The 72,089-nt window shown below is 41.9% G+C and overlaps 1 protein-coding gene across 3 annotated transcripts; it reads right to left on the bottom strand.

Moving 5' to 3' along the window:
- Positions 1 to 15,115: 15,115 nt before the first annotated feature.
- Positions 15,116 to 54,395, bottom strand: CLRN1 (clarin 1; the record flags this gene model as incomplete). Of its 3 annotated transcripts, none has more annotated exons than XM_081086704.1 (3): positions 15,116 to 15,426; positions 28,169 to 28,348; positions 54,143 to 54,395. In XM_081086704.1, 3 exons carry the CDS (start codon positions 54,393 to 54,395, stop codon positions 15,116 to 15,118), a joined length of 744 nt encoding a protein of 247 aa, XP_080942830.1. The 3 variants fall into 3 exon arrangements, with proteins under 3 accessions (XP_080942830.1, XP_080942831.1, XP_080942832.1); XM_081086705.1 differs by having other exon boundaries at positions 15,116 to 15,384; XM_081086706.1 differs by lacking the exon at positions 28,169 to 28,348 and having other exon boundaries at positions 15,116 to 15,384.
- Positions 54,396 to 72,089: the final 17,694 nt, after the last annotated feature.

The following is a 72,089-nucleotide window of genomic DNA, read 5'->3' as shown; positions in this document are numbered from 1 at the left end:
GGGGTGTGCAGGAGGCAGCTTATCGATGTTTCTCTCTCATTGATGTTTCTAACTCTCTATCCCTCTCCCTTCCTCTCTGTAAAAAAAAAAAAATCAATAAAATATATTAAATAAATAAATAAATAAATAAATACATTCTTTTTTCTTTTTGCTGCTCTGATTGGGTGTTTCCTGCTATCTTGTGTTTCAAATGGCTGATTTGATCCTCCTCTTTATCCAACTTACTGTTTAATCCTCCTAGTGTACCAGTTAATCATGTGGATTTTTTTTCAATAGGTGTTTTCTGAAGGTGTTAACATCATAGATATTTTTACCCTTAAAAATGTTGAATTTCATGCCAAAAAAAGATCATTTGCAGGAAGTTTTAACTCATTACTTTATTTTGAAGAAAAGTGCTGCTGAAAGTTATTGTATACTTCGGGAAGCTTATGGTGAGCATGCTCCATCTCAAGATACTTGTGAACACTCTTTTAAATGCTTTAAAAGTGATGATTTCTATGTGAAGGACAAAGAATATCCAGGTCAACTGAAAAAGTTTGAAGACCAACAATTACAAGCATTATTGGATGAAGATGCATGTCAAACTTAAAAACAACTTGCAGAATGATTAAACATTGTTCATCAAGCAGTTTGAGATTGTTTACAAGCAATGGGAAAGATTTTAAAGGAAGGAAAATGGGTGCCATATCAACTGAATGAAAGACAAATGGAAAACCGAAAAGTCATCAGTAAAATGTTGCTTCAATGGCACGAAAGAAAGTCTTTTTTGCATTGAATTGTGACTGGAGATGAAAAGTGGATTTATTTTGAGAATCCCAAATATACAAAATCATGGGTTGATCCAGGTCAACCATCAACATCAACTGCAAGGTCAAATTGCTTCGGAAAGATGACAATGCTCTGTGTTTGGTGGGATCAGGAATGTGTGGTGTATTATGAGCTTCTAAAACCAGGTGAAACCATTAATACTGATCGCTACTGACAACAAATAATCAATTTGAACCACGCTTTGATCATAAAACAACCAGAATGGGCCAGAAGACACAGCAAAGTAATTTTGCTTTGTGATAACGCACGATCACACACTTCAAAACCAGTTAAAGACAGGTTAAAAGATCTCACCTGGGAAGTATTAACCCACCTGCTGTATTCACAGACCTTGCTCCTTCAGATTACCACTTGTTCCCATCGATGGCACATGCACTTTCTGAGCAGCACTTCAAAACATACAAAAAAGTGGAAAATTGGGTCTCTGAATGGTTTGCCTCAAAACAAGAAAAGTTCTATTGGGACGGTATCCACAAATTACCTGAAAGATGGGGCAAATGTGTAGCTAGCGATGGACATTACTTTGAATAAAGCACTTTCGATATTTCTCTTGAAATTATCATGTTTTCTTTGATTCTTCATTTCAGATATTGTATTCATTTCTGACTTGTTCTTTTTTATGGTTTCTATGTTCTTTTTTCATGCTGTTTAATTCCCAGTAACTTCTTTAAGCATCCTTATAGCTATATTTTGAACTCTATATCTGGTAAATTGCTTGCCTCCATTTTATTTAGCTTTTTTTCTGAAGATTTCTCCTGTTCTTTCATTTGGGGCATGTTTCTTTGTTTTCCTATTTTGGCTGCCTCTTTGTGTTTGGTTTTATGTATTAGGTAGATCTGATCTGTCTACCAGTTTTGGTTGGGTGGCCTTATATAGTAGGTGTTTTGTGGGACCCAGTGGCACAGTCTCCTTCATCGTCTGAGCTGGGTGCCCAGGTATGTCCCTTGTGAAGGTTATGTGGGTCCTCCTGTTGTAAATGGGCCTTGATTGCTATTGGCCTTTTTGTGCACAGGGTTGACCCTAAGGCTGGCTGACTGTGATGATCAACCCTGACCACTGTGTACAAGCTGCTGTGCAGATGCTGACCACATGAAGCAGAAATTGACTCAGCAGGGTCTGGTGCCTGCTGAGATCTCCCTTTGGATATACCTTTTGTGAAGCTATTTGGATCCTTCTCTGATGTTGTCTAAAGCTGGCCACTTAGCATGTTAGTTCTGGGGCCTCATGGAAGGGACTCCTGTGAGGGTTAATTTGAGATGCTGTCTGTGACTAGACCTCGACAACATTTTGGAGCTACAAAGTGATCCACAGTTTCTGACTGCCTCTTCTGGACCTAGGTAAGCATGGGAAGGACCAAGGCTGGCTTTTACCAGCACCAGGCCTGGGACCAAGTCAACAAAAGTCCCAAGGCACCCCAAAATCTACCTCTGCCTGCCAGCTGTCTGAAAGACACTGAAAGATTTTCTCTCAGTACTCTAGTTACATGAGGTAGGTTCTCGTTGAGCCATCAGGTAGGGGCAAGTAGTGTTTACCAGATTGATATAGGTTCAAACCCAGTTGCAGTGCTTGTGTCTGAGGCTAATCAGCAAATTCCCTAGTGTATATCAAGTCTAGTTGCTACCTGATGTATGCTTTGCACATTCTTGTGGTGGGGTGGAGTCTCATGTAGTCATTAGGGTCAGGCTTAAAGAGAACAAGATTTATCTATGTGAAAGGAGAGCTCTCACTGGTTGGCATACCAGGGAAAAAGGACCCCCATCCTAGAGCCATACAATTCAGCCTTTCACAGATTCTGTCAGTAGAACAATCTCAGCAGGGTGGGGTCATAGGGAGTTGAGATGATGGGGCTAGTGCAGGGGTGTGCAAACTTTTTGACTCGAGGGCCACAATGAGTTCTTAAACTGGACCGGAGGGCCGGAACAAAAGCATGGATGGAGTGTTTGTGTGAACTAATATAAATTCAAAGTAAACATAAAAGGGTACATAAAAGGGTACAGTCTTTTTTTTTTTTTTTTTTTTTAGTTTTATTCATTTCAAACGGGCTGGATCCAGCCCGCGGGCCGTAGTTTGCCCAAGGCTGGGCTAGTGGATCTCCCTTGAGGAGGAGATACCAGTCAGACTTGGGAGAAGGTGGGAGAAGTGGTCACCTCCCCAGAGCCACACAAATCAGCCTGTCCCAGATTCTGCCTATACCTTGGCAGGGTAAGCCACCAGGAGTTGGGAGGGTGGGGCCGGTGGGAGCCCTGAGAGTGCAGCTAGGGAATCTCCCTCCTGTGAGGAGGAGGTACCAGTCAGGTTCACAGAAATTTGGATGGAGTGGCATCCACACAAAAGCCACACAACTCAGTCGTTGACACCCCGAGTCTGCCCAGATCTTTTCATCCTGGCTCAGGCAGCTAACTCCTCAGTAGGGTGTAAGCTCCACAGGATGGAGCAAGAGGGAGTCCAGTGGGTAGGGCTATTGCATTCCTCCAGGCTGATGCAATAAGAAAGGGAGGGCCCCATGCAAAGAAGATGGCATCTGCAGTATGAAAGAGGAGCTCAGTGCAGGGATCCTGGCAGCTGTCCCTTCAACTCTCTCCCCAGAGACACAAGCCTCAGTCTCTCCTCACACGAATCTAATCCACTGGAGCCCAGGGTGAGTGACTGCAAACAAGATTTTATGCTTTGGCCCTTTAAAGAGGCACTAGTGTCTCTAGCAGACTCCTTGGCAGACAGAGACCTCACTGATTTTTCATAGCCAAATGTTATATGGGTGCCTTTTTGTGGCTCTGGTGCTCAGGGCTGGGGAGCCTGGTCTGGTGTTGAGACCCCACTCTCCTCAGAGGGAACCTTTGCAGCTGCGATAACCCTCCAGAATCTCAGAATCTCTGCCTCTGCCCATGGGAACAGGGCTAACCTTTTTCATGTCTCTGCCCTTCCTAACTGTTTCTATGTGGCTTCTTCTGTAAATCCTTGGTTATAATAGTCTTCAGTAGGTTATTCAGGTTGATTGCTCAATATTTTAGTTTTAATTCCAGTTTGGTCTTAGGAGGAATTGAGTGTAACTTCCACCTACTCCACCACTATCTTCTATCCCTGATAACATATACTTTAGTAATAATTTTACTATTGATATATAATCACTTAAAATTTTAAAGTAAATATTTAAAGAAGACATATAAATTAATACTAACTTCCTAGCCAAATACACCAAATTTTTCTTTTGTATTTTTAGCCTGTACATTAATCATGGAAACATTTAGAATTTACAAGTGCCTACTAGAATACTGTGCACGATGCATCACATTTTATTATTTCTTCAATATAACTGTTATAAAATTATTTCTTGGACTTGAAAATAAGTCTGGGTTGGCAGTGATTGATTGGTAACCTCCCAATTATCAGTAAGCAATGCTTCTTCCATTTTGTGGCTCTGCCATTCTCATACTTGGTTTGCTTCTCATGGTCCAATATGGCTGGTTCACCTCCTGCCATTAGCTTTGCATTCCAGAATGTTGGAAGGGGAAAAGGGTAAAGGACATGCCCTTTAAGAGTGTGACATGGATTTTGCACATGTCACTTCTGCTTACATTCCAGTAGCTATTCTATCTGTGATCTTGGGTTAGTCAACTAAGCTTTGTAAGCCTCGTCTTCCTCATCTGAAAGAAAGCATCATTGCATCATAGGAAGTTCCTACCTCGCTTACTTTATGTGATCACTGAGGATGGGAAGAGTTGTGAGAAAGTGATTGGGCTTTATAAAGGGTAAAGCCACTGGCTGGGCAGTCATGTGTGAAGGGAGCCCAGGTATACTGCACTTCCCTCAAACCCTACACTTTGTCCCTCTCACAGAGGGCACATGTGTCTATAACATGACCACACCCCAGTCACACCTGGTTGATTCAAGCATAGAATCTTGTCCCAAACAGGCTTGATTGTTTATTTTGGGAATGTCTATTTGGACTTGAGGGTCATGTGATGATAATAGAATCCTATTATTAGTTGATGTCAGTAGGGACCATCTTCACACTGAGGTCCTGGAGTCTTTTCTGAGTCCTAGAGGTCAATCAGTCCTAGTATTCTGTGAGATACATTAGTCCTTCAATAAATTCCATTTCTTTTCTCCAGTTTGTTAGCTTCTCATCCTTACAAGAATATCAACTAAGTAATTCTATTATTGGCAAATTTGGCAAAGTTTAACATTTGGTGCTTTTGTGTTATAAATATGTGATGTGCCCTTTCATCCTATCGAAGTGAAAAGTAAATTGTGGTTTCTTCCTGTTTCCATGTTTTGTTTTGGTTTTCCAATCAAATTTAGCCATTAGAGAAAACTCCAATGGCAATCATTGACACTGTAAAAAATGTGAATTTATAGGTATATACCTCTCTCAAGGTAACCATGTAAGCCTTACTTCTTAATTACATAATAAAACATTTTTTTCTAATAAAATGATTTTATGAAGCAGGAAAGGAATGGGGGAGGTTTCTGGACAAAGGGAAGAACTTTCTACCCTCTCCAACTTTACTTAATACTCTACTGTGAAGGTGGATACCTAGCTTTCTTGCGTGGATTTCCACATTTGCACACCACACTGTGCAATCACAGGTGAGCTTAGTGGTTCTGGATTTGGAGACAGAAGACCTGACTTCTCATATTTACCTGGGTCTTTCTCCTTGCCCTTTGAGATACCTCCTAAGCATTTAAACCTTCTGCCCTGGGCCTTGCCTCTGAGGCTCTAGTCCCACATTCTTTCTCCTCACTCCTCACTCACTTCACAGCATGTAGGTGGCTTGCTGTAGTACGAGAGAGAAAATTCACAGCAGACACTTGTTAAAAATGGCAAGCGAGATTTTATTCAAACGATTTCAGTAGGGGAGTGAGACATCAGTATGGAACTGAACACAATGCTGAATACAGTAAAGATAGCCATTCCTCACTTTTACACATTTGATCAATGACCAAATTTTGACTACTTTGCCTCATGAATATTTCTGCATGCCTCCATTGTCTGAGTCAGACTCATCATCTCGTGGATGAGTTTCTGTAAAATGTCCATGTGGGTGGACCAGTCTTTGTTCCTATCCCTCCTCAACAGGTCCAGCCTGGTGCTCTTCTGTTGTGTGAATCTAGCTTTGCCATTTCTCCTCTATGATCTTTTGGAGAAATGCCCAATACACAGGCCCCTCCCCAGGATCTGTGCTTGCTTCCTCCATGCAGCCTCCAGAGTTGGCCTCCCCAGGACACTGTGCACCTCTCCCTGGCCAGCCTGCCAGGTAATCTAAACCAGCCTTACATGTGCCTCTCTCTGGTTCTGTCAGCTTGCTAAGCCAACAGTGTCTTCCCTGCCTTTCACAGGTGCAGGATGATACCTCAGCTGTAGGCAGTGGTTAATTGGACTTGGACTCTGGAGCATTTGTAACTCACAAGGTGCTGGAGATGGAGCTTTACACTTTCTGAGCAAGGAGCATATGTGGAAAGCCCCAAAAGTTTCCTACACAGAAACTTTCAATTCCAAAGTGAGCCATTAAAAAAAAAAAAAAATGATGTAAACCTTTCACTGCTTAAAGAAAAATAGAAAGCAGTACTAATATAAGGGAAGATGCAAAAAATGGGAAAAAGAAACCTCAAATATTAAATGAGTATGGAATACCAAGGACCTAAAATACTGGCTGTCTACCTTCTTGTTTCCTTGGTCTGCATGGTGGGCCCTGCATGGAACAGACTCCCAACCATGCATGGTATGGGGCTGCCAGGTTAGGGCAGGCCCAGGTAGCCTCTGCTCACCCTGTGTGGCCAGAGCCAGTGCCCCCAGTGGTGCTCTGCACTGCCTGGTAGACCTGTGTTCTGGAGGAAGCACTGGATTCCTTTGCTCATAGGCTGTAGAGATCTTTTGGGTGAATCATTTTTCATGCAGTGGATGATCCAGCTGTGGATTAGATCCCAAGTCTACAGAACTTGGGCTGGGACCTTCTAGATGCATTGATAAGATAATGACAAGTAGAGAAGTGTGAGGCTTCTCCTTTTGGGTTGGAGAAGGAAATTTTATAGCTGGGTGCCTGGAGAAGAGAGGGGAGGAGAGAAGAGGGACTTATGACAGAAGAGAGTGCAAGCACATGACATTTGTGTCATGCTCAGCCTGTGGGTCTATTGTGGAGCTTTCTTGGAAGACATGTGACAAGCCAGACACAAACAAGGCTAGCTGAAGGCACAGATGACTCAGTATGCAACAGAGTTGGGGAGGGGCTCTTCTCCATCCTGCCCCACTCTATCATAGACCTCAGTGCATTCCGGAACCAGTCTTAGGGTTGCAAAACATCCCTCAGGGAGAAACTCTTTTGCCTTGGGAAAGCAGTCCCCTCACAGAAGCCTCTGAGTCAGGTAAGCTGTGAGCTGCCTTGGTGTGGACAGACTTGTTCCTGAGGAAACAAGACTTAGAAACTCCTAAAACAGCGGTTCTCAACCTGTGGGTCGCGACCCCTTTGGGGGTCAAATGACCCTTTCACAGGGGTCGCCTAAATACATCCTGCATATCAGATATTTACATTACGATTCATAACAGTAGCAAAATTACAGTTATGAAGTAGCAATGAAAATAATTTTATGGTTGGGGGTCACCACAACATGAGGAACTGTATTAAAGGGTCACGGCATTAGGAAGGTTGAGAACCACTGTAAGGGGGTGGTTCTTGGGGAGAGGGCAGGGATGGAAGCAATGTCTTTTTTCTTTTCTTTTTTTAAAATTTAAATTCTTTATTGTTTAAAGTATTACATAAGTCTCCTTTTTACCCCCATTGGCCACTCCCCAGCCGCCCCCACCCCTAGTACATACCCTCACTCTGTACACACACCCCATCAGTGTCCATTGGTTATGCTCATTTGCATGCATACAAGTCCTTTTGGTTGATCTCATACCCCTTCACCCTCCGCCTTTCCTCATAGGTTAGACAGTCTATTTGATAGTTCTATGACTCTGGTTCTGTTTTGTTCATCAGCTTATGTTGTTCATTATATTCCACAAATGAGTGAGATTGTGTGATATTTATCTTTCTCTGACTGGCTTATTTCACTTAGCATAATGCTCTCCAGTTCCATCCATGCTGTTAAAAATGGTAATAATTCCTTATTTTTTACAGCATCATACTATTCCATTGTGTAGATGTACCACAGTTTTCTAATCCACTCATCTGCTTATGGGCACTTAAGCTGTTTCCAAATCTTAGCTATTGTACATATTGAACAGTATTGTTCAATGAACAGTATTGTTCATGCTGTTATGAACATAGGGGTGCATATATCCTTTCTGAAAGGTGTTCCTGTTTTCTTGGGATATATTCCTAGAAGTGGGATCACTGGGTCAAATGGGAGTTCCATTTTTAATTTTTTGAGGAAATCCCATGTTTTCCACAGTGGCTGCACCAGTCTGTATTCCTATCAGCAGTGCACCAGGGTTCCTTTTTCTTCACATCCTCGCCAGCACTTGTCATTTGTTGATCTGCTGATGGTAGCCATTCTGACAGGTGTGAGATGGTACCTCACTGTTGTTTTGATTTGTATCTCTCAGATGATTAGTGACTTTGAGCATGTTTTTATATTTCCTCTTTCAAAAAGTGTCTATTTAGGTCCTCTGCCCATTTTTTTTTATTGGATGGTTTATCTTCCTTTTGTTAAGTTTATTTTGATGAAGTTCCATTTGTTTATTTTCTCCTTAGTTTCCATTGCCCTAGGAACTGTATCGGTAAAGATATTGCTAGGACATGTGTCTGCTATTTTGTTGCCTATGGCTTCTTCTAAGATTTTTATGGTTTCCCATCTTACATTTAAGTCCTTTATCCATTTTGAGTTTATTTTTGTGTATGGTGTAAGTTGGTCTAGTTTCATTTTTTTGCATGTATCTGTCCAATTTTCCCAAGACCATTTATTGAAGAGACTATCTTGACTCCATTGTATGTTCTTGCCTCCTTTGTCAAATATTAATTGAATATAATGGCTTGGGCCAATTTCTGGGTTCTCTGTTGTGTTCCATTGGTCTATATGTCTGTTCTTGTGCCAGTACCAGGCAGTTTTCAGTACTGTGGCTTTGTAGTATAGCTTGATATCTGGTATTGTGATCTCTCCAATTTTGTTCTTCTTTCTCAAGATTGCTGCAGCTATTTGGGGTCTTTTTTTATTCCAGATGAATTTTTGGAGAGTGTGTTCTAGGTCTTTGAAGTATGCCATTGGTATTTTAATGGGGATTGCATTGAATCTATGGATTGCTTTGGTAGTAAGGACATTTTCATGATGTTGATTCTACCAATCCATGAACACGGATGCTCTTCCATTTGTTTATATCGTCCTCCATCTCTTTTTTCAGCATCCTGTAATTTTCTGAGTACAGGTCCTTTACCTCCTTGGTTTAATTTATTCCTAAGTATCTTAAATTTTTTTGTTGCAATGGTAAATGGGATTTTTTAAAATTTCTCTTCCTGTGAGTTCATTATTGGTGTAGAAAAAAAAAGCCATAGTCATTCAGCAAATATTTATTGAATGCTTAGCACATATCAGGCATTGTTCTAGGGACTGGGGATTCAGCAATAGACAAAGCAGAATTGATTTAAAGTGAAAGCTCTTTGAGGATCAGGTTATATTTTATTTACACCTCATCTTATGCTCTTGTGAATGAAAAAGGGGTTCTATGGAAAGTAACCTTACAGGGTGATCTGATCATAAATTCCTAACTGGACATGTAATGGTGGATAGTCACATCCCAGGCCTATAACTTTTTTAGTGAAAAGAGTATTATTGACAATAGCTAAGATCTGGAAACAGCCCAAGTGCCCATCAGTAGATGAGTGAATAAAAAAGCTGTGGTACATTTACACAATGAAATACAATGCAGCTATAAAAAAGAAGGATCTCTTGCCATTTGAGACAGCACAGATGGACCTGGAGAGTATTATGCTAAGTAAAATAAACCAATCAGAGAAAGACAAGTACTATATGATCTCACTGATATGTGAGTCTAATGAACAAAATAAACTGGTGAAAAAAAATAGAATCCCGAGGCCTAGAAACATGAAACAGACTGGCAGATGTCAGAGGGTAGCTGGTGGGGACTGGATGAAAGAAGGTGAAGAGATTAGCCAGAAAACTTATATGCATAGCCCATGGACTCAGACAACAGTGTAGTGATTGCCAGAGGGGGTGGGGGGAGAGAGGGATGAGTGGAGGTGGGTAAAGGGAGGGAAATGAGGGACATCTGTAATAGTGTCAACAATAAAAAAAAAAGAACTTAATGAGATTCACAGGATAGCTGGAAGCAAGGGAGGAGGGAGATAAGAAGGCTTATGTCAGCGTCTTGCATTGAAATGTGTGTCTGTAAACATGATCAGAACTCTCAGCTCAGGCCATTTGGTTCCACCAGCTACTTGTGTCCCAAGGGTTTGGCCATTGGTATGCTGTGATGTGGGTGAGGAAAGACCAGGGAAAGGAAGGAAACCTTCTGTCATACAGAAAATTCCTTCCCTGGTCTTCATTTCAGCAGGTGATGGACAATGTGGCCAGAGGACACAGTTTCCAGGACAGCGGCACAGACAGCAGCTCAGCGCTGGTGGTGGTGGGTGCACCTGGCCTCAGGCTACACCTTGAGCCACCTAGAGCAGTGTCTCACTGGCACAAAGCAGAAGAGCTTCCCTGGAGAAGAGGACCTGTTGGCTAGGCTATGAGAGGCTAAGCTGCAGTAACAAATAACCACCCAAACTTGGTAGCTTTATAGAAAGTTCATTTATTACTCTGGTCACACTCCAGTCCAGGTCTCAAAGCCTATCAGTTTTGTAGCCTCCCCATTTGGATCCCACAACCTTCCAGGCAGCAGTACCTGGGAAGATAGAACTCAAGTGTTGAGTGGGATGTTCTTCAGCGCCAGGGTGGGAAGTGGCACAGGTCATGTGAGCCTCCATACTTATTCAAACAGACCCTCTTACAAAGGAGGCTGGGAAATGTAGTTTAGCTGTGTGCCTAAGGAGAATATGATAGGGGACACACTACTCTCTGCCACAGAGTCAGTGGGGAAAGGGTGACTGCAAAGGAGTGCGAAGGGAGTACCTAATTGCAGCCAATGAAAGGGAATATACCAGCTTCTCTTGGCCTGGGATGTGGGACAGACACTCTTCTTCCCTAAGTTAAGACACACTCTTAGTTATACTTGGCTAAATGGAAGGATGGAAATGTAAGTGAAAATCTGTGAGCTGTGGCTTCCTGGAATCCATACCTCCGAGTTAGATAAGACACACTTTTTTGCCTAGGTTAAGATCATGGCAAATAAGAAGTTGAGGAAACTGCCAGGACAGGGCGAGCTGCTTGTGTACACTGAGATGGCATGCCTCTGGTAGGGCGTGGGCTTAAATTATGTGAGGGCCCAGGCCACTCTCTCCATGTGCCCCTTACTAACCAGACTGGAGGAGAGAGGGAAGAAAGGCTTTCAGGAGCACCTGAGTCTCCCATCTTCCTCCTGAATTAGTCATGGCCCACAGGGAAGGGGTGGACTTTGGCCTAGTGAGGGACAAAACTGCCTCGAGGCTCCGTTCTGTTCATGTTGGGTGGGTCAAAATCCTTCAGACCAAGATTCTAGCAAAGAAGCAATCTTTTAGACCAGGGATGGGCAAACTTTTTGACTCGAGGGCCACAGTGGGCTCTTAAACTGGACCCGAGGGCCAGAACAAAAACATGGATGGAGTGTTTGTGTGAACTAATATAAATTCAAAGTAAACATCATTACATAAAAGGGTACGGTCTTTTTTTTCAATAGTTTTATTCATTTCAAACAGGCCGGATCCGGCCTGCGGGCCATAGTTTGCCCACGGCTGTTTTAGACACTTGCCTTTAACTATTGGGTGGCTTGTCTAGCACCATCCCCCATTCTCTACCCCTCCACCCCACCCTGCCCCCAGGTCTGATACTATCTCATTCGGTCCTTTAAGCCCCACAGGGACATTCTCTGGGGATTGGAAAATTTGGACTTTAATCATCCAGTCAGCCTTGGGCTCCTTTGGATTTTCCAAATAGCCCAGTGAGTGCTGGGTTGTGACAGCCCAGGTATGTCTGTGGGTGGGAGCAGTGGGAGTCACAAAGTCTCTAAATCAGTGGTTCTCAACCTTCCTAATGCCGTGGGCCTTTAATACAGTTCCTCATGCTGTGGTGACCCCCAACCATAAAATTATTTTCGTTGCTACTTCGTAACTGTAATTTTGCTACTGTTATGAATTGTATTGTAAATATCTGATATGCAGGATGTATTTTCATTGTTACAAATTGAACATAATTAGAGCATAGTGATTAATCACAAAACCAATATGTAATTATATATGTGTTTTCCGATGGTCTTAGGCGACCCCTGTGAAAGGGTCGTTCAACCCCCAAAGGGGTTGCGACCCACAGGTTGAAAACCACTGCTCTAAATCAAAGTACAAGTTTATCAAGTTTACATTAGCATTTTGATAAGCAAGAGGGCTTTCCCCAAGGGGGAATTTCATCCCAGAATCCAGAGCCCCACGCCTGCCTGGCCTTCTCTCTGCCTGCTAGCTTCAAGGAGCAGGTCCCTTTTCTCTAAACCAATAAGCATGGCTCTGTCCCTTCTCATTTGGAGGAGGGGGCTTATCTGCCCCGAGCCATGAACTACTACCACTGTGAAGGTTGTTGAGAATGAAAGACTCACCAGATCAAACCCGATCACCCAAATAGCACAGGATTTGAATAGAATATCTAAACAGAAGTGATTAGGGCCAGCCAGGCAGGTAGAAAACCAGGGCGAGTGGCCTGAGCCTGGGCTTGAAGCAGCATTTCTATAACAACAACACTATTTTTACCTATACTGGATCTTACTGGAAGGGGAGAGGTTGAGGAAGATTGAGAGAGAGGGTAAATCTCTCTGTGGTCCGCAGCTTCCCTCCCAGTCTCCCCCCTGGTTCTTATTCAGGTTTTGATGGGTAAACAGTTGGGACCAATATCCATTCTAATCGCAAGCTGGAAGCTGGGGCACCCTAATGTGGACAGTGGGAACCCCTCCTCCCTCCTCCTGCTGCCCTAGGGTTGTGTAATGAGTGAGCCACCAGCAAAGTCATCCACACTGAAAGTTTATGAAGTGACTGAGGGGCTGCTCTGGAGGGGCAGAGGGGACCACCAGAGCACAAGACCTTCGCAACCTGCAAGCACCCTCCTCCTCCGTGCACTGTGGCCTGCCCTGTCCCACAGGTTAGTTGAGGAGCCCCCTCCCATTCTGGTGAATGTGTCTTGCCAAGTTCATGGCACAGTCTTCACAGGAGGGCTTCAGATGACTTTCATAGCTTCTTGCCATTCTTTCTCACCGCATAATAAGCCCTGATATTCTCGGTGCTGAGGGTGTCTGCTGACTACCTGGAACTGAGCACCCAACCATGGCCTTGTGTTTGTGACCCCAGAGCCAGCAGGGGGCCTTGTGTCCTCGTGAGAATGTGGGAATGCTGGCTGCCACATGGATGGGAGGTCGGATGGGCCTTTGATCCCCACAGAGAGAGCCACAAAAAGACATCCTGGCCAGTTCCCCCTTCTGAGGGCTACTCTTAGAACACTGGTGACCACATATTTCATCCGAGAGAAGAGAGAGAGACAACTTAATAGCACTCTGAGGACCAGGTTGTATTTATTTTTGTGAGCGACACAATTTACAGGGACCACGGCCTATCGGCCCTAGCCTCTACTTCCCACCGAGGGAATAGTGTTAGTTTGCCTGGTAGGTTCTCATTGGATTTTCAGCTGCTGCTCAAAGTTTTTTCTTTTTATAGAACAGAGAACAACCAGGGACTTGTTATTTAAAGAAAAAAACTTAGTGTTAGAAGTTTTTCAAACATCTAAGGAGGGAGGGAGGGAGGGAGGGAGGGGAGGAGGAGGAGGAGGAGGGCAGGAGAGAGAGAGAGAGAGAGAGAGAGAGAGAGAGAGAGAGAGAGAGAGAGAGATTCAATGAGAGCAAGGGGAACCTGGCCTTCAGGGATCTCAGGCCACTTACCCACAGAGTGGCTGGCTGCCTCTGCCCCTCCTGCCCACTCCTAGCTACAATGCCTGTGTATCTAACCATTCGGCTAAAGACTCTCATAAGTGGGCTCTAGCTCTTTACTAAACCAAACATTCCCTCTACCACTAGACTGACTTGTGACCTAGAAATTCTCCAGGTGAGTTTCCTGAATGGAGGGAGAGGGATTACGTCTGGAAACTAAGGGTGTGGTCTCATGTTAGCCTGTGGCTGTAAACCACCAGCAGAACAAGTTAGTTCTCAGGAATACAGTCATTTGTTTCTTGCAGACTTTTCCAAAAGGGAAAAAAGCATTTTTGTAAAAAATAAGCACTTTCAAAACCCTTGAATCGGAGCTAAGTACCAAGCCGCTCTGCTTCTTCCTGTGTGTGCTCTTGAGGACAGCAGGTGGAGGAGAGAGGGGGGGTTAGCTCCAGGCTCAGCTGTGGCCTTTGGTCATCTGCAGATCAGTTTCATGGGTAATTCATGGGGGAGAAGTTGACCTGGGCCATGCTTTGTGACAGCCAGACCAAAAACCACAATGACACAGTGTTACCATCATAATCCCAGAATGTAGCATAATTTCATAATTGGAAATTAGAATTTAAGACACTGAGGTGAGAAACAACAGCTCCAATGAGTCATTTTGTATGAAGTTTACCAGGAAAATCATTTTTCATGATTCTTCAGAGGTCCTGGAAGTTGTCTCCCTTGTAAATACTGTGTTAATGTAGTGGGGTCCTAGGCATGAGAGAAAATACCCTTAGCTTTGGTCTTTCTTCTTGGTTACTTTTTTAAGTTTGCAAGTTTAAATCAACAGGCAGGATAGTAAGACTGTACTTAAAATGAACTTTTTTGAAAAGGTCACTTGATGCACTATCATTGGAAGAAGTTATTCCTGCGCTTTTTCCTGGTGTCTGTGGCAAGAAATGTATGGTTATATCCAAAATAGTATGTTTCTATTAAAATAGATGCCCAGGCCTTCTGATGCCCCCATGATGGAGTAGGCATTTTGCATGTTGCTATGTAGGAGTAGGTTTGTCCATTCCAGTTGACTGCCTTGACAGCCTGGTGAAGCGATTCCCCCCCAGGCAGCACTCCTTCCAAAGCCTTCCTTCTGCTCCCCTTCTTCCAGCCTGTGCCTATAGTGCAGTTTGTAAACATTATCACCGAAGGTTGGGTGGTCTGACTGAGGCATCTTAAAGGATTCACAAAATTAACCACATCCAAGCGGATGCAGCAAGTCTGCTCACTGCCTTGGAAAACCGCAGAAATGTTTGCCGTTCAGTACATTAGATCCACAGCTACATTCGTAGTCGTCTCTGTGTCTTTAGATTTTGCAAAGGGGAACTGAAATCCAGCAAGTCGTATTAGAAGCCCATTCAAAAAATGCACAAAAAAGCAAATGAAAACGACCCAGAATGAGGTGGTGTATTTTTCACTTTGTGTTTTGTAGGCATAAATCCCTTCTTTATAATTTGCAATTTTTTCTGAGAGGTGGTGAATTTTCACTTCAGAGGCAAACAAAATCATGACAAGACAACCGCAGGACCCTGCAACAGAAGCAACAAACACCATGTTGGGACAAATATTTCCTGATGGAAAGGAACAGGGAAGAAGGTGGAGGTGCCAACTAAAGAAAGCCTTTACAGGTATTCTCATTTGCATTTTTCTGCAAAAAAATGTATTATTTCAAATTAGTAATCATGAGCCTGATTGCCCACACAGTGGGTGCTAGTGCCTGGGTGATGGCTTTGAGCGAGAGGACTTGTGGGAGCTGGGTCAAGCTGACCTGACAAAGACAGGGATGTTCCTCTGTGTGGTGAGAAGGCTGGGTTGTTGGGCACCTTAAAAGGACAATGACGAAATCAGGCACAGAGCAGCCACTGCTGTGATGTGACTTCAAGCTCTGAACAAATTTCTCAAAATACTTCACAGGCCATGCAGGAGAAATGCCAATCATGTAGCTCTATGGAAAGCCTGGGCTTCCTTCAGAGGTTATGTGCCTCCTCCTCCTTCAGCTCCCACCTGGCCGCCGCTGCCCAGAGGAGCCCCTGAGCAAAGCGAGCCATGGATGAGGTGTTGAGGCAGAGAGTACCTGTTCTCCTTGTTTGTTAACAACTCGGGATTTTCACCTCGGCGTGTGGCTGCCTTGAATAAAGGCTGCATTGTTTGGCTGAGAGTGGCTGAGATGTAGGGGCAGCAAAGTCCCCTTGAATTATGCATGTATTAGAGTCTTCCACTATGATTATTTTTCTCTGATGTATCACTCATTGGCAGCCTAATCTAATCTTAACTGTTGCAGCTGCCATCCAGGAGAGACCTCTGAGGACAGGGGCATCCTTACTGACCGGTGCCTGGAAACTCTGATAGGACCTCCCCCTTGAGGAGGGTGGACCGCTGGGTGGGTGGGTAGCACAAGGGCAGAAGCAGGTGGCAGGAGGGCAGGGTGAGGAACACAGTGGGTGGCTGGGACTCCCAGGGCTTCCACAGCCTGGGCTGGATTCCAGGCCACCACAAAGGGTGCCAGTTAATAGGAGACTTGTTGAGACGGTTTTCCAACTTAAGTCAAACCAATTTGGATTCTTAACCCGTGAAATTAAGCAGTTTTAGCCCTAACCAGTTTGGCTCAGTGGATAGAGCGTCAGTCTGCAGACTGAGGGTACCGGGTTCGATTCTGGTCAAGGGCATGTACCTTGGTTGCGGGCACATCCCCAGTAGGGGGTGTGCAAGAGGCAGCTGATTGGTGTTTCTCTCTCATTGATGTTTCTAACTCTCTATCCCTCTCCCTTCCTCTCTGTAAAAAATCAATAAAAAATAAAGAAATTAAGCAGTTTTAATCACCAAATCTCAATTTCATTATCTATCAAATGTGGATAATAGAGATGACACAGATTAGCATTTGGCATTAGAATTGATATGCATAAATGCTTATTAGTTGGTAGCTAGTCTTATGGTTTTCATGTATTATTTCTTCTCAAAAGTTTTACCTTAATTCTTTACCCCACCACACATCAGGTAGGTAACCCAAAAGAATGTATTACAGTTCCTTGCTCCTCCAAATACTCTCCCATTAGGATTATGACTCCTTTAGGAGGGGTGATGCTTTTGGTTCTTCAATTACAGTTCATCAAATACTCTGGGAGCAGCAACAAGTGGCTTAAGTTCCCATCCATTAATTCACTCCTTCATTTATTCAACTAGATTCATTCTATGCCACACATGGGGATAGTGGTGGAGATTGAAACATTAAAACAAGCATATATTAATATTAATATTCCTGCTCTAACAGAGTATGTAATCAGGCAGGGAACGTAGATACAACAATGATTAAATCAAGCGCAGTGAGTGTGATAGTAAGGAGGTACAGGTGGCCATCACTGAGAGGGTGGGCAACAGCATGGAAGGTTCCTTAGAAGTAGCTAAAGAGAAGTTAGCCAAGCAAAGGGAAGCTGGCCTGTGGGGGAGAGCATCCCAGATGTGGGGAGCTGCAAGGCAAGCGACGGTCCCCATTACTTCCAGAGGCCAGGATTGGGTTGGGGTGGAGGTACAGACTGGATCATAAGGGGTGGGGAGTGGGGGGGGAGCAGGAAAAGGGAAATCACATTTCTTTATTAGAATTTAGCTTATGACTGGCCCCATTAGCTTGACAATCAACATAATACACCCCCAAATGATCAAATGATATAACTTTCTTGAAACTTCACTTCCCACTAGCCTCAGAGCAGTAGTTGAAAATATTCCTGTGTAAAATTTTGTCAGCCTAGTTTTCCCCTGGCAAAACTGTTTTATTCCTTCATTGTTAGATCCAACAAGAAGGCTGCAATGCTGTTTTCTCTTTATTTTAGAATGGAGAAAATGCCATTGCTTTTACAAGAGTCTTCTTTATCTGAGAAGGTGGTGAATTTCAGACAGAAGAGAAACACTATGTTTCTTTAGTGCTTGCAGGGAAAATTCAAGCACGGTTTCATTTTCAAGTTGTTAAATATTTTAAAGGTATTACTTTGTTAAGGAGACAGCATCCTAGTGAGACTGCATTTCAAATTCCTAAAGTAAAAGTTGCTTGGGGTGTCTTAAATTCACAGCTCTTCTTCCCCTTTATTTTTTAAATTTATTTTTCCATCCCCATTTATTTCCCCACCCATACCCTCTTCCACCTCCACCTACCCCTGCAATCACCAGACTGTTATCCGTGTCCATGAGTTCTTTCTTTTTTAAAATATTTTTTGCTTAATCCCTCCATTCCAGCCACCACCCCAACCCCCACCAGAGCTGTCTGCCTGCTCTCTATCTATGAGTCTGTCTCTATTTTACTTGGTAGTTCAGTTTGTTCATTAAATTCCACATGTGAATGAAATCATATGGTACTTGCCTTTCTCTGACTGGCTTATTTCACTTAGCATTTTGCTCTCCAGGTCCATCCATGATGTTGCAAAGGGTAAAACTTTCTTCCTTTTTACGGCTGTAAACTCAGCCTTTTGCCATAGCTAATACTTTAAGTGCACAAGTTTTCGAATCAGAACATGTGGTCCAGTAGTTGAGAGGATGGACGGCCTTAGGTCTGCTCTGGATTCTGGGCTTGCCCATGTGGTCAACTTTGCCATTTCAGAGTCAGAACATAGAACCCAGCCCGAGCCTTAGCCAGCATTGCTAAGAGATGTGAAAGGAAACAACTCACTGTGGACTGAGAATATTTTTGCTTTTCTCTGTCTATGGCTCTAAACCATACATGAGAACAACTGTAACTTTTTATGACTTACAGACCAAAAGGTACACGGAACGTTTCTGTTGGTGGTCTGACTGCCAGGGACACAGAGGGGAGTGTGAGAGATGTGAGTGATGGTGAGAACAGGGCTCAGTACGTTTCCGCTGTGACTCTCAGGCTCCACAAGGGGGTCCAGCAAGGGGGCCCCACACCCAGAGGTCCTGCTCCTTCTCTCTTCTGGAAAGCCCTCCTCCATGGGGCAAGGGATCTTTGAGGTCCGTGGGCCTGGCCCAGCTGGAGTCCCTGACTCGCCTTATAGATACATTTCTGGGACCTGGGAATTCCTTTCCCAAACACCTGAGCGCTGGCCTGCAGGTGTCCAAGGCACAGCTGCTTTGGGCATGGTCAGAACCCCTGGAGTTCTTTCACAGTGTGGATGGAACCAGGCATGGAAGGAAAGAGGAGAGACAACAGCCAGCTCTCTTCCCATCGCCGCATTCAAGTGTAGAATTGCCAGGGCTCAAGGATTCTAAATGTGAATCTGGCCTCCCAGGTCCTATGGAGAGATGCCGGAAGCCGGTCCATCCTTGCTCCTTGACACAGTCGCTGCAGGATAGAAACATCTGCACAGCATATGTTTCAAGGGACCTGGCATATATAGCATACTGTTCTTAATATGTTTGCTCCCCTTAGCGCTGTGTGTTTTAACCAAGGTCACCTCTCCGAGAAAGGTTGTTTCCCCAGGTAGGAATTTTTCCCTGAAGTCAGGGAGGGGATGAAACTCCTTAACTAAGTGCCAGGCGGGTAGTTAATCACTACAAACAATCATGCTTAAGCTACATAATCTTTACTCCCTGGAATGGAGATAAGAAACGCCCTAACCTTTGTAATAGAAATTGACAGGATTAAAATCAACTGGGATACATACGGATGTAACAAGACAATAAACAGCAGAACCTCTCTGGAGATCGAGACCAGAACTTGGCTGGAGATCCTGGCTAGGCTGCTGATCAACTGAACGCTGTCTCCATGTCCTTCCTTCTTCGCCGACTCCGTCTACGCCTTTGTGAACCCCTGGACCTGCTGGGGCTGGACCCCAGCAGAGAGATGCTTGTTCAGGCAGTAGCCTAGAACACGCCTTGGTGAATAGTTTGTTAATGTTTAACTTTTAAATGTCTAAACACGGGGTATGTGAGCTGTCATACTCTTGCCCAAGGGTTTACAAATGTTAGGATCAGGTCTGCTTGCTTCTCTCCTCCTTTTCCAAGTTTTCCATGTACACCAAGAGCCCAAATTTAGTCAGGTCCATGGCTGTCCATCTGACCAGCACTGCTCCGGCTCATAGGAAAGGTTAGAGCACACTAGACTTTGGAAACCTCTCAAGCCTTGCTCAAGCTAGAATTTGAAGTATAACCAGGCATAGGGCCCAGGTTTTACTGCCCAGCATCTTACTCAAAGACCAGCCATTTTTCCTTCATGTGTTTGATTTCCCCACCATCTGGCTGATTCAGTACTGTGGTTTTTTCCTTTAATGACTTTGATTACTGAGTTAATTTCTGACTGAATGGGATTGCTGAGTTACAAGGCTGTCACACCACGAATTATCAGTCAATTACCAAGCGATTGTAATGTCCTAGACACTGCACACTCAGGACTCTCTCTGGCAGCTGTTGAGAATTGGGCACCTCTCTCCCCCTGGCCTTACAATAAAGGGGACAAAAGTCACAGCAAGGAGAAAACTGCTTCTTCATTGCTGGCTGACCCCTGAGAGGGAACATCCTGCCAGGACCTAGGTGAGTCCAGGGCAGCAGGGGTTTTGGTAGAGAAGTGTCCTCCAAGGTGAAAAATCTATGAAATATTCTCTCATTATCACTGAAATTGTATTTTTGGAAATAATAAATTAGAATTTTAGTTCCATCTAAAGTAATGGCCAAAATTTCCAGAAAGCTAACACATCATCTTTAAACCCTCTTATAGATGATAAATGTCAGAGTCACTCCATTTTCTCTACAGAATAATAAATTGATAATTTCCTTCTTTAAGAAGTCTTGAGAAATTATAAGTGGGAGCGGGAGAGCCACAACTTTGTAGGTGCAGGTGCTAATTTTCTGTGAAGTTATGCAATCTCACTAGAAAGCAGGTATTGGAGATGAAATTCCCAGCAACGATTTCTTCTCCGAAGGAAGTGGTTCTGGCTTCCATGGCTTTTAGAGACCAATGGCTACCATCTAGACAATGGGCGGAGGGTCAAGTAAAGCAAACTAATCTCTAAGGGTAGATTCTGAGGTCATAATGAAGAGCAAGTTGGTCATGTGATTCCAAAGAGCAGCTGTGGATGAAGGATTAATAGCAGCTGGGCTCAGCGCTTCCTCTTCCTCCTCTGTAACAGAGAGTTGAAGAGCCCACATCTAACTAGAGCTTCACAAATGTCATGTTAGTGAGAAGGGTGATTTGTGCCAAATAAAATGGTCTAAAAGCACAGTCTTTTTCCAATTTGAATTGATTTTCAGAAAGGGAGAATGTCATCTGTTACCAGGTAATATGCAGGACTGCTCCTATTTTACTCATTTACTCAACAAGTATTTATTGGGTGCTTACACACTGTCTTGGCAGCAGTGAACAAAGCAGACAGAATTCCCTATCTTTGTGCAGCTCTTGGAGGTAGACACAGTGCAGAGAGAGTGCAATAACGAAATAGATTTAGTTTTTTGGAGTGTGATACACACCAAGGAGAATAAAATAAAGCAGGGAAGGGCCTCCCTTGAGGAGGCCTCAGAGAGATGACATTTTAGTGTCTCTTGAAGGATGCCAGGGTGTGAGAAAGTGGATATTTGAGAAGAAGAGTATTTCATACGGGGGGAGGAGTACAGCAAGTGAAAAGGAACCAGGTGGTGAGAGCTGAAAAAGAGAGCCAGGTAGACACATAGGAGATGAGCCGTGTGTGTGTGTGTGTGTGTGTGTGTGTGTGTGTGTGTGTGTGTGTATAGCTGGGGGGTGGGCAGGGAGGCACATCAAGTGGTGCTTCGGAGGGCTTTGACCCTAAGTGAAGCAGAAGGGAAGACATACAAATACATTCTGAGTAGAAAGGAGTCTCCTTGCAATCGTGATAGAACAAGATTGAGCACCTCCTTGCACAAGGTCATTGCTGGGCTTTTCGCAGAGTGAGTTAGATCGTCCTTGTCCTGCATCCTCGACAGGAGTGACCCAGAGTGCAATCCTCTCAACAGTTTTGCCCCTTCAGCTGCTGCCTGCATATCAAAGCATTTCCTTGCTCATTGCCACCATGAGCTGGCTAACTTATTTTCTCCTTCTGCAGCCTCCTTTCTAAAGGCTATGCTGAGAAACTGATAGAATATTTCTATTGCTGACTTTTCTACCCAGTCCTTAACCTTCCTCAGGCTCCGTGGCTTTGGTGCCGGGATATCCTGTTTCTCTTTCTCGGACTCTGAACAACAGCTCCTCCATAGGGACCGAAGTGAAAAGAGATGCAGATAGTTGCAGAATAATGAGTCCTAGACATATTAAAGAGGCCAGGACGTTATTGACACTAAAACTGATATACAATGAAAGCATTCTTCTATTTTTGTCCTGCTCTTTATTTCCTGGTCTTCATGTTTCATACATGACTTGTGCTTATTTATGTCCCCTGCCACTGTTGTAATTATCATAATTAATTAGACCCATATTAGTAGCATCCCCCTTTTAAAGAAAGGCAGTCATTTTATTTGTTTGCCTTGCTTGGTATAACTTATTACATGATGCTCTATGTAAGAGACGATATAATAAATGTAATTTGCAGTAAGCCCACATTTCTGAGGCTTGCTTGAGCTAATACATGTCTTATCATCCTCAGAGACTATTCCCTGAACTATTTAGGACATTCCCACATTGATTCACAGCACGTCTTCCACCTAGCCTGCTTTCTTTTACATGCAGTTGATTCTGCGATCAACTAGGAAACTCCTAACATGGAACATATAAAGGCATACACTTACATATCGATGCTTCAGTGTGGAACTGTGGGTCCATTTGCTTCTATATTCAGTTCTCTCTCTCTCTCTCTCACTAATTTAATCGGGAGTCTCTGGAGGTTGGGCCTGAGCAGTGGTATTTTTTAAAGCTTTCGTAGGTAATTCTTTTGTGTGATGAGTGTGGATACAGGCACAATGATACAGGTGCACATGTTCCATTTACTCAGCAAACCCTGAGTGAGGGCTCACTAAGTGCCAGCTGTTACCAGGGCCCCGCGATACCACAGTGAATCAGGCGCACAGTTCTGCCTTCGTGGACCTACAATATAGTGAGAGGTCACACAGAAGTGGACACAAATAATTAAAGATCACAGTAATTATAATTGGGGTGCTATGACAGAAAATGGAGGCGGAGAGGAGATAGGGCTTCGATGTGGTGGTCAGCAAAGGCTACGCCCAATAGCTGAGTTCTAAAGGTACAAAGGGGCCGTAACCGGTTTGGCTCAGTGGATAGACCATCAGCCTGCGGACTGAGGGGTCCCGGGTTCGATTCCGGTCAAGGGCATGTACCTTGGTTGCGGGTACATCCCCAGTGAGGGGTGCGCAGGAGGCGGCTGATTGATGTTTCTCTCTCATCGATGTTTCTAACTCTCTATCCCTCTCCCTTCCTCTCTGTAAAAAATCAATAAAATATATATATATAAAAATAAAGGTACAAAGGGGCTGAGGATCCTCAGAGAAGTTCTGGAGGAGAGGAGAAAGCACATGTGAGGATTCTAGGGAAAGAGGTCACCTTGCTGAAGGAACTGAAAGTAGGACCTTGTGGTCAGGGGGCAGGCAGGGAGTGGGAAATGGAAAAGAAACTAGATTGGAGAGATCAGTTAATGCTAGTTAATGTCAGATATCCAAAGCCATGGAAAATCTTTGGGAATTGATTCTAATTGCAATACGAAGTTTGTGAAAGACTTTAAGTTTTGGATAGCTGATTTACTTTCTAAGAAATGTCTGGTGAAAGACCAGGCTGCTGCATTGGAGATGGCGAGAGATGAATTCTAAAGACATTTCAAAAGTAGATCTAAAACATTTTGAAGGTAGCTTAAGCAATTAGTAGACTGTGGTGGCATTAACCAAGATAAATAAAATAGGAGAGGAAAAGGCTTAGAGTTTAGGGCAATAAGGAAGCAGGGACAAGAGCTCAGCACTAAAAATCAGATGTTCTACTTGGGGCATGTCAAGTTTAAGATGCTGCGAGGTGTACAAGGGGAAATGTCAAGTAGATAGTTGGATATGTGAGTCTAGAACTCAGAGAAGAGGTCTAGATGAAAAATATAAATGTAGGAGTTTTCAGGATGTAGATATTATTTAAAGCAATGACAATGGATAAGATCATTTAGGGAGAGAATGTAGTAAGACAAGAATCGGCCTGAGACCCGACCCTGAGAATACCATCAGTTATTTGGGTGGTGGAGGAGGAGGAACCAGCAGAGGACACTGACTAGGTGTGTGCCAAATTGGAGGAAGGAAACCGGGAGACCTCCATGTCCCAGAGGCTGCAGGAGGGAAGTTCCAAGAGTACTGGTCAACACTGAGCTCTGTGAAAGAGTCAAAAGGAGGGTAAATGGGAGGGGAGGGACAGGGACAGGGGAACAGAATGGAGGAAAAGGGTGGAAAACACTTCCCTTAAGGCTTAGCATACAGAAGGGGAAAGTGAGAGATGTACACAAATTAAGGAGGTGAGGAGAGGGATCCAGAGAAAGAGAGAGAAAGGGAGAGAGAGAGAGAGAGACCTGGGGACCTGGTGTTAGTGTTTTTGAAAACTCTCCCGTGATTCTAATGTACAGTCCAGGAAGAGATTCACTGCCCACAATCAACTGTGGGGGACCATTAAGATATGGCCCTAACTAGGGGAATGGCTTCTCAGACCTGGTTTTAATTGACAGGAGGAGAGAGAGCAAGCTGACTTGCTGGGTTACATGGAACAATGAGAGTGGTCAGAAATGTGGCACAAAGAAGGCTGAGGAATATGATGAGCCGAACTGGAAGCCACGAGAAGGGGAAGGAATGTCTGGTCCAGAAGGGCCACAGTGTGAGCAAGCTGTGGGGGCCTAATCCAAAGTGCTGTTCCCTTTCTTTTCTACATCCAGGGCCAGGCCCGCACCACACTAGGAAACATGGAGCGGCTTGTAGCACAGTTACTCTGGGCAGTTGGAAGGTCCCGCCTAGACAGTAGGAGGACTCCCTTCCCCTCCCTTCTCCTGTCTTCATGTCTCAGGACCAGGCAGCTGAAGAAATGGCTCTGCAATGACATCAACACAAGGAAAGGGAGAACCAGGGGGTAAGTACAAGAAGGGAAGATAAAGAAGTTTTCTCTACTGACTGTGAGGGAGGCCACCTGGGCAGAAGGTGGAAGAGACATGCTCCCTGAGGGGGTCTCTGATGAAATGTGACTCATACTAGAACTAAAGGACCTCCCAGTCCAGGCTCTGGCCACGGAGCGTGTAATTTATTGGCTTGCATGGGTTTCATGGAGCAATTCAGTGTTTGAGATAAGGGCTGTGAAACTCCCATCCTCCACCTTCAGGGTTTAAACTGGGGTCTCCATGAATATTACAGCTTCAGATAAATCTTCCCACACTCCCGGGGCCTCCAGGGACTGTCTGTAGATGGATGGGGAGTCTGTGATTTAAGAGTGACGCTTTTATCACCAAAGGTCAGAGTGGGAGTCCATCTGACCCTCACACATGTTTTTAAAAGTTATTGAAAATTTTGGTACTTAAAAATGAGGATTTTGGGCTTAAAAGAAGATGATCTGGAAACACTAGGCCTTTCTCCTCTGCAAGACACAGATCTGGAACTGGCTCCTTCTTTCCTTTCTCCCACTCTCTCCCTTCCCTCACCCACAAACCTTTATTGAGCACCTTGCTTTTGCCACAAGTTCAAAGCTAAGGTATAGTGTAAGCACATGGCCCGTGTGCTCCCACATATATTCTGTGTTCACGTTTTCTTTTCATTAGACTTGGCCAAAGGCCACGATAAGATCTGGGACTTGGATTAAATTCTGCATTCTCTGAGTTATGTTTTTCAAATACTGTTAGTTTGGTTGCCCATTAGTACTGTTCAATAATTTGTCTTCCAAATGGGCTGCCCTGAATTTTATTCAGAAGCTATAGTGAGATGGCTATGCCAGTTAATAAGCTGCTGTGTCTCAGCTTCAAATCAGCTCTTTTTTCTCTGCTTTGTGATGCTGGGTCAAGATTCTAGTTCTGCCTGTCAGCTGCTTCCCACACGAAGAGCATGGCGAGGCGGGGAGGACGGGGAAGCAGAGGGTCTGCTGCTTCCGCAGCTGGGCGTTCCCCAGATGGTTCCACACTCACACAGCTGCCTCTTGGTGTCCCCTGACAGTGCCATCTCCGCAAGGTTCAGTGCCTTCTTCCCAGTGGTCTAAGACCAGCGCCCTGGGCCTTTCCTTAAGTCTCCAGGTTCTGGTAACTCCAGACTCTCCCCTTGGTTCTCAGAGCCCCAGGGATGGTAGCTGCTTTCTGAAACTATGGTTTCTGAGTTACTTCGGGTCTCCTTTGTGTTTTTCCAGTTCTCCCAACACCTGTTTAATTAATTCCCTGTTACTCTGGTTCTCAAGCTTGAGCTTGCTTCAGAATCCCCTGAAAGAAGGGCTTGTTAAAGCTCAGCGTGCCGGGCTCGGCCCCCAGAGCTTCTGAGTCTGTAGGTCTGGGGTGGGGCCTAGAATCTGCTTTTCTGTCAACTTCCCAGTGATGCAGATGCTGCTGAACATTCACTCCCTCTGTTCTGTATTCTGCTTTCTAGCTGACCCGATTGACTCAATGGCCTTCACTGAGATAGCACACCACCCGTTTGGTTTGGCATGTTGGGTGGGGGGAAGTAGTGGCAACACCCACTTCTGACCTAGGCCTTCCCGTGAGATCCAATCACTATCTAGGTCTGTCCATCCACACTCTGTACTGGTGCTCTTGCTCCTCTGCCCTGATTGCAAACCCCTTGGCTTTCCATTACCATCTTCCATTCCATCTCTCCCTGGCTCATGTCCCACGTTCTCTATGGGCCTGCTCTGCTAATTCCAAACCATTTGAATTCTGATTTCTCTACTCTCTACTGCGTTAAGCGACCAAGTTAACATCTTTGGGGCTTGCTTTTTCAAGGCCGCAGTACACACTGAATTGTTTATTGCGTGCAGAGCCTCACACTGGATGCTCTTGCTAGAGTTAAGAGGTGAGACTTAGACTCAGCCCTCACAGGGTAATCAACACCGCACAATTGAAAATGGCGTCATTTGCTTGTGAAAGATCTGGAAAATATATCAGTAGAACTCCCTACGCCTCCCCCCGCCCCTCCCCCGCCCCCCCCCCCCCAACTAGAGAGAGAACTACTTTGGTAGCGTGTATCATTTGATTATCAAGATGAGGGTGGGATAAGACCAGAAGAAGTGAACTCAAGCAATAATGGCTAGAGGCTTGAATGCCTGCTGATGAGCAGGCTTTGCTTCACAGAAAGGGAACTATGGCAAGTGTGTGGCTGGAGTGGAATTATGTGGAGGGAAGGGAGTGATGTCAAGAGAAAGAAGAAGCTTGGGGCCTGATGATAGTCACAGGACAAATCAGAGGAGAATGAAATGGAAGAGAATGGGGATTTTCAATACACTACTTGCTGATGTGTTATAATCTCACGCATCTCTCCATGAAATCATTAGTAAAGCTACTTGCTTCCTGGGACTATGACAAAGTATTGAGTCTTTATGCAACTTTGGAGTGGATGAAATCAGAGACATCCTATAGGAAAACGGTTACATGGAATTATATATTTTATTTTCTTGGTTTTTTCTTCCTTGTAAATATATGCTAAGCACTCTGTGGCCCTGATGGATTTCATATTCTTTCCCATCAGTCCGGGTTATGAGTAGCACATGTTTATTGATAAATTAATTTCAGGTTTAGAATTAATCCTTGCCCAGACACACCTCCCATTAGGCCACTCAAAGTACCAACAGGCCTGAATACAACAACTCATATGTGAGTGAAACACTCGTCCTTTGCTTTTTTTGATGATTTTTATTTATTTTTCTGATTATATGTAAATAAATGCACATTATTGAACATTTGTAAATAATAAAAAGTGTGAAAGAAAATGAAAATCACCTATAATTTCATTGTTCAAAGGTAACTACTACCAACAGAATGGTCTCTCTATATATCTTTATCTATATATATGCATTTATGTAATGGAGGCTATATTTAGAGAGCATATATGCAATATATATTTATATATTCTCTCTTTATATATATAAGACAAATTAGTTCCATATTTATAAAATTTTATATACTGCTTTTTAAACTTAACTTTTTGTTATAAGCATTTATCCTTTTGATTATGTCTTATTCAAAAATATAATTTAATATCAGCATCATAATTATTCACATAGACTATCATAATATATTTATTGAAATCCCAATGTTGGATAATTATATTTTTCTCCACTTTTTGCTATCATATGTAATGCTACTGTGAACATTTATGTGTATATATATATATATATATATATATATATATATAGTAACACTGTATTTGAGTAGACCTATCTTTTGATATTAAAAAACACATTTGTCTTCAGGAGTAGAATTTTGTTCTTACCTGAAATGAAGCTCAGAAGATACAAACCTAGAGGGCCGTGCAGAGTTTCAAAGGGCTTGCCAAAAGCGTTGTACATGAAGAAGGCTGTCCCCACCATGGTTAAGACAATCAGGATCATGGAGAAGAGAATAACATTGACGTGGATGCTCACTGGGATTGCTTTGAGCAAATCTGGGAAAACTGAAGGTAAAACAAAGATTGGAAGGAATTTAATTAGCAGTTTTCTGTAAGTTTAATTGAAAAAATTAAATCCCTATATTCTTTACTTCAAAAATTACTAAAAATCCTTCAGATGAATACATTCTCACTAATTTACAAGGGATTTATAAAAAGATTTAAACATGGGATTATTTTATAGAACTCACCAGTAAAAACTAGCAAAGGAGAGATTTGAGGGAATTTATTTTCTGCTTTGGTCATATGTAATTACTTCAGTAAACAAGTGCTGGCTTTTTTTTTTTTATGGATTAAGGTATTACATATGTGTCCTTATCCCCCCCCATTGCCCGCCCCTGGCTCATACCCTCAACCCCCTGGTGTCTGTGTCCATTGGTTATGCTTATATGCAACAAGTGCTGGCTTTGTAACCAAAAACTGTACATAAGTTTGATGCACAAAATTTTTTAAAATTTATTTTTAGAGAGAAGAAGGAAGAGAGCAAGCGAGAGAGAGAGATCAGTTGCCTCCCACACATGTCCCCACCAAGGATCGAACTCACAACCTTTTGATGTACAGTATGACGCTCCTACCAATTGAGCCACATTGATGACATTTCTCAGTCATCATTGATATTTTTAAAATCTATCTTAATTTATAATGACATTTTCAGTTTGGGAATCTCTGGGAGAGTTCAAATAGCAGGAGGTTTTTATATTTCCTTTACCAACTTTAAAGAATAGGATATTTGCAGTCAACTTCAATATTTTGATGTAGCACAAGCTGTGGGAAAATAATTTCTGGTGGTACAAGAAATATTTTCCATTTGGAAAACAGGCCAAGTTTATTTCTAGATTTTGTGTTCAGGGTAAGTTTTTCTTGTTTTCAAAAGAAATGAAATGCTTTATAAATGTAGGGTTTCTCTTATCTGGTGAGACATCAGCATGCTTAACATCAGCAAACCTGACATAACCAATCTGGGGAAGTCTATTTCAGTCTATGTTAGTTTCCTGAACATTTATCAAGTGTGTAATTTATTTATTGAGCTACTACTATGTGCCAAGCATTCTTCTAGATGCTGGAAATATAACCATCAAACAAGACAGACAAAGTCCCTGTTGTGAAGCTTATGACCTAATTAGAGGCCTGATGCATGAAATTCGTGCAAGAGTAGGCCTTCCTTCTCCCGGCTGCTGGCATCAGCTTCCCTCTGGCACACGGAACCCAAGCTTCATTCGTCTGGAAGGATATCTGGTCTAATTAGCATATTATGCTTTTACTATTATAGATGGGAGTAGTTGGACAATTAACAAGTAAACAAACAAACCTTATTGCCAAAGATGGCCACCATCAATTCCTTTTCTTCTTTTACACACACGTAACTTCCCCTTCAAGAGGTAGAATTTATTCTTCAGTTCCCTTGAACCTGGGCTGGCTTGTGACTGAGCACCTGAATCTGACAGCAGGGGACCTCTGCCAGTTGCACACCTAGCCTATGAGAGGACCAGCAGTTCCCACAGCTTTCCTTTTGGAGGCTTGCGCTGCCCGCCACTCAGGAGGTCCAGGCTACTTTGCTAGAGAGAGAGGCCCCTGGAGGAGCACCAGGCATAGGAGGAAAGAGTGTTGGACATCTACCCCAGCAAAGTCTCCAGATGATGTCAACCCCAGCTGCTATTTAACTGCAACAGTAGGAGAGAATCAGGAACTGTCCAGCTAAACTAATAAACTTGTTTTAAGCCCTGACCTTAAATGATAGAATGATACACATTTTTTCCAAGTAGTGCCAGGGGGTTATTTTGCAGTGGTAACAATAAGACACTTTCCATTGGTGATAATGTTATGGGGAAATATAACAGGGTAATGATATTGGCAGTGATTGAGTGAGTGATGGGGGTGGTCAGGAAAGTAATACCTGGGCTGACACCTGAGTGTTAAAAAGAAGTGGCTGTGCAGAGATCTGGGAAAGAGCATTCCAGGGAAAAGGAACACAGGGGTGACAGTGAGCCTGGTGAATGATGGGGAGATGGAAGTGAGATTGCTTTGCTGAGCTCAGATTGCTGCCCCTGCTAGGTCCTGATCTATTGATCATGGGAAGGAGTCTGCTTTTAATTCTAAATTCATTTGGAAGCCACTGGAGGGTTTTAAGTAGGAGAGTGACACAATCTCCTCAATGGTATAATTGCCTTCTGCCTGTACCCCCAGACTCATCAATCCTATTTGACATCTCCACTTGGGGGTCTTAAACACGACTCAAACTTAAAACATCTAAAACAGGACTCTTGCATCATTTCTCACTCCCATGCACAAATCTGATCCTTCTACTTCCATCTCAGTTAATAGCATCGCCATTTATTCAGTTGCTTGGGCCAAATACCCAGGAGTAATCCACTGTTGACTTGGTTTATGCTAGCAGTTACCAAACACCTGCTTTCTCCTACCTCCCTGCCTGTAAAAGAGGTGGTAGCCTCTTAATCTCCAATAAGATAGCTGGGCGAAGCCTCTCTGAAAACCAAGGGTTGTAACCACCTTGAAACAAAAACAGAAAGAAGTTGCACTGATTTGGCTCCTGGAAAGAAAAGCCAGAAGCTAAAATAAATTATGTGCAGCATTTTAATTCTTATGAAGTCTCTTAAAATTCCAGGCAGAAAACCTGGCAAAGATAACACACAAAAAAAACCCCAAAAAACCTGCAGGCCAATATTCCTGATGAATACACATGCAAAAATCCTAACCAAAATACTAGCTAATCAAATACAACAGTACATCCAAAAAATAATATATCATGATCAAGTGGGATTCATTTCAGGGGCACAAGGGTGATTCAACATTCCCAAATCAATCAACGCAATACACCACATTAACAAAAGAAAGGATAAAAATTATATGATCTTGTCAATAGATGCAGGAAAAGCATTTGCTAAGATACAACATCCATTTATGATTAAAGTCTCAATAACATAGGAATAGGAGGAAAGTACCTCAACTTAATAAAGGTCATCTATAATAATAAAAGTGTAATATGCTAATTAGACCAGACGTCCTTCTAGATGTCCTTCAGAAGGAGCTACAGGGGTGAGGGCCGAGGCCTCTAGTATATGACAAACCCTCAGCCAATATCATACTCAATGGTGAAAAACTGAAAGCTTTTCCCCTAAGATCAGGCACAAGACAAGGATGTACTCTCTCACCACTCTTATTCAACATAGTACTGGAAGTACTAGCCAGAGCAATAATGCAAGAGAAAGAAATAAAAGGCATCCAAATAGGGAAGGAATAAGTCAAAGTGTCACTTTTTGTGGATGACATGATGCTGTATATAGAAAACCCTAAAGACTCTACCAAAAAACTACTGCAAGCAATAAACAAATACAGTCAAGTTGCAGGATACAAAATCAGTGTGCAAGAATCCATTTCCTTCCTGTATACCAACAACAAAACTTCAGAAAAAGGAATGAAGAAAACAATTCCTTTTGCAATTGCAACCAAAATAATAAAATACCTAGGAATAAACTTAACAAAGAATGTGAAAAACCTATATACTGAAAATTACAAAACATTATTAAAAGAGATTGAAAAAGACACAATGAAATGGAAAAATATCCCATGTTCATGGATTGCAAGAATCAACATAGTTAAAATGGCCATTTTACCCAAAGCAATACACAGATTTAATGCAATCCCCATCAAAATCCCAATGTAATTTTTTAAAGAAATAGAACAAGAAATCATCAGATTTGTATGGAATCTCAAAAGACCCAGAATAGCCAAAGCAATCCTGAAAAAAAAAAAAAAAGAACAAGGCTGGAGGTATCACGCTACCTGACTTCAAAATATACTACAGAGCTATGATAATCAAAACAGCATGGTATTGGCAGAGAAACAGACACACAGATCAATGGAACAGAATAGAGAGCCCAGCTATAAAACCACACATATTTGGACAGACAACTTTTGACAAAGGAACCAGAAATGCACATTGGAGTAAAGATATTCTCTTCAGTAAATGGTGCTAGGAAAACTGGAAAACCACATGCAAATGAATAAAACTGGATTGCAGTTTGTCCCCATGTAAAAAAATTAATTCAAAATGGATCAAAGACTTATACATAAGACCCAAAGCTATAGGTCACATAGAAAAAAATATAGGTACCAAACTTATGAACCTGGGTGGTAGAGAACATTTTATGGACTTGACCCCAAAGGCAAGGGAGGTAAAGGCAAAAATAAATGAATGGGACTATAACAAACTAAAAAGCTTCTGCACAGCAAAAGAAATGGACAATAAAACAAACAGGCAGCCAACCAGATGGGAGATGGTATTTGCAAACAGTAGCTCCAACAAAGATTTAATTTCCAAAATATATAAAGAACTCATAAAACTCAACACCAAACAAATAAACAATCCAATCAAAAAAAGGACCTCAAAATACACTTCTCCCAAGAAGACATACAAAAAGCCAATAGATAATGAAAAGATGTTTAACCTCACTGGCCATCAGGGAAATGCAAATTAAAACTACAATGAGATACCACCTTACACCAATTAGAGTGGCCGTTATCAACAAGACAAGCAACAGCATGTGTTGGAGAGGTTGTGGAGAAAAGGGAACCCTCATTCACTGATGGTGGGAATGTAGACTGGTACAACCACTGTGGAAAGCAGTCTGGTGATTCCTCAAAAATTTAAAAATAGAGCTACCATACGACCCAATAATCCCACTCCTGGGTATATACCCAAAAAACCCGAAAGCATTTATACGCAAAGACATACGCACCCCTATGTTCATTGCAGCATTATTCACGGCGGCCAAGAGTTGGAAACAGCCAAAGTGCCCTACGATAGAGGACTGGATAAAGAAGCCGTGGTATATATACTCAATGGAGTACTACAAAATGGAAACTATGAAATAGCGTCATTTACAACAACCTTGAGAACATTATGCGAAGTGAAATAAGTCAAACAGAGAAACCTAAGAACTATATGATTTAACTTATATACTATATAATAAAGAGCTAATATACTAATTAGACTGGACGGCAGAACGACCTTCCAGAATGACCAGTGGGTGGGGGGCGTGGCCAGCGAGCCTGTGCTGCCAGGCCAGCCATGGTGGTCCCGGCGCTGCCCCTTCTGCAGAGGTGTGGGAGAGGGGACAGCATGGTCCCGGCACCTCTGCAGAAGTGGGATGGGGTGTGACCATGGTGCCTCAACCTCCCATGGCCCCTCCCCCAGCCAGCCTGGCCCCTGATCGCCCCTCCCCCACCAGTGGGCTGGGGTGGAGCCAGAACAAAGGAGCAGCAAGTCTGGCTTCTAGTTGAGTGGCACTCTGCCCCCTGCCTCCTACCCCTCAAGCCCCACCTCAGCCAGAAGCCAGGCTCATGGCTGGCGAGCGCAGTGGTAAGGAGCAAGGGGTCCTGGACTGTGAGAGCCCCGGACTGTGAGAGGGATGTCTGGGTGCCGGTTTAGGCCCAACCCCCAGGAGGGATTGGGCCTAAGCCAGCAGGCAGACATCCCCTGAGGGGTCCTGGACTGTGAGAGGGCAGAGGCCAGTCTGAGGGACCCCCCACCCCCATCACGAATTTCATGCACTGGGCCTCTAGTGTGGAATATAAAACTGAAGCTTATGTACACAAATAGCAATGTGGTGGTTGCCAGAGCGACGGGGGTGGGGGAAGAAAGGGGTCCTAATATGAGGTGACAGGAGAAGATTTGACTTTGGGTGGTGGGCACATGGTCCTTTATACAGATTTTGTAAATTAGTAATCCATACATGTAACCTATATGTTCATGTAGACCAGTGATGGCGAACCTTTTGAGCTTGGCGTGTCAGCATTTTGAAAAACCCTAACTTAACTCTGGTGCCATGTCACATATAGAAATTTTTTGATATTTGCAACCATAGTAAAAGAAAGACTTATATTTTTGATATTTATTTTATATATTTAAATGCCATTTAACAAAGAAAAATCAACCAAAAAAATGAGTTCGTGTGTCACCTCTGACACGCGTGTCATAGGTTCGCCATCACTGATGTAGACTAAAGTCAACCCAATAAAATTTAAAATAATGCAAAAATAATTCCCACGGTGGTGAGAAAGTCCCCAAGCAGGTTCAAGCCCTCTCTGCATGTTATACTCACATTTTATCAGGTGTCCTGTTCTGATGAAATCCCTGAGTCTATGGTGACCATCTAGAACTCTGGTAAAAACCTTCCATTTTCCAAATATCATTCTAGCTGCTGAGTAGTGAGTATAAGTGGAGGGGGGAGGTCTGGGGGTGGCCATATACTAGTACAGTGGCCATAGACAGGACCTGGCCTGAGGGAGTAGAAGCAGAAGTGGTAAGAGGTTGTCAGATTTGGAATATATTTCGGAGATAGAAGACAGGACTTGTTGAAAGAGTGGACTTAAGGGTAACTCCTGAATTTTTGGCCCAAGCAACTGAATAAATGGTGATGCTATTAACTGAGATGGAAGAAGGAGGATCAGGTTTGTGCATGGGAGTGAGAAATGATGCAAGAGTTCTGTTTTAGATGTTTTAAGTTTGAGTCGTGTTTAAGACCCCCAAGTAGAGATGTCAAGTAGGACTGATGAGTCTAGGGGTACAGGGAAAAGGCAGGGGTATGTAACAGGTGGAACTGGGGTATAAAACTCAAGGAGACAGTCTCTCTCCAGAGCCAACCTTGCACTTGCAGAGCCTGAGAGTGAAGGTCTCCCTAAATTTTATGTCCTAGCTGCCTCAGTGGCCTCACCTTGGCCCTGGTCCTGGTATTTGAAGCCATGGAAAGGTTATCACCTATGGAGAAGCTATAGTCAGAGGAAAGAAAGGTTGAGAAGGAGAATTAAAATGCACATATTCCCGAGCTGACTAATTTTTATTTCCAGGAGTTTATCTTATGGATATTTTTGCACACTAATCCAATAAAATATTGCAAACATATTCATTGTAGTGCTTTTTTTGATAAAAACAAAGTATTAGAAATAACTTATATGTCTATCAATATGGCATCCATACAATGGAATATAAGTTAATGATTACAAACAATGAAGCAAATCTATAAGAACAGCTATGGAATTATCACCAAATGTGATGTTAGATGAAAAAATGAAACAAACAAATGAAGAGAAATGTATATCATTTAAGGATAAGCCAAACAGGAATGTATATAATAATGAATAATTATTTAAGTACGTTGCTTATCTGTTTAATTCTCTCAACAACCCCATAAAATATGTGCTATTGTTAGTCCCACTTCCCATAGGAAAAAACTGAGGCTCAGAGGTGATTAACATGCCCAAGATGTTTACTTAGTAAAATCAAACTTCTTCAAAGAACAATATTCTTGGTAAGTGTCAGAATAGAGATTTGAATTCATGTCCTCACTCTTAACCACCAGGCTTCATCGGGCTGAGGGATCCTCCCTCCAGTGCATGAATTTTCATACACCAGGCCTCTAGTATTAAGTCATATTACATAACTATTATTGATTGTGTTGCTTATGTTAATGGTATCATTGTTGTGTTTTTAAAAGTCCTTATCAATTAAAAATGATATGGATAGCCTTGACCGGTTTGGCTCAGTGGATAGAGCGTCAGGCTGTGGACTGAAAGGTCCCGGGTTCGATTTCAGTTGAGGGAATGTACTGTCGTTGCAGGCTCGATCCCCAGTAGGGGGTTTGTAGGAGGCAGCTGATCGATGTTTCTCTCTCATCGATGTTTCTAACTCTCTATCCCTCTCCCTTCCTCTCTGTAAAAAGTCAATAAAAATATTTTTTTAAAAAAATGATATGGATAAATGGAGAGAAGAGAGAGAGAAAGGAAGAGAGAGAGCTCTGTTGGGAAGGATGCAGTAGTGTAGTGTGGGTGTTCCAGCTCACAGTGCTGAACTCCTGCTGTCAGTGACCACAGCGTCCACTCTGCCTCATGTCCTGGGGGTGTAGAGGAGCCAGCTCATCTCGTGCTACAACTGCCTGCCCTCTGGAGCTTCCAGCTGTTGAACACCTGCTTTCTTCTACCTCCCCGCCTGTAAAAGAGGTGGTAGCCTCTTCATCTCCGATAAGATAGCTGGGTGAAGCCTCTCTGAAAATCGAGGGTTGTAACCACTTTGAAATAAACACCGAAAGAAGTTGCACTGATTTGACTCCTGGAAAGAAAAGCCAGAAGCTAAAATAAATTATGTGCAGCATTTTAATTCTTATGAAGTCTCTTAAAATCCCCACGGTGGTGAGAAAGTCCCCCAGCAGGTTCAAGTCCTCCCTGCATGTTATACTTATCATTTTATCAGGTGTCCTGTTCTGATGAAAATTCCCCGAGTCTGTGGGGGCATCTAGAACTCTGGTAACAGACCTCCATTTTCCAGCCAACCCTAATGTGTCTTTTCCTTGGTTGAAGCTGAGAGCAAACCATTTGAATAAATATTGGGAGGTGTCACATTGATGGCATTAAAGATTGTGTATCTAGAAGGTAGACTTTTTTGGCCTTCTCATTCTTTTAGGTTTAGGATTACAATACAGAAAAATGATTTGAGCATTTTGATCTGTGGAGGGGCTGTCGTTAATCCAGCAAGTCACTTCTGGCCTCTAGAAATTCTCCAGAAATTACTTGATTAACTGTGACAAGTGCAATGGAGTTATTTCTTAAAATGGGTGGCTGATGTCACATTATTAGTACAGGATTGGGCTGCATGTTCAGAATCAATCTTTCATTCTCTTACCAATGGCTTCCTGCATTTTGTCCATGAGTCAATGTTCCTTAAGCCACCCCAAGCCCCTAATTGCCCTTCTTTTTTCAAAGAGTAATACACAAGTAGCAATAAGAAGAATAAAAATAACAGGCAATAATTATTTAGCACTTTTTATGTTCCAGGTAATATGTATATTACAATGTAATATCCCTCTCCCTTACATAAGTCAACATATTACATTCTTACAACATTATAAGGAAGTTACTATTTTATCTTCAATTTATAGACTTTTAAAAACTAAGACACTGAGAAGTTGAGTAGCTTGCCTGAAGTCACACAGTATCATTGATGTCTTTGCTTTTATTTTTTCCCATTTTTAAGATTAAAGTAACATTAACACATTAAAAATCCTCCCTTTCTGGTGTATAGTTCTGTGAATTTTGACAAACTCATACAGCTGTGTAACCACCACCACAAAGAAGATATAGAACAATCCCACTTTTCCAAATACTTCCCTTTTCCCCTTTGTAGTCAACTCATCTTCTCTCCCCCACCCCCTCGCCCCCCGCCCCCAACTCCTGTGACATTATAAGAAACTGCTGCCCTGGCTGGTTAGTTTGGCTAAGTGGATAGAGTGTTGGCCTGCAGACCAAAGGGTCCGAGGTTCCATCCTGTCAAGGGCACATACCTCGGTTGCAGGCTCCTCCCCTGGCAACCAATTGATGCATTTCTCTCACATTGATGTTACTCTGTCTTTCCCTCTCTCTTCCACTCTCTCTAAAAGTCAATGGAAAAATATTCTTGGGTGAGAATTTTTTAAAAACCACCTATCTAGTAAAGTCATCCTTTGAAAAAATAAAAAAGAAACTGCCTAGTGTTTTTCTAAAGTGGCTGAACCACTTCACCTTCCCACCAACAATGGATGAGTCCCCAGTTCTTCCTCATTCTTGCTGGCACTCGGCAGGTTTTCAAAAATTGTAGTCATTTAATAGATGTGTAGTCTGTCACATTGTAGTTTATTTGCATTTGCCAAATGGCTAATGTTGTTGATCATCATTTTTTGTGAGTTTCTTTGCCTTCTATATACCTTTCTTTGATGAAATGTCTGTTCATGTCTTTTGTGCATTTTTATTGGGCTGTATTACTATTATAATTGAGTTTTGAGCATCCTTTATGCATTTTTGGCCCCTTATCAGATAAGGAACTCACAATATTTTCTCCAAGTCTTGGCTTGTCTGTTCTTTCTCTTATCAGTATCTTTTGAAGAGCAGTTCTTATTTTTATGAATTCTAGTTTATCAATTTTTTCTTTTATGTATCATGTTTTACATGTCAAATATAAGCAGTCTTTGCCTAATGCAATGCCACAGATATTTTCTCCTATGTATTTTTCTAGAAGTTTTTTAATTTTAGGTTTACATTTAAGTCTATGATCCATTTGAGTATTTTTTTTAATTGTTATAGTACTTAGAAAGCTGAACATAGACTTAACAAGACCCACAATACCATTTCTAGGTATTTCCTAAAGGAATTAAGAACACATGCGAACACAAAACGCTGAATGCAGATGTTTAAAGTGGCTTAATTCATACTTACCAAAACCTGGAAACAGCCTGAGCTGGGGCCCATCCATATGGTAAAATACCGCTCAGTAATAAAAAGGACCAGACTATTGGTGACACATCAACATGGAGGGCTCAGCACTGCGTTTTGAGGTGAAAGAAACTCAAAAGGCTGCTTATTGTATGATGCTATATATGTGACATTCTGGAAGAAGCAAATGGTAAGGACAGAAGGTGAGGAAAAGAAATGACCACGAGGCCAAGAGCCAAACGCCCCAGGGTTCTAGTCTACTGTGGGACCTTCAGCAGGTTGATGGGTCTATTTTCCTCTCTGTAAAGTGAGAGGGCCCCAGAGGACAAACTGAGGAAGTACCAAGTATTTGAAATCTGAGGAGGTTCATATTATACTTCTCTTCTAACTTCAAGAATTCCCTAAACCTTGATTTGAAACCTTATCTGAATAAAAGACTAATTCCACCTTTCTCTCAGATTTGTGAGGATTCAATGACATTAGTGTAGGAAGTACCTGGCACATAGTAAGTGCCCAGCCAAGGTTCAATATGGCCCATTCCACTACTGGTCATGATCTCACCTCCTCCTCTCCTCCGCACCATCAGTTTTCCCCTCTACTGGATCCATGCCATCAGCACGTTATTTTCTCATCTTAAAAACACACCTCACTTAAGTCCTCCTCTAGCTCTGGAACCCACCGCACTGATCTGACATTTCCCAGGCAATAGTGAGCTTCCAGCTGCCCAGTCCAAAGGTCCGTTCTTCATCCTCATCTTGCCTTGTCTACGTTTGACACAGCGGCTCACTCCTTCCTCCAGGAAAAGTTTTCTTCCCCTGGTTCCAGACACTACACTCTCCCAGTTTTGTTGCCACCTCACCAGCTGCTGTCTCGATCTATTTGTTGGTTCGTCTTCATCTGAGTCATTTAGGGGCTGACTCAGTTGTCATACGTTTTCTCTTCTGCGTCTTCACTCGCTCACTTGGTGCTTTATCCGGTATGATAGGTTTTCCTAGAAGCACTCTCAAATGAATTATTTCCAGTCCAGACTTTCCCCTGAATCCCACATCTGCATGCCGTCCAATTCTTATGGAACATCTTGACGGGCATGTTGAACGGGCACTTCAGTGTGTCCCAAACTGAACCCATATTCTTCCTTTAGGTTTCTGTACCTCAGTTGCTGACAGTTCCATTCTTCCTGGCATTATCCTTGATTCTTCTCTTACTCTCACATTTCATGTACAGCCCATCCCAGAAACCTTTTGGCGCTGCATTCAGAGTTTGGTCACTTCTCACCATCTCACTGTTCCATCCTGGTCTGAGCCACCATCATGTCTCACTTGGGTGACTGCAAGAGGTCCCCAACTGATCTCCCTGATTTCACCCCTCCTACCTACAACCTGCTGTCAACCCAGCAGCCAGAGGGATTTTTTTAAAAGTGTATTGGTTTAGTTCTGGCCAGTGTTCTCAGTGCTTAGAGCATGCACCGAGGGGTCACAGGTTCAATCTCAGGCAAGGCCATGTACCTGGTTTGCAGGTTTGATCCCTGGCCCTGGTCGAGGCGCATGCGGGAGGCAACCGGACGATGCCTCACATTGATATTTCTCTCTCTTTCTCTCCCTCCTCCCTTCCATTCTCTCTAAAAAGCAATGGAGTGTTCACGCCGTTTCATCTGTGAGCACTGGTTGTGCTGCCTGGCACTCAGTATTCAGAGTCCACAACCAACACTGTTTCTCAGCTGCCCCTCCCCAAATCAGAGACACTTCAGGGTCTAAAGGCCTGACATTGGATTCAGACCTATGAGTGAGTCCCAGTGGAGGAAACAGAGAAAACAAGAGCAAAGTCCAGCCAGTGTGGTTCAGTGGTTGAGCATTGACCTATGAACCAGGAGGTCATGGTTCGATTCCCAGTCATGGTTGCAGCCGAACCCCAGTAGGGGGCATGCAGGAGGCAGCCAATCAATGATTCTCTATCTTCATTGATGTTTCTACCTTTCTCACTCCCTTCCTCTCTGAAATAAATAAAAATATGTTTAAAAAATAATAATAAAATAAATAAAAAGCAATGGAGCCCTAGCCTGGTTGGCTCAGGGGATAGAGCATCGGCCTGTGGACAAAAGGACCCCGAGTTTGATTCCAGGTCAAGGGCATGCACCTCATTCAGTTGCAGGCTCTTCTCCTGCCTGGGCCCTGGTGCAGGAGGCAACCAATCGATGTATTTCTCTCACATCAATATTTCTCTGTGTCTTTCTCTCTCTCTTCCACTCTCCCTAAAAATCAATGGAAAAATAACCTCAGGTGAGGATTAAAAAATAATAAAAAGCAATGAAAAAAAATACCCTTGGGTGAGGATTAACAACAACAAAAGTCTTGGTTTATATCAATCCCCTCCAATGGACTCTAATCTCACCCAGAGGATAAATGAAATCATTACAATGGCCGAGAAAGGATACATGCCTGGAATCCTTACAGACTCTAACTTCCTCTGCTACTGGTTTCCTTGCTCAGTGTGCTCCAACCACTGTTGTCCTGACTGCACTTAAGACATGCCAGGAATACTCCCACCTTAGGGCCTCTGAACTTCCTGTGCCTGAATATTTCTCCAGATATCCTCCTGGCTTGCTGTCACCTCCATGTCTTTATTTAAATGTCACGTCCTCAGGGAAACCTTCTTTAACTATCTTATGTAAAGTTGCAACTCCCCCTCCCTCCATGTCCAGTTACCTCCCCACTCCCAAACCCCTTTCCTCACTTTTATTTTTCTACACAGCAAATATTACCACTGACAAATGCTATATTTTTATTTATTTGTTTATTTTTGTTCCCCCCTGGTATGAGGCAATTGTGTTGGTCTATTTTTTTCACTGCTGTACTCCTCATACCTAGGGATGCCTGGCACAGTGAGATCAGTATTTCTCAGCATTGTTTTTATTGTTGCTCTCCACCCCAGGAGTCTTTTAGACACTTCTCCTAATTACTCTCCCCCATCACATTTTTAACACCACAGATATATTGTATATTGGTTTCTGTATTGTGTTTATATCTGTTTTAAATACATATACAATTTTTAAAGAGTCAGGTGTGTTTTTTCGTACAAGAACCAATTTTCACCCCTGTAGGGGATACTTGCTGCTGTTAAAAATGCATAACAACCCTGGCTGGTGTGGCTCAGCGATTAGAGCATTGGCCAGTGCACCAAAGGATCAGCGGTTCAAATCCCAGTCAAGGGCACGTACCTGGGTTGCAGGTTCGATCCCTTGCCTGATTGGGGTGTGTGTGGGAGGCAACTGGTCTATATGTCTCTCTCACATTGATGTTTCTCTCCCTCTCTACCCACTCCTTCCCTCCCTTTTATTCTCTCTAGAAAAATAAAATAAAATAAAAAAGCAATGAAAAAAATATCCTTGGGTGATAATTTTTTTAAGAAGCATGGAGTAGCTGTTGGACACTCATATGGGGGATGGGTCATTTTGCTTGGAGTAGGACACAGGAATGGAGTCTGAGGTGGTTAGCAGGTCTCGGTTTCTTGATGGGAGCCACTGGTTCAGACTGAAGGAAATTAGTGTCACACTGGAGAGGAGGGAAGGAAGAAGAGGAGCCAATAGTCCAGTTAGCGACATGGGCCAGAGCAGAAGTAGAGGGGATTGGCAGTGTTAAGTGTGATGGGAAGTTCTGGTTAAGAAACAGAATTTGTCCACTGAGTCAGGCAGTCACTGATGGCCCTCATGTAAGCTGTTTCTGGGGGCTGCTGATAACAGCTGGATTGAACAAGCTTTCAGAACGAATCTGGGGCCTTGGAGGTAAAATGAAATAGTTGCCAGAGGAGGTGATAGAATCCAGAAGGGTTTTCTGTTCGTTTGTTTTCTTTTGTTTTTAGCAGTTGAAAGACCTCATTGGCAACTGGAATAAAATTCTAAATCTCTTTATTTAAATAAAAACTTTAATCCAACGTACTTGGGTGATTGTCAACATGTTCTATGGAAACTGACTGCTGTTTAATAATAGGTTTAAAGTTTGGGGTTTGGGAAAAGAATTCATCTCAAACCTGAACGTGACCACGCTCTTTTGTTAGCAGGGCCAGAAGGGATTTGCTCCTCACCTTGTTTCAATTAGTTTGTCCAAAGCTCAAACTGTTTACAGAGAAATTTTCCTTTTTAATGCACAACAGAACAACAATGAAATGGATATTAAGACAGAAATTTCACCCACAATCCTACCAACATAAAAGTAAGATTTTCCTTTATTTTTGTTCCTTTCAAATCTTTGTCCATCTTAATATTTATATCCTATATTACTATAATCAAAATGCAGTTTTGGGGTCACATTCTGTTCTTTTTACTAAGAATATAAGCATTTTCCACATTTTAAATATTGTCTTCAAAACTATCATTAAGTAACTATATGACCTTCCATGAAACTAGTATTAGACAAACTGTTGTCTTCTACAGTTTCAGAATTATAGCTAATGCTTCCATGAACACCTTCAAGCACATACCTTTTTATTTTTTATTATAGGGGTGGATGATGAATGGGGATAACCTTTGTAAATGAATTCTCAGGAAAGGAATTACTTGGGTCAGAGTGCTTTCTAAAATTATATGTAAATATTAACTTAAAGAACATTAATTATATTTTATTAATACATATTAAACTCCATTGTTTCAACCTTGGTTCATAGCTCAGTTCGTCCTCTGTGAAATCTGGACAGCAGAGATTTCTGATAAGATATCTCGTCAGAAACAGAAGCTAGAAGAAACTAATCATTAGCTTCACTCTCCTAATAGCAAGGGTGCCAAGTCACAGGCGGGAGTGGGAAAAAGCAATTTACATTGCGTAGGTCGCTCAGCATGCAGAGAAAGGCTGCCATGCTCTCATCACTCCAGTGTGCTACTATGAAACTGAACTAAGTCATAAGCTAATGACGTGGCGTGAAAACCCGGTTCCCAGGATGCTCCCTGTAGTTTACCCTTCACAGTCCTTTACTGGGTACTGTATTCTTTGAGCTGGGCCCCCTGCCTCTGCACCGCCACTCTCCTGGTCAGAGGGTGACTCCTCAAGCCTCTGATCTGTGGTCCCCCAATTCTGAAAAGCCTTTTCCAGTCTTCATTTTCTGTCCCTTGTCAAATATTCCAAACTTCCCCCACTCTTAAGTACATATCCCATCCCCATCTCTATTTCCCTTAGTCTTATATGCCTGGCTTACGCAAGGCTTAAAAATCGTTAGTGAACTGAAGTCTTTCATTTCACAGAACAAGCACAGGCTATCAGGGGAATTCCCTCAGCTTTTCAGTTCCCATTGCCATCCACCCACACCTTCTCTTTGGTCCATGTCCAACCTTCCCTCTATTCTTAGTGAATTTTTTTACTCTTGTCCAAGGTGTGGCCTTCTACCTGTACTTTAAGACCCACCCTTTTCCACCTTCACAGGGCGCTTTCTAGACATGTTACCTAACTTTCCTATCTATCTTCAGCCTTTTCCTTTAGCGCTCTATCCCCTCAGCATAGAATCATGCTCAAGGCTCAAGTCCCCCCACTGTAAACACACACACACACACACACACACACACACACACTCACTCACATACATATGCACACGCACACACACATACACCAAGCCTGGTCTTAGGGTTCATCTAGCTACTACCTGACCTCAGTGGGTGATTGTAAAGTGCAGCCAGGGATGTGGACCACTGATATAACGGTTAGGTCTCATGAACCCTTTGCACCATCTGGCCAGATGTAAAATGCAGGTAGCGCCATCTCAGAATGAAGGCAGTCTCTGATAAGGATGTCGGCAATGGAGCAGAAGGTTCTTCCTAGATTAAAGCCATAATGTAGCTTTTGAGGCCGTTTTCCTTCTCAACTTGCCCTTCTTCACATAAAAGGTGTGTAAAAAAAAGAAGCCACATTTGGCTCCTTAGTGCTCTGCTATTCATTTTCTTGAAAGGGAATAAGTAGGAAGATTTCTTTCTTCTTACAGAAACGTTCTTGATGTGACTTTCCCCTCAGCCGACCTGCAGCCAGTCATTATGAAAATCCAGTGAAAGCCATTCTTTGTCACCTGCTCAATGCATTCATCTCCTTTACTATCACCTTAACCTCATGCCCAGGTACAGAGCAGGCTTCTGGTGGCTGCATGGTCAGGGAGAATGAAACCCAGGACCCCAGCACTTAAAAGGGGGAGACCTGCTGGCATTTCACATACAATTTTCTCAGTGCCTCCCCTGAATTCCTCTCAGCTGAAAGGCATGTACCTGACTCAAGCCTCTTTGGAGGCAGCCCCATCAGTGAGTCTTAATCACCCATGGTGGCTTAGGGACGGCAGCTGCTTTGGCACATAGGTACCTCTGATAACAGAACCCCTTTAACTGCTCCTAATCCACAGGGTATGATTATGTCGGGGAAATAACTCCCAAGAATGGCTTTGCCATAGTTATAACTTGCTGGGAACGAGCCAAACCTGAATCCTGCATGAATTAGTCTGCAGACACAGTTCACTGTTAGGTCTATCACACCAGCAATAAAAGTGTGTCATACCACAACCAGTCTGGGTGTTCAGCTGCATGACTAGATGAAAGGCAAGTTTGTCATTGTTTAATATAAATTAGCTTTGTTTTTAAAAAAGTGCCTTCAACTTTATATTCCTGATATATGTGACAGTAAAAAAGTTTTTGGTGTGTGTTTTTTAAATGAGATTTTAATTTATGCTCTAATTCTCCACTAGCTCTTAATGAATGTTTTTGGAAATTTTGAAAGTGAATACAATGCGATGTGTCTGCTTTTCTTTTTGTCCCTGCCTGTATTTTGAAACTGCTCCTATAACCCCAGGAAAGCCTGTACCATTTGGGATTGCTATGATGAAATAATTGTTGTAGTCAAAGAAATAATTTGAAGATCGTACCATGAAGATTTGGGTTGATAGTGATTCTAAGTCAGCTCACCACATAGGCAGTCAGATACCTCTGCCATCAACATTAACAGTCAACATCATGGTAATATGCTTACAAAACCTAAAGATTAGAAATAAGTGTGTGACCTGCTCAACATAGATTATTAAGCAGGCTTGGTTTGGCTATTTTACCTTCCAAAAAAAGGTCAAAGATGGGGCTTAGACATCAGGGCCATGGAAATATGAATAGAAGAGGCAATGAATGAACCCGGGTCTGAAGGCCAAGGGCCATCACATGGCTATTTGAGAACTCGTGCTTGTGAAGTCACAGCATCATCTTTTAAATGGATGGTGAAATCGAAGGCTATTCTTACATTTTCTTCATCTCTGTGTCCATTTTGTGCATTGTAAGGAGACCCATGTGTCAGAAGACTAGCACAGTCTATCCTGTGCATCTGAATTTCAGTCCCAGGTCTGCTCCTACTAGCTCTGTGACTGGGAAATTTTTGTGATCTGAGTTTCCAGTGTCTGCATTTGTTTAAGAGGAATAGTATCACAACACCTCCATAGTATCACAACTCTGGCTAGAAATAATGTATGCAAGAGGCTTGGCACCTCTGAAGTACCAAATAAATGGGCAGCTGAAATAAGTATTCTTTTTGGGGGGTTGTCTGAAAGTCCTTAGTGAAGAGGAGTCACCCTCAGAAATTAGAGGAGAAAGCAGAGCAGCAAATTGTGAAGAGAATTTTGGAGTCATTCTCCAACAGGCAAGGCTCACACACCAGGGCCAAGTTCCAGAGGTCCGACTTAGGACCTGCCATGCAGTTCCAGAGGCAACTCACTCAGCCTCTACTTCCTCTCTCAGGTGAGCACAGGCCACAACTTTACTGGCTGTCAGGGTGAAGGGTAATGGAACCATTCAGCCACTCTGTGCCCTTTGATTGGTGACTTCAACCATTTACATTTAGAGTGATTATTGATACACAAGGACATACTACTGCCATCTTTTCCTCTGCTTTCTGGTGTTTTGAAGTAGAGGATAATTTAAAAGGAAAACCAGTGTGTGCACATATATGCACACATGCAATTCTCAAGGCTGATTCTGTCAAATTGTTTTCTGGTAAGGATATTGGAGGTAGTTGTTAGGGAGGAGGGAGAAACAAATGTTCTCTTCTTGGACTATACAAGGAGAACCAGAAGTTTCTTTCCTCAAAAGCACTTTCTCCATATTCCTCACCAATTCAAGGATAATTGCTGCTCTAATTCCTCCTTTGAAGAAAGAATACTCTTGAAGTATTATACACAACTAGAGGCCTGATGCACGAAATTTGTGCAAGAGTAGGCCTTCCTTCCCCCAGCTGTCAGCACCAGCTTCCTTCTGGCACCCGGGACTCAGGCTTCCCTCGCAGCCCCAGCATCGTCCAGAAGCACATCAGGTTTAATTAGCATGTTATGCTTTTATTATTATAGACCAGTGGCCCAGTGCATGAAATTCATGCACATTGAAAGGGAATTAATTAGAGGAACGTACTTTGGACTCACTATCTAATATCAATAATATGTGAGCGTGAGACAGTCCATGGTTCTGAAATTCAATGACATGAATTTTAGCTATTACTTTGCCAAATAAATGAAATTTACAGATATCATTGAAAAGAGCATTCAGCTTAATATTAAAAACTCTGGCTACCAAGTCATGTCTGTTTTCAACTTTTTGCCAGCATTGTAAATTGTTTGCAATATCTGCCCATTTGGGGTTGCATGTCATGGTTATGAATAAATCAGGCTTGACATACTTCGTTACAATTGCCATAGCATCCTGATATAGCTGCTGCATATTTCTGGGACTACCCTCAAAAGATTATGGAAGTATTATCATTTTACCAATTAGCACATTGTCATTTTCAGATCTAGATTTGAGATAATCCATCAAACCACTATATTTTTCAACTCTCAACTTAGATTGGTTTGCTTTGGTGAAATTTATCCAGTTGGCCTCCATTTTTTTTAATATGAATCCATGATAAACTGTTGAGTTAATTTTCCTGCATTTAAAATAGGATTGAACGTGTCCTGCACAGAGAGATGAAATCCATAATACTGCATTTGTGTGACTCGTGTCCTTACATTTTGTCTAGTATTATTGTCAATTACACTGTTGTCTCTGAGTCTTAATGCAATATCTGTTCCCCAGCCTTTTTCACCATGTGGAAAAAGAATAGGATATGTCATTGCATCTAATGTAGGAAACAGGATATTGCTTTGTTTCATTTTAGTGGCATTTGGATTATTGGGATCTGGTTTACAATGAATGAGCAAGTCCCTTTCAAAAGGAGGTTCTCCATCTTCGTTTCTGAATATGACAGCAACCTCGGTTACACAGGCTACCTGGGTCACTGTTACGATCGTATTTAATTGCCATTGTTACTTCTGTGGGAGCAATACCTTTTGCTACTGCTTCAGATTTGGCTTCCTTTTTTTACCTCATGTAGCATCTTTTATGATTTTGTTAATTCATTTATTTCATGCATGAGGTTGTTGATGTTGATCATGAGTCTTTCTGAGCAGCCCTCATTTTCTGGCATTGCTAATCTTTTACTTGTAGCTTCGGCTGTATCCAAAATATAGAGTAGAGCAAACTTCCAAGAAACACCATCCAAAGGATGTAAAGTTCCAGTACGGTGATAAACTTGTCCGTGTATTCTAAAACAGTATGGCCCATATCCTGATGGCGATGCAATACTTGCACCCATGGAAGCAAAAGCAAAAGAACTATTTATGGAACGAATATTTGCCAAGAAACTTTTACTGTCAGAATCTTCGTTTTTCGTTAATCTTTGTAAATATGCCAGGTAATCTGGAAAATGTATATCATTTGGACAGGCTTTCCCTTTGCTACAACATCGAGTAAATTTCCCATTGGGTGGTTTTTCATCAGAGAAATTTAGTGATAAGCAAAATTCACAACTAACAGTCATTCCACCACAACTATGTTTGAGAATTGCATCCTCATGTACTCCATTTTTGCTGATAAGGCGCCGCATTCTGTCACAGGTGCCGCCTTCTTTCAAGATCAAACACACGTTGCTCTTCAGACATTTTCTGTTGATAATGCCAGCATCTTTTGGCTGCGGAGCTATGTTGTATCAACAGTTGTCCTTTAGACATAGTTTCAACTCTCTACTGTCACGGTCTGAGATGCAGGTGAATGAGAGTCCTGGCTGTCAGGCCGCTGTGAGCTGTCTGACCAAAGGGTGATTCTAGCTGATTCTGTGGGGGTGGAACTTCCTCCTCCCTGCTGTCAGTTTCCACAGCTGTGATGAGGAAGCTGGGGTGACAGAGGGAGCCACACTTTTCAAGCTGCCCTCTCTCTCTCGCTCTGCTCTATGTCCACCGGCCTCCTGCTCTGCCAAGTCCTCCAAACCTCCCACTCTCCTGCTCTGCTCTCTGCCAGCAAAGGTCCTGGGAGCCTGCAGGCATGGCTGGCCTCGCCTCCTGGGGCGCATTACACCTGCATATGCAAATTAACCCACCATCTTTGTCAGGTTAATTTGTGTACTCACTCCTGATTGGCTGGTGAGCATAGCAGAGGGATGGTCAATTTACATGTTTCTCTTTTATGATATAGGATGGTCATTCCTAACTTCTTGCCATTTTCAGCTTAACATGTCAGATTCAGGAAAGAGGATTTTTCAGTGAGGATGGAAGAGGAATTTCTAGAAAAAAAATGGAAGAAGAAAAAAAAGGAGGTAGTAAAAGATCAGCCTCTCACTATTTTTTAATCTTCCTTTTTTGCTTTCTCAATAGTACCATCTAAATTGAGTGTTTGTGGCTGCTACTGCTCTCTGGAACTAATTAGTGTATCTCCCTAGTTTTCCAAAGCTTCTCATCCATTTTCTCCTTTTTTAACCTGAAATTTTTTACACAAACAGTTAAAGGTTATTATGGGGGGAAGAAGGGGGAAAGAAACATTCACTGGTAATGAAATTCATTTAGGTCCTGACAAGTGGTAGGTATTTCAGAATACTTTAAGAACTATTAGCTTTGAGGACCAAAGGGCAAAGGCGGCACAAAACCACCACTTCCAATGATGGGCTAAAGTCTGCCAATGAAGGCTTTGTGAGGTAGAGACTAGAAGGGTCATAAAGTTTTAAAGCTGGAAGGACCTTTCCTAGGGTGCCAGTCCCACATTATACAGATCATTGAGAGTTTGAACTTTACACTAGTGCTTCTTAAACAATACTCTCTTCTATTCTACTAATCACTTTTTTTTTTCCAATGGAAGGAAAACAAAAATCTCCATTTGCTGGACTGTTTTTTGTGTGTTTTTTTAAAAATATTTTTATTGATTTCAGAGAGGAAGGGAGAGGGAAAGAGAGATGGAAACATCAGTGATGAGGGAGAATCAATTGGCTGCCTCCTGCATGCCCCACACTGGGGATTGAGTCTGCAACCTGGGCATGCGCCCCCCGATAAGGAATTGAACTGTGACCTCTTGGTTCCTAGGTCAACCCTCAACCACTGAGCCATGCCTGTGGACTGCTGGCCTGTTTTGATGGGTGAGTGAGACTAAACATTAGGGCCTGGAGCTAAAAGGCAGGAGGACCCATGTAGGCTAGGTGAAATGATGCAAGCCGCTTCCTTTCCCCATTCATCCCACCAGGTAGTCTTACCAGGTGAACTCCATAGGCTTCCGTTCCACCCCCACAAGCCTGCTTCCACCAGGCCACACACTAAGGAAGGGAGGAGAGACAGGTACTATTATTAGAAGAAGGTACATCAAAGACCTTTGCAGCTCTGTGTGGTTTGGCAAGGTCATGGGGAGGGTGCAGGCGGGTTAGCAGGAGACCATGGCAACAGAGTGGCAGAGATCCAGAATCCCAACTCTTCTGCCCCAAATATGTTTGAGAAGCCACCTGCTTGTTCATAGAAGTAGTCTCAACATTCCCTCTGCAGTCTGGAACATATGCTTATTTGGTAAGGAAACTCTGCTTAAAATATGAAAATCTAAGCCTCTGTTAAGCTTTCTACAAAATTTCAATCATTAAATTAAAATGCTTTGTATGACTGAAGTAGCAAGCTGTGATACATGATTGGTTAAATTTTATTTTTCACATCCCTCTCCCCCCCCCCCCCCCAAAAAAAGATTCCATATGTTTTACCAGCTCATTGAACTTTCTTGGCAATGAACAGATTGGCGTATCTAGGAATGATTGATACCATGTGATTCTTGGGTATCATATTTTGATAATGCTCTGCAGTGTTTCAAATCATCAAAGCAGAAACCTACCCACACACACTGAACACAAAACTGGCAGTTTTTGTCTTGATGGCATATTTAGAGTTTAAAATCATCATTAAAAATTTACAGGTGACATATCAGGAAAAATTAAGCCCACCACTTGTGTTGCCTTGAAAGGAAAACAGTTCTTCATTATAATGAATGAAATTGCATGTTAGGCACGAGTGCTGGTGACCTCTAGAAAATGAGCCACTCACCCATAAATGGATGAGAACTGGCCAGAGTAAATGAGGCAGAAGTTTTCCCAACATAGCTGTGCATGCTAGCAGGGAATATTCTTGTTATAATTAAAAGAGATAAGAGTAGTCAATAGGACCATTTAATAAGAACAAAAACGACAACATTGCCTAACTATTTTTCTGGCCTAGTCTTCATCCTCATGTTATATCATATATCTGGGTTTTAAAAGTTACACATACATTGCACATAAAAATAACACACATAATCTTGTAGAGAAACAAGCAAAAATTCATTTAAAATATGGACACCTTCAATGCCCAATTTATTGAGAGCAAATCTCCATCTAGATTTGCACTCTCCAGCATGACAGCTATTAGCCACATCAAAATGGCTAGTGAACACTTGAATTATGGCTGGTCTGAGTTGAGATGTTTGTGTGTGCAACGTGCACACACCACACTTCCAAGACTTAGCACCAAACAAAAGTAAAATAGTTCACTACTTTTTTAACAGTTAAATTGATAGTATTCTGGACATCTTGGGTTACAGAAAATATGTCGTTAAAATTTATTTCACTTGTTTCCTTTTACTGTTTTTTCTACTATGGCTACTAGAACATTTGAAATTACATATGTGGCTTGTATTTACAGCTTGCATTACATTTCTGTTGGCCAATGCTGATCTAAATGAAAAGTTTGGTAAACAAGGCAGCATTCAGCAATCCAACAAAACTGAAATATACATGCATATCAACTGGTGATAACATGACCACGAAGAAAACTGGCCATAAAGTTACTGATACTTTGATGAGTACCTTTTCCACTCTGGCTACACTGGAAAGTTTCTGAAAATCCAGATGTTTGCTTAATAACTTTCTAAAAGGAAAAGGAGAAAGAGGAAAGTTCTGGGAAATGAGGTATACTCTATATTTAAATTGAATTCGAAGGAACAAAAGAATCATCCACTCTGAGCTTTTTGGCAGCCCTGGATTTTGCTCTAAGAAAGCTATTATTGAGAAGACAGGGTTGGGCTCTGATTCTTTTATGTGATCAAGGCTATATTTTCCTATCAGGAAGAATATCAGAGAGCTCTTTCCCTTCAAGGGAATGTTATGGAACACCCTAGACAGGGTGCTGGCATTTTGACCAAGAAGCTCTATTGCACTGAGAGTGTAAACTGGGTGTGTCCTGAGGCACATTGATTAGGAAGTTTTTAACACTCAGAGAGGGTGTTTATTTAAATGAGCATTATGCCTTTTAGGGAGTCTATTGGATCTATTTATTCTACAGTTTTCCCAACTTTCTCTCATGTTCCATTGAAAAGGATACTTTTCTGCTTAGACAGAAAAAGTTATACTGTAAGTACACTTCACTGGGCCTCAGAAATTAATGGGGTGTTAACGAGTCTGGGATAGTATATGGAAAGGGTTGTCACCACAGAACAAACAAGCAAATATAAAATTTTCTTCACTAGGCTGGGGGAAAATAAGGGATTAATACAACTCTGTGAGCTAGGGGAGGGTATTGTTTAAGCCCACCAGCTCTGAGTCCTCACAGAAAGCAAAGGGAGGGATGCCTGATTGGACCAACTTCATCTGAGACAAGACAAGCACAGAATACAGCCATAACAGCCTGCCATTGAATCACAGAGAAATGTGGCTGAGTGAGGGTTAAATGGGACAAAATGTGCATAGTGCTTAGTATCTAATAAGCATTCAGGAAACATTGTTTTTGAAACATTTCTCTGTAGAAAATGCAGACTCCAGGAACCTCATTGTATGCTCCCTGCTTTTTGTCTAAAGTCGTCTGTGAGAAGCTTTACTCCTGCTTTAAGCTGCCAGCAACTCATGGTTAATCACCTCACTCCTTTTTTTAATTTGTTTTGTAATACGTTGCAAATCATGTGGCATTCTGCTTTGTTCTCTGCCATCCCCCCGCCCCCTCAAAGAAAGCTAAGCAACTCTAACAGCTCCATTACCTTAATAAGCTGAAGCCATTCAGTAAAAAGAGTTAGTATCCACTTCATAAAATCTAGTGTATAGTAATGTCTTGAAAAGCTGAAGACTAATCCTTGGGGAATCGCTGGCACCCTATGAAAATTCCTATCACTTATGAACTCGCTATGTGAGAGGAAGGTTGGTGGCCAATGACTGCTGAGAAGATGTAAGGAGTGTTGCAGAGATATGAATAGATCAGCTCTGAAGTTTCATTAGACACTACACATGTTAATAATAAATTCAATTAGTCTAGCCTCTAACTATGCTGGTGAAAAAAATACCCAGACAAAATAATAATTCACTCTCAATGCCTCATTGGCAACCTCCTTTCCTGAGGAGTGATTTATGCACTAATTTACTGGTTGTGTCTTCATAGGATTGTTCCAAACCAGCTCTTTTGAAATAATAATTTCTACATGTGTGTTGTGAAAGATATAACAAATGATTTCTTATTAATTTTCATTTAATGAGTTGCCTATTCACATGGTAATTTTTAAGAAGTTCTCTTCTTAAGATAAACAGGTTATAAATATTGAGGATAACACTTCCATTTCACAAAAATTGTGAGAGGAGATCTGTCTCACATTCTCTACTTGATTTGAAAGTCAATCACGTGAAAACTTTCTATACTAAATAGGCAACTATTTCTCTCCTAGTTAGTACAGCTGATTGCTTTAAATTTTTATAGCCAAGTGATTCCAAATTGGTTTTAAAAAGTATTCATGAGCAGGAGAGGACCTTGCAAGGATAAAGGGAAGTGGACAGGAAACAGAGTCCTGAGTGGGGTAGAAAGCAGCGAGGCTTGATTAAGGAGCCACAGCACTGGCTGACCCTTTTTTAAAGAACAAAATGAAAATCATTTCTAAGCCCCTCCCTTTTTAACGAGACCCCATAATTTCTTATGTAAATATTAATATTCAATAAAAATTTTTTCTTTGCAAAAAGTTTAACACTATAGCCATTCGTTAACTATATGTTGTCATGATAAAAATAGCAGGGATGAAATAATCAATAAAATTAACACAAAATAAAAACTAGGGAGAAGAGATTACTCAGAAGTGTCTTAGGTATTTCAAGTGGTTCATACCTGTATAAAAAGTCCTGCAATAGACAGGGCAAGGCTCTTAAAAATGATTTCCTGCAATCCTTGGAGGAGCGTGCCTAAGATATTAAAAAACAAAATGCAGTTGCTACTTACATGAGAACCGAAAGGGCCGCGCTCCTAGTCCACACTGCCTCACGCCCTCTCCATGAAAGAGCCCGTACTGCATCTCCCCCATGAACTTGTCCAGCTCCTGCCCCGAGGCGTTAACCAGCAGAGCCCCTGTTTTGCAGAGGAAGGTGGCTTTGATCCACAGCGGTGTCCCCAGGGCTGTCACAACTCCAAGGGCGCACACGAAGCTTAATACCCCCGCCATGCAAAAAATGACTTTCTTCTGTTGGTTTGGCATAATGAGAAGAGGACTTTGTGAGGGTGAAGTTCAAAAATAAGACCTTTGTGAGTGATGAGAAGCGACTCGACTGTCCCTTTGACTGCATTGATTATAGAAGCTGAACAGACGGAACGCAGCTGAAGAGGAGCTTTGTCGCCAGGGGCTGCAGCCAGGTGAAATGTCAGCAGAAGGCCATAGAAGGCTTCTTCAGCACACTTACTTGTCTTTTCTCCTTTTTTGCTTCTACTTCTCTCTAATTTGAAATCTTTGGACTAAGAATCTGTAAAATAAAACTCTTTCAAACTGCCTTGAGTATCTCCTCCTGTGTCCCTTGGTAACAAAGGTCTAAGATAACAGATGGAGTCCTCCGAGTAACTTGATAAATGCCTCCCTTTCTTCAGCCTTTTGTCTGATTGGGTGAGTTGAAACTTTCAGAAACAAGCTTGGTTCCTATGGTAAATTTTCAGCAACTTGAGAAGTTCGTGTATTGATGTGTTTTTATTTTTGTGAGTTTGGTTTTGTGGGGGGGGGCGAGGGGGAGGGGGCTGGCAGGAGGGGGGGGTGTATTTTTAGTGGGACAGAAGAGGAATCTTTGCAGAGGTGGAAAGGACGTGTCTATTTATTGGTTGGTATTAACTGATTTTGAAAAATGATCATTGTAGCAGGACAAAATATAGGCTTGATTTGGGTCCTGCATGGATATGAAGTGCTCTACACCAACCACCAGGGCTTGTCCTCCTAGCTTTTTTTTCCTCCCAGATCTATGATTTAGAACCAATGTGTCAATGGAAAATTTGATTCAAGTTTTTCCTGGCAAATGAAAATATGGAGATGTAGTTACAAATATCTAGGTTTCTAAATGCTTTTCTTTCAAATATTTGGCTGCTTCAGGACAATAGTAAGGGGGTATTATTATGTCTGAGAAGTACCAAAATCTGTAAAGAAGATAAGCGCATGGTCATGAGAAGAGACTGTGGTCAGATGGGAGGTTCTAAGGATTTGCCACAGAAAAACAAGGGTCCCAGCAGAGGTAATTCATTAGGGAGTAAAAAGACAAAGTCATAAACGAGATTAAGTAGCAGGTGAGTTTGATTAAATTTTCAAGATCTGAAGACTAAAATTCAGAATTCAGTGACAGCTTTTAAATCCAATTTCCAATGAGATTCCTGTTCTTGCACACAGATATGGGGGGTGGGAGGTGGGAGGGGTGTTTACTGAATATCTATTGTATGCCACACTATTGTGCTAGGCTCTGACCTACAAAGAATTCTTAACATTAAGGACAAAAGTTCTTAATTTTCGGTAAAAACTTCATATGTCTGGCCACCTTGCTAACTATTTTACCTAAATTATCTAATTTAATTCTCATAGTTACCATATAAATGGTAATGAAAATGATGATGGTGGTGGTAGTCAAGATGATGATATCTCATTTTAAAGATAATGAAACTGAGGCTCAGAGAGATAAAGCAACTTGCTCAAGAAAGTAGAGGAGCTAAATTCAAATTCAGGTTTAATTCTGAAGTGTATGTGCTATTCTAAGCAGCCCATGACCTTGAGGAGATGCAAGCTCTTCAGTCGGGGTTGGGTTGAACTGGAAGTTAACAAGGACAGAGTAGCTCTCTGTTAGTTATACATCTTGGGTGCTTGGAGAACAGAAATGTTTGCAAATAAAATTTCCCCAATTGGTCAAAAGCACATGCTTATGCTAGCTTCTGTTCTCTTGATCCATTGTGAAGCATCGCAGCTTAGAAGAAGTCAATACATGAGGATTTATTTCACACGTTGGCAGCATCGATGGATCTCTAGGTTGTGTGTGCTTGGAGGTGAATTTTAAGATATAGTCTTGGACTTTGGGGCACAGCTATCCTCTCTTGCTACAAGCTGTCTTGTTGAAGATATACTGCTAAGGGTAGAACTGATTCAAGAATTCCAAGGTCCCTTCAGAGGAGGAGGGGACAACACAAAACATGGCCTCCAAAGAATGGGGCATACACAAGATTCAAAAGGGGAACTCCACATTAGGGCTAGGATATAAGTAAGACTTTATTGCACGTAACTTGGCACAGAATAAACAACTCATCACAGGTTATTTGCCCTCCTAATTAATTATCCACTGGATTTAGACTAATTATCATCATTGTACACTGAAAACAAGGGAGTACCAGCAGTTATCTGGAGGTATATGTGCCACATTCAATCCAGAAACCTTAATTTAAAATATCCAAGGAGAGTTCTAATTAAATCAACATATTATGTAATGGGAAGAGACAACATTTCCAAGCCTGGAGGCAGAAATTACCTACAACTTAATCAATAATACTAACGCCTTTACAGAAATGAGAGTGCTAAGGGGGTTTGGGGGTAGTTAGCATAGGACAGTGGTTTAATGAACCAAAACCTTGCCAAATGTCTTTAGGCTGTGCAGGAAGAGAAGCCCTGCCTGTGACTGCACAGAGCAATTAGATGACACCCGTTCTTAAGTTTGCATCAGTTTAAAGTGAGAAAAAGAAACACAGCATAGTGAGTTAATCTTTTATCGTGAAATCGTGTCCTTCCTAATGTTTTCTGTTAAGATTTTTTTCTTTCATAAAATAATGGTAATTTAACTTTTAATTAAATTGCTTGGCAAGTTAAAAAAAAATGCCAAACCTATATCTGTTCCTAACTTAAAAATATAAAACAAAACCACATTGGTCTATAACATTCAAGAACATGGATCCCTGTGTTGAAAGGATGAGGCCTGAAGACCTCTCAGCTCTAACCTAGCTGTTCATTGGAATCACTTGAGATTTTAAAACTATTGCTGTCTGGGTCCTAGTCCCTGAGACTTAGATTTGTTTTACTTCAGAGTATGGCCTCAGGTGATTGCAGTGTGCAGCCAGGGCTGAGAACCGGGGCACTTCCCCTCCTCACAGGCTGCCTTGTGAGCTTGGCAGCGATCTCATGCTGGGATGCAAGGAGACATGAATGTCTAGTCACTAGAGGAGAATATTCTCATTGCAAATTAATAAATTTACACTATCCTTTGTAGCTCAAACTTTCCTGAATTTTGTTCAGCACCAAGAGCATGATCTTGTTGAAATGTCCTGAGAGGGGTAGGTTCCAGGATATCCAAACTTCAAGACCAGGCTCTGGATCAGAGATTTACCTCCAGTCATCATATGAATGTCACCGGTAGTGTCTCCTGAATGTGAGGCGGCCCCCTTGGGTCCTACGCCCACCTCATCTCCTCTCTGTACAGCTTCTTTTCAAAATTCCATACCACCCACCCACAAGCTGCAGAGTAGTGTGTGTGATCCACCCCCTGGGAGTGATATAATAGAGCCTGGCAGTCATTGTGCCTGACAGCCTTCCCGTGAAACTTCATCTTAAATGTATTCAATGACAGTGATGACACCATTTTCCTTGCAGTTGCTCTGAGAATTTGAGTCATTAATGTCAGCAAGTTTTCACCAAGCAGGCTACAGCAATCTTCTCGCAATCCTAATAGCAATACATTTGGTGATATGAGAAAATGGAACTAGGCCTTTCCATCCCCCCGCCATGACCCTTTCAGGTTCTGGATGATGACATAATCCTTAAGTGTGCCTAGGAAGAATACAGAAAAAGAGTATATATAATTGAGGACTATGCCTTTATGCCTCTTCTCACACTAAGTTGGATTTTCCTTATAGTCATTCAAAAACAAAAACTTCCCCAAAAAGGCTCAACTCCAAAGGCATGGGAATTCTCACCTGAGTTTCTCCCTCTGTGTAAGAGACAGCATGGTCTGGTGTGGAGAGAGCACTGGGAGAAAGATGTGATCCAGGTTCTGGGTCCAAGTCCATCATTAAATCAAGAATACCTTCATTTGGGGGGCATTTATTTTACTCTTTAAGAAAAGAGTGGTTCTGGCTCTCTAGGTGATTTTCAAATTATTTTTAACCAGAGAAACCATTTCCTCCACTGAACTGTTGGGTGGATTAAGAGATAAAAATTGAGCTTCGAGAGAAAAAATGGCTGCCAACAGGAAGGCAGACTGCAAGATAGTGCGTGAGTGAGAGAACGAAGGGAGAGTGTGTGGTCGCACGGGTAGAGTTTGTTTGTGAGTTGAGGGACAGCTATACTCCAGGGGACTGTGGGGGGTTGCCAGACGGGGTTCCCCTGACCAGATAGCTTCCACTGCTGCTGGGATCCCTCCCGGAGAGACAGCCTCTGATGCGGAGACCGTGCCATCTTGAAGGGGAGAGTAGATGTTGTCAGAAGCCTGAAAACCCCGAGAATCTACAACAATGGCACCCAGCAAACAGCTGAGAACCCGGGAGCACGCGGATTTGGAGTGGCTCTGCACCCCCATGGAAAGGTCAGATTTCCCCTGGGATAAGGTGTGGTCTGTGGTCCGGACAGGAGAGAGAAAGCGCACGGCAGGATCTGGAGGATCCAGGGAAGTCTGTGCCCAGAAAAGTCCCCGGCCAGTGGGACTGGTGTGATCCGCGAATGTGGAAGGGGATCTGCAGGGCTGCTAACAGAAGGGAACTCTAAAAAGCAACCCATAGCTGAACTGGGCGCAAAAGGGCAGCCTAAAAATGTTAACACTGTGCCGGCTGCTTAGACCCAAGGGGAAAAAAGACTGCACAGACTTGCACCGCAGTGCCGGAGTTTGTGCACTTACTCTAGCTCTTTTCTCTCTCTCTCTCTCTCTCTCTCTCTCTCTCTCTCTCTCTCTCTCTCTCTCTCTCTCTCTCTCCTCTTTCAAACCTTGCTTTTGATTACTAAGCCCAATACATAGGATCACCCAATTGGGGACACTCTAATAAACTGCAGGGGAAAGTTGTTTTTGTGGAAAGGGGATCAGAGCGGGGAATAAAGATCAGAGAACCAGCTCTAGGGCAGCCCATTCCCCCAAACCAGTATAAAGTGCCACAGGGGAAACAAAATCTAAAAACTAGCTAGAGAGGACCTATAGACCCGGAGGTCAATCCAGAAACACTGCCACCCAGGGGTTGAATCACAAATTGACTCTTGTGTAAATACAAATAAAGGAGCTTAAGAAACAAAGTACTGCCTGCTTGAAAATCAGGACTGTGGCTTACAACACACAGGAGCAGTGGAACGCAGGTAACTTCAATACTGTCCTGACTAGGAAACAGATGTGCCAAACAGAACAGTAGAGAAAGTGAATGACCTTCACTACTGCACATTTTTATTTTTTTTCATCTTTTACATAAGAAACTAAATTTTTTTCTTTTTTCCTCACTTGACTTTACCTTTTTAATTATTACATTTTTATTTTTTATTTTTTAATTAAATCTTTATTGTTCAGATTATTACATTAGTTACCCTTTTTTCCCACAATAACTCCTCTCCACCCAGTTCCCAACCCACCCACTGTCCTCATCCATAGGTGCACGATTATTGTCGAATCTCTTCCCTCACCCCCACACCCCTTTCCCGCCCCCAAGAATAGTCAGTCCATTCCCTTTCTATGTCCCTGATTCTATTACAATCACCAGTTCATACTGTTCATCAGATTATTTATTCACTTGATTTTTAGATTCACTTGTTGATAGATGTGTATCTGTTGTTCATAATTTGTATCTTTACCTTTTTCTTCTTCTTCCTCTTCTTAAAGGATACCTTTCAGCATTTCATATAATACTGGTTTGGTGGTGATGAACTCCTTTAGCTTTTTCTTATCTGTGAAGCTCTTTATCTGACCTTCAATTCTGAATGATAGCTTTGCTGGATAAAGCAGTCTTGGTTGTAGGTTCTTGGTATTCATCACTTTGAATATTTCTTGCCACTCCCTTCTGGCCTGCAAAGTTTCTGTTGAGAAATCAGCTGACAGTCATATGGGTATTCCCTTGTAGGTAACTGAGTTTCTTTCTCTTGCTGCTTTTAAGATTCTCTCTTTGTCTTTTGCTCTTGGCATTTTAATGATGATGTGTCTTGGTGTGGTCCTCTTTGGATTCCTTTTGTTTGGGGTTCTCTGCGCTTCCTGGACCTGGAAGTCTATTTCTTACACCAGGTAGGGGAAGTTTTCTGTCATTATTTCTTCAAATAGGTTTTTAATATCTTGCTCTCTCTCTTCTTCTGGCACCCCTATAATTCTGATGTTGGTACGCTTGAAGTTGTCCCAGAGGCTCCTTACACTAGCTTCGTATTTTTGGATTCTTTTTTCATTTTGCTTTTCCGGTTGGGTGTTTTTTGCTTCTTCGTATTTCAAATCTTTGACTTGATTCTTGCGATCCTCTGGTCTGCTGTTGGGAGTCTGTATAATATTCTTTATTTCAGTCAATGTATGCTTAATTTCTAGTTGGTTCTTTATCACAACATCGAGGGTTTCACCAGTCTTCTTCTTGAAGATCTCACTACATTTATCGGCGGTCTCACCAGTCTTTTCGAGGGCCTTATTAAATTTATTGGAGGCTTCTAGACAGTTCTTGAGAGACCTTAAAAGTGTGGTTTTGAACTCTATATCCAGCAGTTTGCTTTCCTCCAATTCTGTAGTTTCTGTCCTGTTTCTTTGACTCGGCATTTTTTATGCTTCCCTGTGTTGATAGAGTGCCTTTCTGTGCTAAGTGTCCCAATTACCTGAGGTAGACACTCTTGGTGCACTCCCTTGTGGGCTTTGTGCACAGTCTTGTTGTAGTTATGCCTTGATTGTTGTAGTTATCACTGTGAGGAATTGACCTCCAGGCCAATTGGCTGTGAGAATCAGCTGTGCCTGCAGTGGGAGAACTTCTGTGCTGGAGACACCCCTCTGGGGCTAGATTTGCTTCGGTGGGGCTTTGGTGCTCACTAAGTCTGCCCCCTGAGTGTGTCTTTTATGGTTCCAAGGAGCTGCAAACTCACATTTTTATTTTTAATCAGTATTATTAGTACTACTATTTTACCTTTTTTTTAAAAAAAAAAAGTGTCATTTTATTTTCTCTTTATTTTATTTTGGGATTAGTGTTCTGCATTCTATTTTCATCTTTCCTTTAGCATCATTTTACTCTATTTCAACTTTACCTTTATGCCAACACTCACTTCCTCACTTTTTCACTTTTGTTGTCCTGTTTCTCTTACCCTATTCCTGCTTTAGATTTTCCCTATTCCTTCTTTTTATCCCCTGTTAAAATTTCACCCTACTTATATATCTAATTTCAAATCCCCTGCTCTAAGTCCACACACACCTCTCTCTTCTCTTTCTTCACTATTCAAATTTTTTTCTCTCTCTGTAGTTTTGTTGTTGTTTGCTTGATTGTTGAATATATTGGGGGTTTTTTATGCATGTTTGTGAGATTGTTTCACATTTTCTTTTTGTTTTTTGGGGGGTTTTTTGGTTATGTTTCGCTTCTGTTTTCCTTCGCCTCACTTGATATTAGTTGTTGTTTGTAGTTTTCATTAATCTCTAGGTATTTGTTGCTGTCATTTGTTGGGATTAGTGGCTGTTCTATTGGAGTTTTCTCCCCATATAAATAGTATTTTCCCCTCTTCTATTTCATTCTCTTTCTTTTCTCTCTTACTTTTTTTTCCTTTTCCCAGTTTCATTTTTGCATTCCTTTTTTTTCTCTTTTTTCTTTTTTTCTTCTTCTTTCTTCCTTATCTGCCCACCTAATTCTCTTTTCTCTGGTGGTCACCTTTATTTGGGGTTATTAGCATCATGAATACATTTGTGTTCAGTGCCTTGTGCCTTGTTGTGTTGTATTTTGTGCCTTTAAATCAATGCAGGAGAGAGAGAACTACATAACCAGACACCTGGAGGAGAGAGATCATGGGGAGACAAAGAAACAGCCCCCATATGAAAGAAAAACAGGCATCACCAGAAAAGGCAGTGAATGAAATGGAGGCAAGGAACCTGTCAGAGAAAGAATTCAGAGAAATGGTCATAAGGTGGATGAAAAGCATGGAAGACAAATTCAACAATATGTGTAAGAACCAAGAGGGAATGAAGAAGAACCAAGAAGAAATTAAAAATTACATCACTGTTATAAAGAACTCAATAGAAAGCATCAACACTAAACTAGAATAAGCAAAGGACCACATCAGTTAGCTAGAAGACAAGGTAGGAAAAAATACACAAGCAGAGCAGCTTCTAGGAAAAAAAATTAAAAAGCAGGAGAGCCTAAGAGAATTTTGGGACAACACAAAATGAAACAACATCTGCATAATAGGGGTGCCAAAAGGAGAGGAAACTGAGCAAGGAATAGAAAACCTGTTTGAAGAAATATTGACAGAAAACATCTCTGATATTGGGAAGAAAAAACGCACACAAATCCAAGAAGCTCATAGAGTCCCAAACAAAATAAGCCACAAAAGACCGACACCAAGGCACATTATAATTAAATTTGCAAACTGCAACAACAAAACTAAGAATCTTAAAAGTGGCCAGAGAGAGACAGAGAGTTAACTATAAAGGATCCCCCATCAGACTAACAACTAATTTCTCAACAGAAACACATCAGGCAAAAGGGAATGGAATGAAATATACGAAGTCATGCAAAGGAAGGGTCTGAATCCAAGAATACTGTATCCAGCAAGGCTATCAATCAAAATTGAGGGTGAAATCAGGAGCTTCACAGACAAAAGAGGACTAAGGAAGTTTATTACCACCAAACCAGCAGTGCAAGAAATGCTAAACAGTCTGCTATAAAAAGAAAAAATAGGAAACGAAGAAGGAACACAGAGATAATAAAAATGGTGACAAACAAGTACAGATCAATAATAACTTTAAATGTAAATGGATTAAATGCCCCAATCAAAAGACATAGGGTAACTGAGTGGATAAGAAAACATGACCCATATATCTGCTGTCTACAGGACACCCACCTCAGAAAAAAAGACGCACACAGACTGATGGTGAAGGGATTGAAAAAGGTTTTTCAGGCGAACGGGAAATGAAAAAAAAACCTGGGATAGCAATACTTATATCTGAAAAATTAGATCTCAAAGTGAAAGACATAACAAGAGATAGGAAGGCCACTTCATAATACTAAAGGGAGCAATACAACAAGAAGAAATAACTGTAGTAAACATATATGTACCCAATACAGGAGCACTCAAATACATAAAAAAAACTTCTGGGGGAGATCAAGGGAGAGATTAACAGCAATACAATCATAGTAGGGAACTTTAATACCCCACTATCACCATTGGACAAATCCTCTAAACAAAAAATAAGCAAAGAAACATCAATCCTAAATGACTCAATGGATCAAATGGACTTAATTGACATCTTCAGAACATTTCACCCCAAAGCCACAGAAAATACATTATCCTCAAGTGCACATGGGTCATTTTCAAAGATAGACCATATATTGGGTTACAGTCAAAGTCTCTTCAAATTCAAGAGACAGAAATCATATCAAGCATCTTCTCACATCACAATGGCATAAAACTGGAAATCAACTATAATAAAAACAATCCAAAAAAATCAAACACCTAGAGACTAAAAAGCATGCTATTAAACAATGACTGGGTTACCAGAGAGATCAAAGAAGAAATAAAAATCATCATGGCAACAAATGACAATGAAAACACAACAATCCAAAACATTTTGGACACAGCAAAAGCAGTCTTGAGAGGGAAGTTCATAGCTCTACAAGCCTACTGCAAAAAAAACAACAACAAAAAAAAAAACAAGAAACAATGGTAATAAATTACCTAACCCTACAACTCAAAGAGTTAGAAAATGAGTAACAAGAAAAGCCCAGTGTAAGCAGAAGGAAGGAAATAATAAAGATCAGAGCGGAGATAAATGACATAGAGACAAAAAAAAAAACAACAAAAAAAAAACAATACAAAAGATCAACAAAACCAATAGCTGGTAGTTTGAAAGGATAAACAAGATTGATGAACCTCTAGCCAGGCTCACCATGAAGCAAATAGAGAGGACCCAAATAAACAAAATCAGAAATGAAAGAGGGGAAATAACAACAGATCCCACAGAAATACAAAGGACTGTTAAAAAATACTATGAACAACTCTATTTCAACAAGCTGGACAACCTGGAGGAAATGGACATATTCCTAGAAAAATACAACCTTCCAAAACTCAATCAGGAAGAATCTAAATATCTCGATTGGCCAATAACTATGGAAGAAATTGAAGCAGTAATTAGAAAGCTTCCAGCAAACAAAAGCCCGGGGCCAGATGGCTACACAGGGAAGTTTTACCAAACATTCAAGGAAGAACTAAAACCTATCCTCCTCAGACTATTCTAAAAACTTCAAGAAGAAGGAACACTTCCAAGCTCATCCTATGAAGCCAGCATCACCCTAATACCAAAATCAGATAAAGACAACACAATGAAAGAGAATTACAGGCCAATATCCCTCATGAATATAGATGCCAAAATCCTCAACAAAATCTTAGCAAATCGGATCCAGCAGTACATCAGAAAGATCATACACCATGACCAAGTAGGATTTATCCCAGGGATGCAAGGATGGTACAATATCTGCAAATCAATAAACGTGATACATCTCATAAACAAATTGAAAGAAAAAAACCACATGGTCATATAAATTGATGCAGAAAAGCATTTGACAAAATCCAACACCCATTTCTGATAAAAACTCTCAGCAAGGTGGAAATAGAAGGATCATACCTCAACATAATAAAGGCCATATATGACAAACCCACAGCCAACATCATACTCAATGGACAAAAACTAAAACCATTTCCCCTAAGATCAAGAGCAAGATAGGGATGCTCACTCTCACAACTCCTGTTCAACATAGTACTGGAAGTATTAGCCATTGCAATCAGACAAGAAGAAGAAATGAAAGGCATCCAAATTGGAAAATAAGAAGTAAAACTGTCCTTATTCACAGATGACATGATATTATACATAAAAAACCCTAAAGACTCCATCAAAAAACTTTTACACTTAAAAAATGAATTTGGCAATGTAGCAGGATACAAAATTAACCCCAAGAAATCTGAGGCATTTCTATACACCAATAGTGAACTTTCAGAAAGAGAGATTATAAAAACAATCCCATTTACCATAGCACCAAAAAAATTAAGCTACCTAGGGATAAACTTAACTAAAGAGGTAAAAGACCTCTACTCAGAAAACTACAGGATGTTGAAAAAAGAGATAGAGGAAGACATAATCAGATGGAAGAACATACCATGTTCTTGGATTGGTAGAATTAACATCATTAAAATGTCCATACTACCCAAAGCAATCTATAAATTCAACGCACTTCCCATTAAAATGCCAATGGCATATTTCACAGACCCAGTACGAACTCTCCAAAAATTCATCTGGAATTAAAAAAGACCCTGAATAGCTGCAGCAATCCTGAGAAAGAAGAACAAAGTAGGTGGGATCTCAATACCAGATATCAAGCTGTATTATAAAGCCACTGTTCTCAAAACTGCCTGGTACTGGCACAAGAACAGACATATAGATCAATGGAATAGAATAGAGAGCCCAGAAATCGACCCGAACCAATATGCTCAATTAATATTTAACAAAGGAGGCAAGAACATACAATGGAGTCAAGACAGTCTCTTCAATAAATGGTGTTGGGAAAATCGGACAGATACATGCAAAAAAATGAAACTAGACCACCAACTTACACCATACACAAAAATAAACTCAAAATGCATAAAGGATTTAAATGTAAGACGGAAAACCATAAAAATACTAGAGGAATCCAAAGGCAACAAAATCTCAGACATATGCCGAAGCAATTTCTTCACCGATACAGCTCCTAGGGCATTGGAAACTAAAGAGAAAATAAACAAAGGGGACTACATCAAAACAAAAAGCTTCTGCACAGCAAAAGAAACTATCAACAAAACAACAAGAAAGCCTACCGCATGGGAGAACATATTTGCCAATGTTATCACCAATAAGGGTTTAATCTCCAACATTTATAGGGAACTCATACAACTTAACAAAAGGAAGATAAACAATTCAATCAAAAAATGGGCAAAGGACCTAAATAGACACTTCTCAAAAGAAGACATTCAGAAAGCCAAGAGACATATGAAAATATGCTCAAAGTCACTAATCATCTGAGAGATGCAAATCAAAACAACAATGAGGTACCATCTCACACCTGTCAGAATGGCTATCACCAACAAATCAACAAACAACAAGTGTTGGAGAGGATGCGTAGAAAAAGGTACCCTTGTGCACTGCTGATGGGAATGCAGACTGGTGCAGCCACTATGGAAGACAGTATGGGATTTCCTCAAAAAGTTAAAAGTGGAACTCCCATTTGACCCAGTGATCCCACTTCTGGGAATATATCCCAAGAAAACAGAAACACCAATCAGAAAGGATATATGCATCTCTATGTTCATAGAAGCACAATTCACCATAGCGAAGATCTGGAAACAGCCTAAGTGCCCATCAGCAGATGAATGGATTAGAAAACTGTGGTACATCTACACAATCGAATACTCTGCTGCTGTAAAAAAGAAGGAACTCTTACCATTTGCAGCAGCATGGATGGAACTGGAGAGCATTATGCTAAGTGAAATAAGCCAGTCAATGAAAGAAAAATACCACATGATCTCACTCATTTATGGATAATTAAGACCATTATAAACTGATGAAAAAAAACAGATACAGAGGCAGAGCAGCATCAAACAGACTGTCAAACCACAGCGGGAAGGCCGGGGAAGGTTGGTGGAAGGGTGTAAGAGATCAACCAAAGGACTTGTATGCATACATATAAGCATAACCAATGGACACAAGACACTGGGGGGTTGGGAAGGCCGGGGGAAGGTCCGGGTGGGGGGAGAAGGAGACAGATGTACTACTCTTTGTAATACTTTAAACAATAAAAAAAAAAATTGAGCTTCTCTGCTGGAAGGAATGGGCTCAAGGAGCTCTGCCACCAAGCCCCTCACTTCTAACCCTGAAGTCAGCTCTAAGAAGCACTGTGATGAGCATGGACCAGATGATCCTTTAGTTCTCCTCTAACTACAAATTTCTTTGCAAGTTATAAAATTAAAATTTTTCCTTTTGCTGGATTATTTCTCTTCCTTTCTTCTTTGCTGTACTAACCTGTTAGATATTATAGGATATTACATTACCTAGACATACTACGTGGTTGATTATTCCAATTATTAATTTTTTTAACTTTTTAAAAAATATATTTTTATTGATTTCAGAGAGGAAGGAAGAGGGAGAGATAGAAACACCAATGATGAGAGAGAATCATTGATTGGCTGCCTCCTGCATGCTCTCTACTAGGGATTGAGCCCACAACCCAGGTATGTGCCCTGACTAGGAATCAAACTGTGACCTGGTGCATATGCTCAACCACTGAACCACACTGGTTGGGCCCAATTATTAATTTTATATTACTTAATGAGAGTTTCTGGGTTTTGTCTGATTTGTCATTGGTAATACTGACTTCGATTTTCTTCCAAATGAATCATTGTACTCTAAGGCCTCTCTAAGAGAGATTCAACAAGGGTTTATCAAGCTTCCTATTCTAAGACAAGAAGCTTTTGTGAATCTAACCCACTTTTCTTATCTTTAAGACAAAATCTGGTAAATTTGATTGACATTTCTTGACTAATTCAAGTTGCTGGTGATACTCAAGTAGCATTGTAATTCTCTAATGACTGTAAGGGGGAAAAACACACTCCACAGAAAGAATTGATTGATTTATTAGGGGGAAATTATCACGTGTGCTAGACCTTGATTGCAGCTATTATTTGTAGAGCTAATTGCTTGAACTAGAGGATTAAAAGGGTTGAGGGAAGGAGGGAAAAAAGAAAACGAAGTTCTCTTGGAATACAGATGAGCCCACAGCAGATTTGGACTGGGAGGAGAATTCAGTGCAGGGGTTTTCAGGGAAGATGACAGTAGTGGTATATTTAGAGTGAATGCAGGAGTTGGAGTTATTTGACAGAGCAACTATATAGTGAGAGCCAGAAGTGGAAAAAAAATGGCTGCTAGTGGAATCCATCAAATAAGAAGTGTGGCACCTGCCAATTTCTCTGGGTTTCTTGTTGGTAGCTTATACCTAGGCTATGCTGATAGTTAAATCTCAACACATCAGAATGTCTGAGCTATTATAGGAAGGTACAAAAAGTTCCTTAACCTAAAGGAGTGAAGAGGGAAGGCACAGTTTGAGACAACTACATCAACAATAACAGATGGACTAGAGTCCTATACTAGTGTGAGGAATTAAATACTGATTTTCCTCATTGCTATGACCTGTGGTAGATGTGATGAGACAGCAAACTTTGAAGTAGTTTGATTCTGTCATTGCCAGTTATTGTTGTGTACATGTTTTCCTTTATATGGGTCTGTGACAATTAAAATACTGACAATTTCCTTGATGACTTGGATCAAAATAATTGTAGCAGTATTTAAAAAAATGTAACACATATGGGGACTCAGCTCTATTCTAAACACTTTCTGTGTATCACTTAATTTCTTTTCAGACACACTGGGCAATTATTAGATTTCCTACTGGGGAAGGTTAATAAGAAGCTAGGAAAACATGGAATGGGGAAACTGAGACAGATAACTGAACAAACTGGCTGAGCAATTTACAGCCAGATACAGAAGGTCACCAGGGTGGAAAGCCCCAGGTGCCTAGCAATGGGCAAAACTGGCGCTAGACCTCACCCCAGGGTAGTCTTTCCTCCCTAGAGATAATATCTAGGCCTCAGCTGTATTTCAGTTGCAGGTCCAAAAGAGCAACAAAACCAATTGGTGGAGTCAGGACTAGCTTTGAAGATTAATAATTCCCTGCCCTGGTACTGACCAGTCAGTGGAGACCACAGCCTTTAAAGGACACACCTGGAAAAATTGATGAATAATTCTGTTAAGATCCTCCCCTAAGACCTCGAATAACTCCCAGCCTTTAAAACCTTCAAGACAAAGGACCAAGTGTGTGCTCTCCTTCCCAGGAGCATGCTTGCACCTTTCCATTTCCCCTCTTCTTCCCTCACAGGCATGCATCTCCTAAACTCTACGGGACCCCATGAGACTTGCAACAAGGGGAGCAATGAGCAGTGGCAGCTGGTCCCTGTCAAATCCCCTGAACCTGTCTCCAAGGTCTCCTTTTCTCTGACTTCTTAGTGAATTCACACAGCCCAGTGTGGTTCTATGCCTTTCCTATAACATTTCTAGAAAACCAAAGCAGCTCCATCTACTCTCCTGTTGCTTCTTCTGTCCTGAGCCCTTCCTTGTTTCACAGTCCCCAGCTTTAATAAACCTACTCTCAGTCACCTGGACTCATGTTGTGAAACCTTTCTTGCATGAAGTCAGGAACTCACATACTACCAGCTGGCCCAAGGCAGGCCCACTCTGGGCCCTGGCCCCTTTCTGGAGACACTACCCCTCCTCTGTTAAGATATGCCAGATAGTAGGATAGTTTAGTTTTTAGTCAGACAAATCTCAAAGTCTCCTAAAATAATCTGTGGCCAAGAACTGTATAATAGTCCAAGTAGGTGGATTTATAGCTTGTCAAATCTCCAGAAATAAGGAGTGTTGACTTATGGAGCAATGCAAGCTAGAGAGATCTTTAGATTAATTTCCCCATACATTTTTATCAGTTATTTGCTTAGAAACATAGACTATATATCATCTAAAATTTTAGCTTCATATCAAAGCTTTATTTGAGCATTAGTTATGAACAGAGACAGCTAAAAATAATAGAAGACCAAATGGAGAATCAAGGCTATCTTAACCCTTATATAATAAAAGGGTTGTCCAGTTGTCCATTCAACCAATCAAAGCATAATAAGCTAATGATATGCTAAGGCTGCTCAACCACTCGTTATGATATGCACTGACCACCAGGGGCAGACAGTCAACTGGTTGACCAGTTGCTATGATGTGCACTGACCACCAGGGGACAGACGCTCCGACCAGTAGGTTAGCTTGCTGCTGAGGTCCAGCCGATAGGGACTGAGTGAGACAGGCTAGACACACCCTGGAGCTCTCCTGTGGTCCCTCCCTGGCTGGCCAACCTCCCGCGTCCCTCTCTGTCCCTGATCGTGTCCCGGTGGGATCCCTTGGCCAGGCCTGCACCCTCTCACAATCTGGGACCCCTCGGGGGATGTTGGAGAGCCAGTTTCAGCCCAATCCCCCATGCCAGGTCTAGAGACCCCACTGGTGCATGAATTCATGTACCGGGCCTCTAGTAGTTTATAAGAATGGGACCAAAGTAACAAGATGTCTTTAGATTTAAAATGTAATTGCTTGGGGATCTGGGTTGGTGGGTGTCCTATGAAAAGACAAATAGCCAGACAATGAGCTTACACAGCCAACACTGTGACAGGACCATTGTAAGTGCTGTGACAGTGTAACTACATTTGAGGTGTCTGCCCAGCCTTTGACCCTTTCTTCTAGAAAGTCCTTCAATACCCACATTTGTACTATGCAACCCATTCTTTCTAGCCTTCTTTGGTTAAGAATAGACATACGGTTCAATCAGATTCTTATTTCAGTCCCCTGAAAATATAGGGTTCTGTCTCCTGAAAAAAATGTATACATACACTTTAAATAATTAGAAAGTCAGTGTTTATTAAAATACATTTTATTTTCAAAATTGAGCTATCAGTTGTTAAAGTGTGTTTGCTTTTTGGGGGACACCCTGTATAGCTTTGGTGTTGAGATGTGAGTCCTCAGAAAGAGGGGGGGAAGCAGAGTCTTTTCCATACAGAAGCCCTTGAACTGCCCTCTACTGCCGAAGCTGATGGCTCCGTTTTCCCGCCAGTAGTCACCCTTCTCCTTCCTGGAAGTCAAATGTAGGTCTATGCTTCCAAAGTTGTTTTAGTCTTTCACTACTTGTTTGTTTCTGAAGAAAGTCCCTGGAAGCACAGATTTCAGCTCTTCCCACTCTGTGGTTCTTAGAATGGTGCCCAGGTGAGGCTGAGTGATGGTCACCTGAGTGAAGACTATGTGGTGGCTGCCTTAGGCTCAACGTGAACTTATATCCTTTCCCAGTTGTAGGATGTATGTCTAACATGGCCCTACCTTGGGAGCTCTCAATCAGGCTGGTCTCACCTGGCCCCTCCTTGATTAGGGATGAACCCTTTTTTATATGCTGTCATGTCCCCCTTAGGTATCCAGGGCCCCACCTTCCAATCCTGGAAGAACCACAGGGTCTTAGGCTGCTAAGCCTCCTGGGACTGACTTCATAGAAAGAAACAGAAGGGCGTGAAGAGGGCTGAAATGAGTCTGGAAATGCAGACAAGCAACTCTGCTGCGGGTCTACTGTTGGCAATGTGCTGGCTACTGTCCAGTAGTGGGCCTCACAGCTAACCATGAGGACTGGGTAACAGTTCAGTTAGGTACAATGATCAGTGACTTGACTTCCACTCTGGTCTGGGCTCTAGCTCCAGCTCAGTCCCCATACACACTTCCCTGAATACTGGGACCTTTCCTCCTCTTCACTTTCTCAGACTGCAATGTCCTTTAGCAAATCTGCAGGTAGCAATGCAGGCTCTACTCAGATCTTATCCTTTTTGTCCACCATTAGGGTAGATCACACATAAATTAATCTTACTTCCCTTCTTCCTCTCTCCCTCCCTCAGTTTGATTAGCAAAAAATAGTTTGTCCATCCATAAGAAGATCCTGAATGATTTACCTTTTTATGCACCTTCAGAAAACAATACCTTGGATGGTGAAACACACTAGAGCACTAGAGCAGTGCTGTGTTAAAGCCAAACATTTAAGCACTTGTAAACCAAGGAAAATTTTCTAGGTTGAGTCCTTTGTCAGAAAATTTAGATTGAAATGAATATAA

Source organism: Myotis nattereri, assembly GCF_964212035.1.
Source record: "Myotis nattereri genome assembly, chromosome: 3".
Taxonomy (NCBI): domain Eukaryota; kingdom Metazoa; phylum Chordata; class Mammalia; order Chiroptera; family Vespertilionidae; genus Myotis; species Myotis nattereri.
This window is presented reverse-complemented; position numbering and strand designations above follow the sequence as displayed.